General features: G+C 47.3%; 2 protein-coding genes, 1 long non-coding RNA gene and 1 other non-coding gene across 6 annotated transcripts; all 4 read right to left on the bottom strand.

The window, feature by feature from the left end:
* Positions 1-3,806: 3,806 nt before the first annotated feature.
* On the bottom strand, positions 3,807-13,953 carry LOC124967891 (uncharacterized). 2 transcript variants are annotated; one of them, XR_007105630.1, is made up of 4 exons: positions 13,668-13,953; positions 9,914-10,002; positions 8,135-8,374; positions 3,807-5,001 (listed from the first exon to the last, which is right to left on the bottom strand). It is a non-coding gene; the product is annotated as an uncharacterized LOC124967891 (long non-coding RNA). The 2 variants fall into 2 exon arrangements; XR_007105631.1 differs by having other exon boundaries at positions 3,807-4,996.
* On the bottom strand, positions 6,823-6,896 carry Trnaa-ggc (transfer RNA alanine (anticodon GGC)). The gene has a single exon. It is a non-coding gene; the product is annotated as a tRNA-Ala (tRNA).
* A 5,299-nt stretch (positions 13,954-19,252) lies between the features above and the next one.
* LOC124967888 (xin actin-binding repeat-containing protein 1-like) lies at positions 19,253-22,096 on the bottom strand. The gene has a single exon (XM_047530335.1). The coding sequence runs from the start codon at positions 21,829-21,831 to the stop codon at positions 19,945-19,947; it is 1,887 nt and encodes a 628-aa protein (XP_047386291.1). The 5' UTR covers positions 21,832-22,096; the 3' UTR covers positions 19,253-19,944.
* Positions 21,540-28,397, bottom strand: Xirp1 (xin actin binding repeat containing 1). Of its 2 annotated transcripts, none has more exons than XM_047530329.1 (3): positions 28,239-28,397; positions 22,105-25,468; positions 21,540-21,677 (listed from the first exon to the last, which is right to left on the bottom strand). In XM_047530329.1, exons 2-3 carry the CDS (start codon positions 25,462-25,464, stop codon positions 21,669-21,671), a joined length of 3,369 nt encoding a protein of 1,122 aa, XP_047386285.1. In that variant the 5' UTR covers positions 25,465-25,468; positions 28,239-28,397; the 3' UTR covers positions 21,540-21,668. The 2 variants fall into 2 exon arrangements, with proteins under 2 accessions (XP_047386285.1, XP_047386286.1); XM_047530330.1 differs by having other exon boundaries at positions 22,105-25,465; positions 28,239-28,396.
* Between the last annotated feature and the right edge of the window lie 22,752 nt (positions 28,398-51,149).

Below are 51,149 nucleotides of genomic sequence, written 5' to 3'. Positions count from 1 at the left end.
ATCCCCATCTCGCCATCATGTGAGCTGTATCCCTCCGCCACACTCTCCTGCTGTGAGCATCGTCACCCAAGAAATGAAGCCGGCCTTCTATGGACTAGGACCTCTGAAACCACTATCCCTCAAATAAACCTTTTTGTGTTCTACAGTTGTGCTGGTCATGTCCTTTAGTCAGAGCAGTGAAAAAGCTGACTAAAACAGTCACTCTCCTGGTATTTAGATCTGGATATTTTCACCAATCTGGAAGCTCATCAAATCTTGCTGTTGGAGAATTTTTATAGACCTTAATGTCTAGCCCCTCTCCTAGAGATCAGAGGGCAGGCTTGAAACTTCTCTCTAATCACTTGGTCTTTCTGGTGACCAGCTCCATCCTGAAACTATCTAGGAGGCCTACCCTAAATCACCTCATTAGCACAAGTTCAGGTGTGATCAAAAAGGGCTCCTTATAAGTAACAAGATATTTCTATCAGGAAAAATCCAAAGGTTTTCAGGAACTCTGTCAGGAAATGGCACGAAGACCAAATATTCTTCTTTTACCACAGAGGAGTAAGAATTTATTCCACCATGGCTCTCAAATACAAGAAACTTCATGTTACTTTTCATCTAAGGGTTTTACAGTTTTACCTCGTATGTTTAGGTTTAATCAATTTATAGTTAATTTTTGTATGGCATAAGTAAGAGGTGAACATTTATTTACATGTGGATATGTTGAAAAGGTTTTTGGTGTTTTCTTTCTTTTCTTTTTTTTTTTTTTCCTTCCTCCAAATCAAATCAAGACTTCAACCTCAGCCAGACGGGGACAATCTCCCATGTGCCATCTCAACCCCACCCATTGAGGCTGAAGAATGAAGGTGGCTTCCTCATCTAGGAGGATCTGGCTCTCTGATTTTTAGTCCATGCTGTCTGCTGATGGCTCACATGACCCTTATCCAAGTCCATGGATTCCCTGAGAGTAGGCGGTAGTCCTACTCTCTTTGAGACACCTTTGTGGTGGGAGGGAAGGAAGGACCTTTGGTGAGGGTAGGAATGGGGAATGTAGTCCTTTCTTGTAGGGAAGCTCAAACATTCTTTTATGGACAACTCCAGCCCAGCTACCTCCTCATCATTCCTGGGGGAATCCTGCTCCTTTCCACCTTGTTTCTTTCTCTTCCCCTTTCTTAAAGGAGCTCAGCTCTCTTAGAAGACCCCCATCCCTCCAACCTACCCCATTCCTCTCAATGGGTCAAGAGGTTGGTTCTTAAATCGTGGACCATCAATATCCTGTAACCCACATACTTGTTAGAAATGCAGATTCATGGGTCCCTCTAGCTCTACTCAATCAGGAACTCTGGGAGTCCCGGCCCAGCAACCTGTGATGTAACAAGTCCTCCAGTTGACTCTTGTGTGCATCAATTTTTAGACCCACTAAGCTAAGGCACTAGAAAGTCAAAACCAGGAAAAGAGGTTGTCTTTAAGCATATTTTGTTTTGTTTGTTTTATTTTTGGTACCAGGGATTGAATGCAGGGGTACTTAACCACAAGCTATATCCCTAGCCCTTTTTATTTTGTATTTTGTATTTTGAGACAGGGTCTCAGTTACTTAGGACATTGCTAGTTGCTGGGGCTGGCTTTGAACTTGTGCTCCTCCTGCCTCAGCCTGCCCAGCTGCTGGAATCACAGGCCTGTGCCACCATGCCCAGCTCAAGCACATTTCTTAAACAGTTTGTTGTTGTTGTTGTTTTTCATGGCTGAAGGTTGGACCCAGGGCCTTGCACATGCTAGGCAGGTGTTCTACCACTGAGCTACATCCCTAGCCCTTTTTTATTTTGAGACGGTCTGACTAGGTTGCCCAGGCTGGCCTCTAACTTGTGATCCTCTTGCCTCAACATCTTAAGTTACTGACTTGCTTTTGTTTTGTTTTGTTTTGTTTTGAGATGGTATCACTATGTTGCTCAGGCTGGTCCTAAATTCCTGAGCTTAAGTGATCCTCCCACCTCAGCCTATGGTGTTGCTGGGACTTCAGGTACACCACTGCTCCTGGCTTTAAATTGGAAGACTTTTGAGTGTAGATCTGTGAATTAAAAGTTCAAGAAGTTGAATTCTGGGTCAAAGATTTTTGACAATTATCGCCAAATCACCCTCCCCAAAATTGTACTGATTTCACTCTCAACAGTCGTCTCTGAGGGGACTGTTTCTCAACATCTTTGATGACACTTGGTACTATCAAATGTACTGATCTTTGACAATCTGATAGGAGAAAAGGAATCTTACTGTTTTAATTGGCATTTCTCTTATGATAAGTGAAACTGAGCCTTTTTTTTTTGCAGAGCTGAGACTGAACCCAGAGCCCCATGCATGCTAGGCAAGTACTCTGCTGCTGAGCCACACCCCTAGCCCTTTTTATTTTTTTATTTTGAAATAGGGTTTCCTTAAGTTGCTTAGACTTTCCTGAGTTGCAGAGGCTGGCCTTAAACTTGCAATCCTCCTGCCTTAGCCTCCCGAATTGCTGGGATTACAGACATACACCACTACACCTGGCTTTATAAAGCAGAGTTTTGCTTTCTTGTTCCAGTATTTACATCTCTTGCTTCTCTTTCTTATTTATGTTGGTTTGAACTGCCAGAGCCATGTTAAATGATAGTGATAGTGGTGGCTGCTATCACCTGGTACTTGCCTTTGGTGGTGATGAATTTTGTTTCACTCTTACACATGATGCTGGTTTTGGTTCATGCATACATATGTATGAAACTATGGTGAGGAACTATCAGTCTATTCCTATTTTATTATGTTAAATTAAAAAATATTTTTAGTTGTACATGGACATAATAACTTTATTTTTATATGGTGCTGAGGATCGAACCCAGTGCCTCAGATGTGCTAGGCAAGTATTTTACCACCAAGCCGCAACCCTAGCCCCTTTTGCGTTTTTTTTGTTTGTTTGTTTGTTTGTTGTTTTTTTTTCTCTTTGTTTCTGGTACTGGGGATTGAACCCAGGGGTTCTTTACCACTGAGCTATATCTGCAGCCCCTTTTAGTTTGTAATTTGAGACAGGGACTCACTGAATTTTGAGACTGAGCTCCTCCTGCCTCAGCCTCTGAAGTTGCTGGAATTACAGGTGTACTGCTATACCCTGGCTTCATTTTTGTTTGTTTTAAACAGAAGTGGAGTGAGATTTTTGTCAGATTTATTTTTTACATCTATTGAGAAGATGTTATGTAGATCTCCTTACATCTGTTAAAATAATCAATTTTATTAGAGATTTCCTAATATTAACCACTTTTATAACTAGGATGAACTTATTTGAATATGAGGAATGATTCTAGATAGTGTTTATTTATATTTGCTACTATTTTGAGATTCTTATACCTCAGTTTTAATCATATTTAATTGCTATTTAGATTTTTTTGCATTCCTACCTTTTTTTTTCCCCCTTATATGCTGTGACCTGATGGGGTTGATTAATACCTATTCTCATGTTTCACCTAACTCTGCTTGCACTTTCTGTATAGAGTTATTCTGAGTTAACATAGCTTATTTTTTATTTCGGAACTGTTATTGGAGAAGAGAGATTTTGGGAAACTAGATTCCTAATGTGGATAATGCTCCTTCTGTTTAACTTCCATTTGTCTCATTTGACATTTTTAATTTAACCTTGGCTGATCGTTACATTGCAGTCTCAGCTCAGTATTTTCTGGTATACTTTGGTTCATATTTTATTTTTCTTTCTTTCTTTCTTTCTTTCTTTGGTACCAAGGATTGAACCTATAGGCACTTAAACACTGAGCCACATCCCCAGCCCTTTTTATTTTGTATTTTGAGGCAAGGTCTCCCTAAGGTGCTTAGGGCCTCACTAAGTTATTGAGGCTGACTTTGAACTTGCGATCCTCCTGCCTCAGCATCCTGGACTGCTGGGATTACAGGCGTGCACCACCATGCCCAGCAATTCTGTCATCTTATCTTGTGCTGTGTTTCCTATTTCATTGCTTCCTCTGTTTTGTTTTATTTACTACATGCATTTCTTTTGTTTTCTTTGATATGCATGTGTATGCACATGTTTGTATTTTTGTCTGATGATTTGAATATTTTTATTTTTCTAGTGGTTGCTTTTATATAGATTTATTTCTCTACTGAGAAAAGAAAACCTTCAAATGGAAGGAAAGAATTATGTTCTCAAAGGCAAAGCTTTGGCACCTCCATTCTGTCTTCAAAATCTTGATGTCTTTTCCTCAACATGAAAAATGGCAATAGACTCATTCTGAAGCCAAAAGTTCAGGGTAATCAAGAGACTGAGTGTGCAACTAACTGAACTGCTGCTTGGGCCAGTCACCCACATCAAAGAGTCACAGTGCCAGGAAGGGATGCTGTATCTCATCTCTTATTTCAAAACCTCATGTGAATATCTTTCCCTCAACAGCCAGCATACTTTATTCAACAGTGCCTTTTACTTGTCCATTTCTCCACACAGTATCTGAAAATAGTCAGAGAGGCCATGAATGGAAAGCATTGACTCTTCTTGCTATTTGTTTCTATATATATCAAGATCAGGAGCCAGATTGTTGCCTGACAGCTGGTCTTTGTGAATACAGTGGTGTGGTTGATGCACAGATGCAAGTTTTGTTTTGTTTTGAATCTGTGAATTGATGCTGGTTGATGGGTCAGCATACCAAAAGATAATGACGCACTCAAAACTGGATTATTTTAGGAAGGCCTATTTACACACGTGTGGTTGTAGGAACACCACAAGGGACAGAGTGACAACCTGGGTGAGCAGCAGCAGAGATGTTTCTACCATTTGGCCTGAAGTAAAAGGGGAGAGAACTGGAGGCATCATCGGAAGGGAGAGAACTGGTAGAGTGGACTGCTGTGGGATGAACAGTGGCCTCTTGAAGAATGTGCACAATCCGCGGTGACTCGCTGGCAGGGCACCAGGCAATCAGGTGCCCCGATCTCACTCTCTTCCTTCTCTCTTTCCTGCTGGGGCTTCTCGTGGCTGAAGCCAACTGGACTCAACAGCTCATCTCTAATCTTGCAAAGGAATTCAGAGATAAATAAAACAAAAAGTCACCAAACACATTTCTCTAATTTGTTTTTGAGAAGATGCAGAGAGATAACGTCTATTCCACACACCAGTGGTATACCCACTAGAGAGGCTCTCAACTATTAGTAAGAGAAACCCTGAGTTACAGTGACTTTAAGCAGAGGGAGCGGTTGACTTCTGTCCTATAACCACACAGGCAGCCACTAGCACGCACTCAGTGGCTCAATAATTCTTCCGACCTTGAATTTGTTCTGGTTGTGTCATATTTACATGATCACCCAGCACCTGGCATCATGACTGTGTTCAAGTTAGGAAGACAGGGACGAGGGGGGTCAGCATGTACACCTAATTTATTAAGAAAACAAAAGTTCTCTTAGAGGACCCTCAGCAGACATCCCATCACTTTTTTTTTGGATGGTGGTGGTACTAATTATTGAATCTAGGGATGCTCTACCACTGAGCTACATCCCCAGGCCTTTTTATTTTTCATTTTGAGACAGGGTCTCACTAAACTGCAGAGTCTGACTTTGTGAACTTAAAATTCTCCTGCTTCAGACTCCTGGGTCGCTAGGATTACAGCATGCACCACAGAACTCAGCTATCCCATCACATTTAATTGGCCAGAACTGGTTCTCATGGTCTCCAGTAGCACCAAGGGAGACTGGGGCAGTGGGAAATAGGCCAGTCATGATTGATTTAGATCCCTTGTCATTGCTTGCCTGAGGCTGGAGACTTTGGTGCATGGACCAAATCAAGGATCTCTTATCAGGAGAGTAGGGAAGGAATGAATTCTGGATGGACAACGAACAAGACTTGCCACAAGTGGTTTTATTCAACAATAAAGCCAATTGTCTGCTAGCACTTGCTGGGGACAACAATTGCTCTTTCACACTGTGTATCATTGATTTTATGTGTCATCCAAATGTGTGGTTTGATCAAGTAATTTTGCCAAGAGCTTGCTGTGCTTTTTTTCTGATGAAAATATTCCTCAGTAGCCTATGACTCAATTTGCAAGCCATTGTTGAATTGTGTTGGTACTCACTGTGAGTTGGACAACTTTAATGATGCTTCAATGGGTTTTATCTTTTCTCTCTTTGTTGAGAAAATGCATGAATATCATGCTGGAGTTTCTTTTAGTCCTATTCTGGAAAAACAATTTTCTAATAGCTTACAGGGCCTGACGTAAAGATGGTGCAAAAGTCTCAGTGGGCTTCATACACAATATGACACAATTTCATAATAGACAATGCCTTAGGGACTGGAAGAAATGCAAACCAGCTAACAAAAAAATCCCATTTCTTCACATAACTTTCTTTCTGATTCACACTTTTTTTTTTTTTTGGTTTGTGTAATTCATCTCATTCTTCATACTCATCGGCTCTAGTAGATCTAATAACATTTTACTTTACAATATTTGTAACTATTTTCAATGCAATTGATGATCCCTCTTTAGGGTTTAGAGTCATGCCTCCATGTAATATTAATAATAAAATGGAAATAAAACAGACAGACAATAATATGAAAATGGTGTGGGGATATTTTAGCCAGTTGGACTACAATTTGTGGCATTCTTTTTACTAAATATAAGCTAAGCTGAACTGGCCAACACAGTTTTGGTGACCCAGTTGCACATTACAAGACCATGATGATTACTAGAAAGGTAATGGGATTTCTATGGAAATTATCATTGATCTCCCACTTATGAAAAGTAGCGAACAAAATCCTTGTCCATGTAGCAACTCCTGCCCATGCCTCGCTCATATCCCCGTAGTCCTCACAATTCTTTTTTTTTTTTTTTTTTTTTTTTTTTGCGGTGCTGGGGATCGAACCCAGGGCCTTGTGCTTGCCAGGCAAGCACTCTACCAACTGAGCTATCTCCCCAGCCCTCTCACAATTCTTACATGTGCTGAAGACTTCTCCTTGCAAGCACAGATGACCCTCAATCTTGGGGGTCTCTGGCCACAGGAGCAGAGGGCAGGCTGGAAATGCCCTGAATGCAGCCTTTAACTTGCCACGGGTAAGGGTGGGACACTTTGAGGCAGGTTCCGGTCTCCCAGAGGTCCCAGAGGGATGAGCCACAGTTGCTCACCATGGTAATCTACTCAGTGCACCCTATGTTGGTGTCTTTCCCCATCTACCTTCCTCTCTTCCCAGGAGCACTTCCTGGATCACCTCCCAAGTGAAACACTTTCACTCAAAGCTTTGTCTCTGGGTCTGCTACTGGGAAATGAGCTCAAGGTCGTTTTTTTTTTTTTGTTTCTCCTAAAATATCACTGCCGGCTATAAGATTCATGAGCCACACTTTAGGAAAAACTGTTCTAGACAACTGTGCATTGCACAAAAGAGCAGACCGTGGCCCAGAGTCGAGGCCCCGATGTGCCTAAGGTTACTGCATAGTCAGAGGCAGGCCCAGATGGCCTTGACTTCCCTGTGATGGAACCAGCACAGGCTGAAGTCCTGATGCCCTTGGAAACTGCCTTGGAAGGAAGGACTGACCCTAACTCCTCCACCCAGGCAGGCACACAGGGCCTCAGCCCTAATTAGACTTACTAGGAAGATCACTAAGCAAGGACAGGAACTTGTTGGCATAAGCTGGGCCAGAGGGGAACCAGAGAGGGGCAGCTGAGGCTGAAAGGGGTCTCTGGCCAATTGAAGGGCTGGGTCTGATGCCCTCTACCTCACTCCCCTGAAGCCCTCCAACTGGTATTCCCGACTCCTCATACTGAAGGGTTTTCTGGAGCATTCCTTCCTGGGTCTTTCCCGAAGAAGTACCCATCCACACATCCCATACACACACACACACACACACACACACACACACAAAACCACACACACGTGCACACGTGTGCATGCTCTTCTCTGGGGTTAGATCCCAGCTCTGTGGATTTCAAAGTATGAGATGGATTCATGTCCCCTAGAAGGCAAGGCATTTCTCTCCACTTGGTCTTTTCCATTTGCTTTTCCTATTAGAGAGACTGTGACCCCATCAGTCACAATCCAGAAGAAACTGGCTTCCAACCTGGCTTTCTAGAGAATAGGGTGATCTGTTCCAAATGAACAATCCATGAACCTTTCCTTATTTCAATTTGACAGGAAATAATTCAAAGAAAGAAGTTATACCCTGAACTCCTGATCCGACTCTCTGACAGTGATCATGACATTCCAACTTCAAAGCAGGCTTTGGAGAGAGTTTCTTTAAGCCATAAACTTGCCATCACAATCATCCGCCACTCCAAGATGAGAAGGACCTGTTGGAGTCACAGCCTTGCTGGTAAACTCTCCTGCCCTCACCTCAGTTTCTATGAAGCCAATTGGGATGCCATCCAAGGAAACTGGAACATAAATTTTCAGGGCCAGCTCCTGCAAGAAGAATTCATTTCTATAACATTTACTGAATTCTTCAGTTGGCAAGGCTCTGGAAGCACCTGGAGAGTGATGAGGGGGAAGGACCTTAACAAATCCAATGGACCCTACCCTCCCACAGGGCGCCCAGAGGTAAGAAGCAGGATGATTCACTTACAGAAGCTAGAGTGTACTGAAAGCTGCAATACTAAAAATAGCTGTGATGGTTCAGAAACATGTCCACAAATTCTTTTCCTGCTCTTCTTATGGAAAGGAGGAATCTAATTCCCCTCCCCCACCTTAGAATCTTGCTTCTCAGAAAGAGAAACTGATACTGTTGTGTTTTCCAAGGCTACATTACAAATGGTGAGATAGCTAAAGCCTAGCTTTTTCCTGGGAAACTCCACCTGGAAACCCAGCCACCATATTGAAAGGAAGCTAGGGCTACATGGAGAAGCCATGTGTAGGTATTCTACTCAGTAGCCCCAGCTGACAGCCAGTGCCAATTGCCAGAGGCGTGAGTGAACATGATTTCAGATGATTCCAACCTCCAGCTTTTGTATCTCTGTGGTTATGAGCTATCCTCACCAAGTTATGACCAAATTATAGATTCATGAGCAAATCAAATGTGTGTTAAGCTCCTAAAATTTGAGGTTGGTCGGTTATGCAGCAATAGATGACTGGAACCATACTAAAGTATATTAATTATTTACTAATAACCAAACATTATACTAATTATGCTATAGGATTATAATCATATTTAATCCTCCCAGCAATCCAATTAGGTAGATATGATGAGATTTCCATCTGATGGAGAACTGAAGCTCAGAGCGGCTGAGTGACTTCCCTGAATCACAGAGTTTGTCAATGACAGAAACAGACTAGGGGCAGTTGTGTGCTAGTAAATAGTTAACAACTAGTTCTCTGGGAGCAAGCTCCCTGCTCTCTTGTAGTATCTTTTATCAGGACAGAGGTACGAAGACTCAAAGCCTAGGTTATATCGAGAAATTGACTTATTCTGGGAGTGGGCAATGGAGAGGGAAGTGGAGCCCAGATTGACCTTAGCATGTCAGGCTCCAAAAAGCAGGGTGGGCTGATGGCTCCCTTTCCTCTTCTGGTCCTTCCCTTTTGGAAAACCCCTGTGTTAGAAAGGTATCAAGTCTGTTAGATTGGGAGTCCCCTATCCCAACCCAAGGAGGCAGCTCCAGGAGGGGAACAATGTTCTGAAACTACCTCCTACAACTCTCCTCCCCAAATTCCATCCTTCTATCTCTTGGTTAGGAGCCTCCTGGAGTTGGTCTGTGGCTCCTGAGAGGCTGGTTCCACTGGGGACCTTACCAGAGTCCCCATCCTTTGGATCTACAATGGGAATAAAAATTAATGCACATTCCCCAAATAATTTCCATAAATTTCAAGCTGATTCTCTCTCCCACCCCCTCTTCTCTCTCTCTTTTTGAAGTACCAGGGATTGAACTCAGGGATAACCAACCACTGAGCTACATCACCAGCCCTTTTTACTTTTTTGAGACAGGGTTTCACTAAGTTTCAGAGGCTGACCTTGAATTTATGATCCTCTTGCCTCAGCCTCCCCAGTGGATGAGATTACAGACGTGCACCACCATGCCCGGATTGCAGCTGATTCTTAACTTAAAAACAAACAAGCAACAACAAAAATTTCAAAGGATTCTAGAGTGCTCTGTAGGATAAAGATATTTTGTCTAAGTTAACAGCTTTATCAGCAAGAGAATTATGAGCAATCGCTCATTCAAGATAATATCATCCAAACTCTTATGAATTCTTTCTTTTTCTTTTTCTTTTTAAATTTATTTTTATTAAAATCTTTTTATTTTTACAGACTGCATTTTGATTCATGGTACACAAATGGGATACAACTTTTCATTTCTATGGTTGTACACCATGTAGATTCATGCCATTCATGTAATCATACATATCATATGAATTCTTTATGGAAAGGGATCATTTTTGATATACAAAATCAGGAATACTAAAAGCAGGCCATGAAAAATTATCAAAAAGATACTAAGATGTGAAGAATTAAGCCTTCCTGAAGTCCCGGGTTGAGTGGAGTGGGGGATTATGAGTAACTGAGGGGGATTACAGCACACAGCAGGACACAGTTTATTTTGGATCTCCGAGGTCACTGCTCCTCAAGTCTGTTGCTGAAGTGATATAGGGAGGACATCCCTATAGCAACTGTCTTCTCAGGCCTGTCCCTCCCAGACTCCATGAACTCTCTTCAAGTCTCAGGGTTATCCCAAGTCTGACTTCCAGTGGATTAAGGGAAACTGCAGATCTGCTCGTGGGGCTGGAGAGTGTTACTCAGTGATAAAGCACATGCTTAGCAGGCATGAGGTCCCAGTTTCAATCCTCAGTACCAAAAAATGATATTTCTCTTGCTATGACAGAAACTTTTTTTTTTTTCCTTACAGCACTGGGGATTGAACCCAGGGGTGCTTTACTACTGAGCTACATGCCCAGCCATTTTAACTTTTTATTTTGAGACAAGGTCTTGATAAGGTGCCCAGGCTGGTCTGTGATGCTCCTGCCTCAGCCTTCCTGAGTTGCTGGTATCATCAGCATGAACCACTGCACTCAGGCAGGGGTGGGGAGGGGGGTAAAACCATATTTTCTTCCATTGACAGAATTCATACATGTACTTGATTAAATTAAATACATCCATGATGGAAGAAAATGAAAAGTTGGATCTCCTTGCATCTGTTCACCCCTAGATCCCACTGCTAAAAGCACTATAAATTGTTACTTTCCAGTAATATCCTATGCAAATTATCGCCCCCCCCCACCACCACATGCACCCTCACATGCACACATACAAGCACCTAATCACATCCTGCAGACTACTTGACCTACCTGGTTATCCCAGCTCTCCCTCTCTCCCCTCCCCCTCCCCCTCTTCTCCCTCCATCCTACTAGACAGCTTGCTTGGCTACAGGCTTGAGTGGCTCTCTTTGTTCTCCTGTCTCACTGCTCCTTTGAAGGAGCCTTTCCTGATTCTGTTTTATCTCTCAATCTCTAATTGGAGGTCCCCAGGGCAGTGACCTCCTCCCCTTTCTATCTGCACTCACTCCCTAAGACATCCCTTCTCCGGTCTATGGTTTTTGTGTGGCCTCTTCACTGCTGGCCCCTGCATGTCACCTCTGGTGCTCCGCACTCCCTGGCCTCCCTCCCTGCTCTGAGCTGAGCACTGACCTGTACAGGCTGCATCAATGAGCTTCCTTGGCTTTGGAAGAGACAGAAGTCAGGATATAGGTTCTCCCCGTGGGATTGCTGTGGACTGGCTATATTCCCCCACCCAGGGCTTCAGCTTCTATTAGTTGGCCACATCCAAATGTATGTATCAAAACAAACAAACAAACAAAACAAACAAACAAAAAAAAAACCTAATCCCCTTCCTTGGATGAGGTCACACAAGTTGGAAAGTTGTCCTCTGCCCTTAACTTTTTCTGTCCCCAGTTTTCAGCAACATTCTCTTCTCCCTGCTTCAGAACTGTGGATGTTTAAGTCCCTACTCTTACAAGCCCTGGGGTCCCAGAGTGTCCTCATGGCTTCTATTTTGTTTGTGTTTTTGGTACTGGGGATTGAACCCAGGGACACTCTATCACTGAGCTACACCCCTAGCCCTCTCTATTTTTTTTTATTTTGAGAAAGGGTATTGCTAAGTTGCTCAGGCTGGTCTTGAATTCTTGCCTCAGCCTCCCAAGTTGTTACTCTATACTCTGCTACCCTTTGTAAAGACTCCTTTTTAGTAAACCCTCCTTCAGTTTTTCAATTCAAGTATGCCAGCTGTTTCTCTCTGGGACCCTCTCTGCTATAAATTCCAAACAGTTCATATTTCTATCACCCAGGAACTCCTGACCCACATAAGCAGCTCCCAGTCCCTAAATTCTCCCCTATCCTGGTGAAAGTTAACTCCCTGCTTAAAGATACATAGTCACTTCTCTCACACCTACATCTGTTCTATTAGCAAATTCTATCAGCTCTCCTATCCAAATGTAACCAGGAGCAGATCACTATCTGATGTCACCTCCCACTGTGGTTTAGTCACCATGGTCTCTCAGAGGGATGACTGCAGTAGCCTCCTCCCTGGCTCCCTGACCCCCCTCTTATTCCCCTGGAGTATGTCTCCACTCAGCAGCCAGAGGGATCTTTTGCAAACTGTCAGATCATGTTACTTCTTTGCTCAAGACCCTTCAAATTCTTCCCATCTACGAAGGTCAAAAGCCCCACAAGGACCTACAGGGGTCTACCTGCTCCCTCTTCATAGCCCTCCAACCTTCCCATACTTCCTTTTACCACTCTGCTTCTTTCTCATTTGGCTTCAGCTACTCTGGTTCTCAGCTTTCCACATGCCAAGTAAAAGCCTGTCTTGCATTTACTATGCTGTCTGCCTGGCAGACTTATGAAGTTCTCTAACCTTGTCCTGCTCTCTACTCAAATGTCATCTTGGAGAGATCTTCCTTTCTCCATAGAACTTACCACCTTGGTGCACTTGCTTACCCTTCCCCATAAGCTCACGCCTCCCGGCCTGTTTTGTTCACTGCTGTATCTCCAGAGTCTGCAATGTGCCATGGATTTTGTCAGAGCTCAATACACATTTGTCCAAAGAATATACACTTTTAACAATTCACCACAGTGAAGAGCACAGGAATTGGGAAGGTGCTCCTGGGTTTTGTTCCCCACAATATATCTTGGGCATTTGCTTGTTTTCATAACACATAGTATCCCAAAGTCCGGAAGTACCGTGTCATTTTTTAAAATAGTTCCCTACAGATGGACTATCTTTGACATTTCAAACAACACCTCAAAAAAACCACTGTATGCATTTATCTTTCCCCCAACCCCCTGGGTCCTGGGGATAGAACCCACCGCCTTGCTCTTGTTCATACTAGATAAGTGCCCTATCACTGAGCTACATCCGCAACCCTTTTATTTTTGGTTTTGAGGCAGGGTCTCACTAAGTTTTCCTGGCTGCCCTGCAATTTCTGATCCTCTTGCCTCTCATTCTCCTGAGGAGCTGGGATTACAGGAGTGTGCAACCACGCCCGGCTTATCCTCATATTTGTGTCCATAGGATAAATCCTTGGATGTGTAATTATGAGGTCAAAGGGCATGTTCATTTAAAATTCTTATCGTATTTGCAAATCGTTCTCCAAACAAGCAGACCCAGTTGGTTCTCCCTTCCTGACAACAGCAGAAAAATACTCCTAGTGCCCCATCTGCTCTAGTATCATGTAGTATCAGACTTTTGATCTTTGCTCATAGGGATCAGTACCTCTGTGTTCTACTGGCATTTCTCTAATATGTGCAGCATCCTCTCCTCGGAAATCTCTTCTGAAGTCAGGGCCGCCAAGACCTGGTTGGAGGCGAGCCTGGGGCCCAGCTGAACTAGCCGTCATTCACCCGCTCCCTCGCTCGCCAGCACCCACGACTTCACTTGCTTTCCCTCTTTTTCCGTGCATTCTTTCCTCCCCCACAAGCTTGTGATTCCTGGAACCAGGCTCGGTGACCTCACGCCAGTGACTTCACATCCGGGACCTTCTGGGAATTCTCAGTTGCACTTTTTCGTAAGAAACTTCACAGTGGAGGTGGGTGGGGCGGGGCGGAGCTTGGGGGGAAGTAGGGAGCGAACCGCACGGGGCGGGCTTCCTTGTTGCGCCTAAGACTGGGGAGCTGGCAGGGGCTGGTGGTGTAGCTACAGCCTCCCGGGCGCGACGACCCGCCCCCGGCACTCGTGCCTTCCCACCAGGGGGCGGTTCCTGAGGGCCCCCAGGCCCAGCCTCTGTCAGTTTTTTTCGGAAGTTAGCTGGGCAAATAACTGGGCAGCTCTGGTACTCGGGGGAGGGGATACTAAGGCCGAGCTATCGCGCTAAAGCGGCTATGAACTTGGAGGGAGCAACCGTAGGGGGGTGGGGGGAGAAATGCACAAAACCAAAAAGTTATAACGGCTTTTACAAACTGCAAGACTCATACGGTTGGGTTGGGTTGGGGGATTGAAGAAGAAGGAACAGGGACCAAAGGAGGACATTCCCGATGGCTTTTGCTTGGTGGAAGGGGTTATTTTACGACTGTGGTGGTATAAGCGTTAATAGATTACTGTTATATAGTAAACATTTTCTTTTATTTAAAAATGCCTTCTTTTCCCCTTCTGATTTTAAAATAAAATATTTTCAAAGCCAGGTTTGGTGGTGCACACCTGTAATCCCAGGGACTTGGGAGGCTGAGGCAGGAGGATCGCAAATTTGGATAGCCTCAGCAATTAAGCAGGGCTCTGAGCAACTTAGCCAGATCCTGTCTCAAAATTAAAACATGAAAAGAGGGAGAAGGGTTAGGGTTGTGGCTCAGTGGTTAAGCTCCCCTGGGTTCAATCATCAGTACCAACAAAACAAATATATTTTCATGGTTCCATAAAAGTAGGACAGGCCCTAGGCACTATGACCACTGTACTTGATGGGTAAGTTGGCCCTGGACAAAACCAGGAAGGATAGAACATTAAAGGCCATAGGAGGGTGCAGGCCATATAGCACGCCTGGTAGAGTGCCTGCCTCTCATGCTGGAGGCCCAGGTTCGAGACCCCAGCACTGTGGGATTGTGGAAATAACAAACAAACATTAAAGGCCATAGGAGGGGTGATTTGGAAAGGTGATAAACACAGATAGCAGCGCCACATAGGGGCCTTGAATGGCCTAAGGAGTGTGGATATTAAAATGGAGGTGGTGAGCCACTGCAGGGCTGGATTGGAGAAGTGACAGTTGGGAGGTGGCACTGGAGGTTGGAGGCTATTGCTGAAATATAGGAACACACACAACAACAGTGAAGATTGAAAGAGGGGTAGGGGAAGAGATATTTGGAAAATCCAAAGAATCCATGGGCCCATTGATGTGAGAGGGCTGGACAGGGAGAAGCTTGGGCTGTCTTTTCTGGCTTGTGTGAATGGCAGATGCTGCTGCCCCTCATGGAAAAAGGGAAGAGGGGAGGAGACACTATATGCGCTCAAGGACTTTGAGATGATCCAATGGAATGACCTTATGAGTAACAAAGCAGGGAGAATTTGAGTAACTTAGGCATATGGGCAGCTTCAGGGCTGACTTTTGCCTAGGCCACTGCAGTTGTTTCTAACAGGCATTCTATCCCCTCCCTACTGCCTGATGCACCTCCCCGAAGCTCCATTACCTTGGACCACTTACCTGCTCTCACAGCCTAGGGGACAAACTTGCTCACTTGGGCATTTGCAGAGTTCAGAATGGGAAAAAAAGCAGACTGGGGTTTCAACACGTCTTTCAGTAGAAAACCATCCCCAAGTCTCAGTTGGCCATACATTTCTCAATCATTGCAAACCCATCCCTCCCCCAGAAAAGCCCTGTGCTTGACTCCACCTTGTAATACAAACACCAGGCTTCCTCCAGAGCAGACTAGGCCAAAGTTAAGAGCTGGTGCAGGAAACACAGGGAGAGGAGCTGGGTTCAAATGACTCCTTGAAAGACAAACCTTTATTCACTCTAAAACATAAATTAAGTACCTACCATGTGCTTCGGCACTATTTCAGGCAAAGGGAATGTGTCAGTTCTTCCTGGAGATGATGTTCCAGTGTGGGGGGGAAGACTGTGGAGATGATACTTTACAAAGACAACTGCATGTTCTAGATTTTTGCCTCATCCCCAGCAAAAGCTGGTGTCTAATGCCCCTTTCTTTCAATCTGGAAAGACTTGTGTCTTTCTTTTAACCAATAGCGTAGCAGATGTGATTCTTCATGACTTTTAAGGCTAGGTAACAAAAGGCGATGCAGCCTCTGCCTTAAGACATGTCTCTGGAAACTTGAGCCACTATGCAGGGAGTCCAAGTACCCGGAGACGACATCCTGTAAGAAAGCCCAGATCATGTGGAGAGGTGTATGTGTCTAGCCACATTCTCTCCAAGTTCCTGGGTCATCAGATTCATTAGTATCATCCTATGGCTCTTTAAACCATTAAGCTTGAGATGCTTTGCTATGCAGAAAGTTATCTACAACATTAACGATAAAAAAGAAAACTGAACAAGAGAATTTCGTTTTGGGATGGGTCCTAGGCAAAACGTGATGTGGGGAGGATGGCTCAGGAAAGGACTTTCTGGAAAGATATTTGAATTGAGATCTGAGTGAGAAGCTCAGCCACTGAAGAATCTAGAAGAGACGTCCAGGAAGCGGGTACAGCAAGTGCAAAGTCCCTGAGGCAGGAATCATCTTGATATGTTCTGTAAAGGGCAAGAAAGTCAGTGTGACTAGAAGGAGGCAGGTCAAGCACCCAAATTGGAGAGGAAGGCCCAGAGAGGTAAGCCATTCTGGTCTCACAAGTCACTGAGAGTTTAGATTTCAGACTGAGTGAACTGGGAAGCCATCGAAGGGTATTATGCAGGCGTGACCTCTGAAATAATAATTCTGGTTGCTTGGTGGTGGACAAACTATAAGGACAGACAGGACCACTTGGAAGGCAAAGATAATGCCTCGCTCCCCACCGGCCCCCACCCCCCTGGAAAGGGAGGGTGGATGGTGGCCTGAGGCAGGGTGATGGCGGTGAGGACGGGGCTGGTGGACGAATTCCAGACAAGGCAATGACAGTGTACCACGGAGGGGGCGGAGCCCTGCCGGGCAGGTCGGTTCTGGGAGGGGCGAGACTTGGGTGAGGAGCAGAACCCGGCATCCTTCTGGAATCCACCAGGGAGGCTCCGAGCAAGGGCCGGCCAGGACGGCGCGTCCTGGCGTCCGGCGTCTGCGCGCGGAGCCAGCCCCTGGCTGTGAGCCTGCCGGCGTTTCCTGGCAACCGCCGCCGCCGCCGCCGCCGCCGGAACGTTCCGAACTCTGCGGGCCCCGCGACGTCATCGTCACCATGGCGACGGCCGGTGGAAACAAGCCTCCCGGGCTCCGGGGGCGGGGTCTGGACACGGCGTACTCCGCCTCCGACCCAGACGCTCTCAGCCGGCCCCGTTCCGGGGCGGGAAGAGAGGCGGAGCCTCAGCCTGCGCGGCAGGTGTGGAAGCAGGTGTGCTGGGGCCTGGGCGAGGCCGCACTGAGCGGCTCCTGCTCGCCTGCGGCCCCGCTGAGCTGTCATCCACCATCTACCTCTCCTCACTCTTCCTGCCCGGCCGCCACGTCCGGCCAATCAGACTGGCTCCTCTGTCATTCAGATGACCTCTGAAGAGACGCCGTCCAGACCACCCAAGTGAAAATAGCTACCACCCGTTCCCCTGCAGGCTGATCTTGTTTTTTGTTCACAGTATTTCTTTCCTACCAGTCTGTCTAATTTGATTATATATTGTCCTCTCTCTTTAAACCAAAGTTCCATGAGGTCAAGGATAAATTCTGTCTTGTTCACCACTCTATTTAGCACTGAGTAGAACCTGGCATGAAGTGCTAATAAATGTTAGTGGGATGGATCTGCAGATGTACCCAAATCATTTCTTTCACTTAGGCATTCATTTATTTGACGTGTATGGAGTGCCTTCTAAGGAACCTGTCATGAACTTTAGAGATACCAAGATGAACAAGGCAAGGAACTCCCCCTGGAGGTGAGAAAGGAGACTATTAAAAAGTAATTACAACACACTAAAATTGAATGTCTTTGAGCTCCAGATGTCAGGCATAGCTTCGTGTACTTTACACCTATTAATTCTCTTACTCCTCACCATGCTATAATTGCACCCATTATACAGATTAGAACACTAAGGAAAACACTCATTCGTTGAGCTGCTGGATTCTGTAACCAAGTGAGATCCTATGAAAGGCAGGGGAGGGAGAAGTGGTAAAGGGACTCAGCAATATGCGGATACCAGGGCCAGATGGGTAGATTTGATATTTTGATTGTTCCTTATACGTCAGTCTCTCACAGGGGATGGGTTCCTTCCAGATCAGAGTTCTGTTGCCTCAAGGAATCCCACCCATTTCAGCCGAACCCTTACTGAGAGGCCAGTAACAGTTATAGAGGGTTGAGCCCTGGACTGTGGGGTAAGGTGGGAACCTGCATATTCAACTGAAGCACAGTATGTGTAAGTTCTTGCTTAAGTTTATGAGGAGCAACCCTAGTTTCTAACACCCCTTTCTGTGGAAGAGGATCCAGAAAATCCAGGGACTAAACTTATTCCACCTCTGGGTCTTAGCAAGTTCTCTTCTCTCTGTCTAGCATGCTTTCCCCTCTGGTTTTCACTAGCTGGCTCTTTGTATGCAGATCTGAAATAAGATGCTTTTCCTTAAGAAGTCTGCATTGGCCACTCACTCTAAGGAAATCTCTTGTCATCGTCACATCACCATGTATTAAGACTGCTTCTCCAGATGGGAAGGCAGCAAGGTCAGGCACAGCACTCTATTCCTGATCTGACTTTTCTTGTCTGTCCATCTCCTCATTCTCAAAAGTCAACTTCCTGAGAGGAGGACCCTATTGACCCTGCTTCTGTGTTCCTACTACCCAGAACAGGCCTGGCATATGGAAGGTGCTCAGTGCTTTTTCAAAGAGTGAAAAGGCCCTTCACCAAATCATTCCAGTTTTCCAGGTCAGAATCTGAGCACCCCCTTCCACCTGCTTGGCACACTGTCACAAAAAGGCAGTGGCCCAGCCAACTTGGGCATGGAAATTCTCCTAGTGTGAGGTCTTCCTACCTTCCTGTACCTGACGGGGCTGCTCTCCCACTTCGGAGCAGTATTATAAGACACCCCTCCACCACAATATCCAAGAACATCCAGGAGGGAGGCCAGAGGTAGAGGGGGCAAATGTGTGTGTTGGGGGCAAGAAAAGGGGAGAGGGCAGAGCCTTCAAAGCAGCTGTTGCTAGAAAAACTGGGCATCTGGAGTCTGTGTTCACACAGATGCACACAAACAGTCAGACACACACTGAGTACAGAATCAAATTTCGGTTTATTCAGACTGTACCTTTCAGGGACAGTGGGCAGAAGGGGGAGAGAGAAAGACAGTGAATTTGGCTCTTAGGGGCACTGTTGAGTGCTAATTCTTTTCATGTGACCTTTGGGTCACCAGAATGACCAGATGAATGATGAAGGTGGTGATGGAGGGACTGAGGCCAGGCCCTTTTGGATCTCTTGGACCAATTCCTAACAGAGACCAGTACTGTGGTCAGTTAGGTTTCTCCAGGGATTAAAAAGCAGAAGGCTAAGAACATTCAGAATTCCAATAAAAGAAATTCAGGCTGAGGATGGAGGGACACTCCTGGGGGCTTCAACTCTGTAGGCAGTGATGTGCAGATGCACACATGTCAAGCTTGGGCCAGGTCTGTGTGAGCAGCGTGCGTACATGTCATATCTTCTATAAGCGGGGTCGGCGGGCCTCACCCCATGCCTCTGTTACGTGGTGGGCCTCTTCTCGATCTTTCTTTCCTTTTTTTTTTTTTTTTTTTTTTTTGCAAGAAGTTGGAATATTGATGGAACTGACAAAAGAGAAACAGTCCTCAACAATCCTAAGAAGTTGCCCTTTCTTCTTGGTCCTTGCCCTACGTGTTCAGGAGGGAAGCACCTACCTTATGCCTGGGGCCCTGGAGGGAGGCACCCCAGTGATGGGTGGGAGGTGAAGGTGCTCAATGGGCAGCTGGCTGGGAGTGGCCACAGGGCACCCACACCATCTCAGCTTCTGCTACGCCACTGTTGAACCCATCTGGGCTGTGCAGGAACTGCCTCAGCAAGGGGGAGGCATGGACCCCAAGGTGGGGACACCTGAGTGGTTCTGCCTGCTCAGTGACTACGGTGGAGGATGTGAGGACTGTGTTACCAAACTGGTCTACCTCCTCGTACTGTTCAGTCACGGTTCTTGTGGCTCCATAGCACTGGGAGCCACCTGGCACAGTCTGCAACTCAAGGACACTCTTTTGCCGCTCTGTGGGTAGTGGGTGTTCTGAGGTAGGGGTAGACTTGGGCTGCTCAGAGCTCTGTGTGACCACTTCCTGTTTCCCAGCCATGTCCTGGACACCTTCCTGGTGGAGCAGGACCTGGCCTATGTCTTGAGCCAAGTGTGTGCTTTTCCCTGAGACATCATGGCTGCCCTTAGGGCTGGAAGCCTCTGGAAGCTTCCTTGTGGCTGACTGGATGGAGATGAAGGTTGGGGAGGAGGGTGAATCTCTTCTGGAAGGTACGACTCGAGGGAGGCCTGAATCTTCTCTCAATGTCTCCAGCCTTCTAGTGGGAGAAGCAGTTGAAGTGGCCTGACCTCTAGCCTCTGCGTGATTTCTGATATTGGCTTGACCCTGGTCCTCAGTATGACATTCAACCTTGGCTTGGCTCTTGACTTCAGTTGGCTGTTTGACCTCCTGGTCTAAATAACTGGGCCTGGCTCTACTGCTGGCTACAACACTGATCTTTTGGGCACTGTGGTCCTTGTGGGATCCTTGGGAATGGTTCCTAGTGTTAGTCTCAGGCTGGAGGCTAGACATAGAGCTAAGGGCTTTGTGTACAGCCTCTTCAATGTCCAGCAGCCTGGCCAGGGTCTGTTCCTTCAGTCGGGCAACCTCTGTGCTGACCCGGGTCAGTTCCCCAAAGGCCTGCTCCACCGAGGCCTCGGGCTTGCAGGGAGCAGCAGGAGCCTGGGAGGCAGCCCCTCCAAGCTGGGGCATAGCCTCAAAGAGCCTCCACAGGGCACGCTTGTCCACACTGCTTGCTGCTTCCTTCTCCAGGGCTTGTACCTGGCTCAGGAGGCCCTGGAGCTCTTGCTGGCTTCCCTGCAGAATGTCAGGGTTCTCAAGAGCCCCTTGCTTGGAACATTCCATGGGCTGTTCTCCTGGGGGACTGGAGTCCTGCTGTGGTGAGGTGCAGTCATTGTTGAGAGCATTGAGCTTCTGGGGCTCAGGGCTCTCGGCATTGCTGCCAGCAGCCGGACCCTTGGAGGCCACAGTGCTGAGGCCATTTTGGGGGCTGGGATGGCTCTGTCCACTGGAGCGTACAGCCTGACGCATGCAGCCCTGGTCTGAGGTAGTGGGAATTTTGGCCTGCTGAGGAATGGCTGCTTCTGTCTCACCTGGTTTGTGTTTTTGTTGTCTCTTCTCCAAGGAGAAGGTGGGAGGTAGAGCTGAAGGCTTGGGCAGCCTCTGAGGAGGGTGGATCTGGGCTAGGTGTGCAGGTTTGGGAGGCACCGGGGGTTTCTTCCTTGGAGGTATGGTGGGCTCCAGCTTTGGGGCCTTTGTCTGTGACCCCCCAGAAGTTTTCTGACCAGCAGGGCTGCTGTGGGTGTGAAGGGGGTCCTGCAAGGGATTGGAGGTCTGCTGGTTGGCGTCCTCATCATGGCGGGCTTGGGCTGAGAAGTCACGTCCTGTCACAGCAGCTGAGAGAGTAGGAGGAGGAGGAACAGAGGCATTATGGGAGTGCAGGTTGGCACCTGCAGCTTGGACCCCAGAGAGCAGAGTGTTGTGGGCTAAAGGGGCAGTCTTCAGGGTGGTCTCTGCAGCTTGGAGGCCCCCTGGGCAGACTTGGGCCATCACCTTCCCTGGAGGGTCCCAAGTCCTCTGTGTGTGGCCTCTAGGCTCCTCCTGCCCTGGCCAGGGTCTCTGACCTGGGCCTCCCTGGAGTGGCCTGGGAGCTTGGGCTGAGAGGACAGTCTCCCTGTCCCTTGGTTGGGGTTCCTTCTCAGAAGGCTGGACACCCCTGGGTGGTTCAAAAGTCCTCACAGGGTGAGCAGTGTAGACGCCATCCTGAATCGTCACCCACCCCTCAGACAGCCCTCTAGGTAGTGCTTTCTCTTCCCCACTGACCTTTCTGGGGGTTGCGGGGATCCTGGAGTCACCTCCGGCCATAGGCCTGATGTTGCTCTGGGTAGCCCCAGTGACACTGGCCGGTGCTTTCAGGAGACCATCTTGGACGGGCGTGGCAGTGGCTGCAGGGGTGGGGCCCTGTTTTTTCTTGTTCAGAACTTGCTGGTGCAGGCTCTGGGCCTCCGCTGTTGCCATCCGCAAACTCTGCATGGCTGCCTGGAGGTCTGGGGTTCCAGGCCCTGGTGGGGTAGCCGTGGCTCCTCCTAAGGCTGCCGCCCCTTTCTTCCCAGTGTGATGGCTGTCTTCCTGCTTTTTTGCCTCCTGCAATGGGGTTGGGGCTGCAGTGTCTCCGGCCGGAGGGCTTGCCTTTCCAATGGCCTTAGGCGGGCAGGGCATGACTCCTATACCTCTGGGATGCCCCGCCCCCATGCTGGGGTCCAGTGGTGGAACATGGATGATGTTCTCAGTCGGGGGACGCTTCTGGGCCCCCTCGCTGACTGGCACCGGACTTGGGTCAGCCGGTGGCTCCCACCGCAGGCTGTGCAGGCCACTCAGGTCTCCTTTGTCTATGCAGCTGGCCAGCAACTGCACACTTCTCCTCTCGGGGGCCCTGCTGGTTAGCTGGGGCTGGAGGGTGTAGGCAGTCAGAGAGACGAGACCCTGCTCTGTCTCCTGCATCACCAGCCCAGTCCTCATCACAGAGGCCCCAAGGCTACAAGCCAGCAGTTGCTGGAGCTGGGGATCCAGGTCTTCAACATTCCCACTGTTGCCTGGAGCTGGCAGCCTCAGTGGATGGAGCTGAAGTTGGCCATTTGGGTCCTGCTGTACCAGTAGTCCCTGTTGGTCAATGTCTGGTCGGCGTAACACTTGGCGGACAATCCTGGGAAGCTCCCCAGACACCAGCTCCTCCTTCCGTATGTGAGGATGACCCTGCCCTGGGCTTGGGAGCATGTACTTAGCAAGGCAGAGCTCCCCTGGCCCTCGGGTCTCCATGAGGATGCCTCCATGGTGCAGGACGCCCGGTGTGGCATGCAGAGTCTGCAGGGTCAGCTCGGCTGCAGACTCTTGCTTCTCCAGCATTCCATTTTCTGAAGGTGTCTCTGGCTGCTCTTCCTGGAGGTTGCCCCCTCGGATGCTCTCGGCTGCCAGGGAGCCCATGGGGCAGTTCTCAAAGAGCCAGGTGAACTTGTGTACAGAACCTTCAGGGATGGGTGCAGGGGTTATCTTGGCCCCCTGATCTTCTCTCTTGCCTGACTCCAGGGCCTGGAAAACCTCCTTCTGACGAGACACCTGCCCTGAAGGGATCTCTACCCGGCTGCAATACCGCACAGGCCCTCTTCCACAGGGGCGGCCTGCAGAGGCCTGCAGAGGTTCGGTCTCAAAGACATGTCCAGCTGTCTGTCTTTCCCCAGTCTGAACCTGACTGACCTGCAGGTGCTGCTCCCTGGAGCCCTCTGCCTGGTCCAGGGGTGGGGGCTTGAACATCCAGGTGCAGGACCGGGCCTCAGCCTTGGTTGTGGGATCTGTGACCTCTGACCCCTGCTTCTCTGCCAACTCACTCATTGGGCAAGTCTCAAATAACCACCGGATGGTCTGCACATCGCCCTTTGGGGGATTCTCAGACTTGGGGCCTTCTTGATTCTTTCTGTCCTCTTCCTGTCGTTCCTGCTGTTCCCGCTGGTGGATCATCTCCAGGGGCTGAGTCTCAAAGAGCCATAGAGCAGTGCCAACATCCCCAGCCACCACTTCCTGCCGAGTGATGCCCCGTACCACATCGATGGTACTGGGATTTCGACCCAGCTGATCGAGGGGCTGGGTCTCAAACATCCATCTATAGCCCTTCACATCACCTCCAACTACCTGCTCTCTACTGACAGAGGTCAGGGCATGAAGATGGCCCTTGCTGTCCTGCATGGCATATACTGGGGATCCCACACCCTGGGGCTGTCTAGCAGTTGCTTCTGATCCATTTGCACTCTCTGGGGTCGGAGGCTCACCCTGCCCAATACTGTCGAGGGGAAGGGTCTCAAAAAGGTTCTTGAAGGTCTTCACATCCCCCTTCACCCCGTCTCTTTGGGGCACACCCTGAGACAGAGGTAGTGCTGAGGAGCCATCACACATGAGTCCTTCACCCTCCTGGTGTCCCACCCGCTGCAAGTGACCCACTTGGACGTTGTCTCTGAGAGAGTCCAGGGGTTTTGTCTCAAATAACCACAGAGTGGAGCGGACGTTGCCAGGGACCACTTCTTCCTTAGGTGGAGCCTCAGCTCCAGCCTCCTCGTCTCCCTTCAGAGTGTCCAGGGCTCGGGTCTCAAACAGATGCCGCTGTTGCTGAACATCTGGACCAGGAGGAATAAGGTCCGGGGATGGCTGGAAGTCTTTCTCATCCACCAAGATCTCCCGGATGGCATCCAGGGGCTGCGTCTCAAAGATCCAACGTGTTGCACTGACGTCAGGCCGGGCCCCCTCCTCTAGGGAGATCCCCCGGATCACCCTCACCTGGCTGGGGTCTTGGTTGAAAGCATCCAGAGGTCGTGTCTCAAAGAGCCAGCGGGCAGACCGCACTGCGTTGCTTTGGATCTCCTCCCGACACGCGGCCTTGACCTCATGGATGGCACCTTCTGCATCCTGGATGGCACACAGTGGCTCTGTTTGGAACAGCTTCACTGTTTTCTTCACATCGCCCTTCAGCTCCTGGATCTCAGAGCGCAGTTCCAAGGGGCTCTGCTCTTGGATGGAGGGGCGGGAGCCCAGGCGGTCCAGTGGCCGTGTCTCAAAGAGCATCCTAGTTCCCTGCACATCTCCACTGGCTGCAGGCTCCCTCGTGGTAGGCTCTGTTGCCTCCACCTGGCCCCCAAGCTCATCCAGTGGCTTTGTCTCAAACAGCCACCGGGCTGCACGAACATCTCCTCCCGATGGACGGGGTCCCGCTGGCTCCCGGTCTGTGCTGTTGGCAAAGGTTCCTTCCTCAAACTTTCGGGAAGTGGCCTGGACATCACCGCCTGGCACGGGCTCTTTGGCAGCTGGTTTCTCATGATCACCAATGGCATCCAGCCGCCAATTCTCAAAGATCCAGCGCATGCACTGGACGTCACCCTCTGTGGGCTCCTCAGAGCTCAGGACCTCGGCCAGGTCCTCAGCCACGGCCTCAGCCAAGTTTTTGCGGAGCTCAGGGTGGATGTGCCTGTAGAGGCGGCGGAGCTCGCCAGCTTGCCGCTGCTGGTGGAACTTAGAGAAGGACTCCTTGGGCGGCGGTGGTGGCAGATCCTCCAGGACTGGGGGTGGAGGGAGGGACAGGTCCTCTGCAGTCGCCATTGGGATGGTTGGTGTGGGGGCCACCTGAGTCTGGGCGTTGGCCATTCTTCTGAGGAGAAGGGGCAGAGATGATGATGTGGTTGGGGGATTCACTTGGGGTGGGGTTTAGTTGCTGGGATAAATGGCAGGGCGTAAGGCCCAGGGGCTGAGTGACTTTTCCTTAGAGACTCCCTCCCTCTCTAGGTTGGGCTAGCTCAGAGCTCACTTGGCCTGATTGGTGTGTGAAAAGTCATCAACTTAGGACATGTGGATCCATCCATCAAGGTTAGTTCCTGATTCCCTGCATCACCTGACCTGCTAGGGGGTTTGTGGGTCTTTGTTTTGGCCCCACAAAGGATGCCCACATCTCCAGTGGAAAAAATGGACATGCCTGTCCTTGCTTTCCTGTTTCCAAACCAGTTTTCCCTGTTAGACTTCCGAGTGAGTGACCTGGGGAAATCTTGACCGAGGAGTCTCAAGAGGTTAAGTCCCTAAACTGGTGACTGGTTTCTCATGGAGAGGAAATTTGTAAGAGAACACCAGAGGGCGCGCTGAGCACTTTGATTAGAACCTGCTCAACCTTTACTTCTAGGCTCTCACTGCCAAACTTTCCCAAGTCCAGGGAAATGAAGCCCAGTCCTTTATAATTAAAGATAAGGAAACTAAGGCCCAGAGTCAGATCTTGGTGAATAAGTGGCAGGCAGTGCCGGCATGGATGTCCCTAGACCCCATTTTGGGCCTGGCTCCCAAGAAATAAGAGGTTAGGGGATGTGAAGCTTTCTTATTGGTCATAGTACCCCCTCTATTCCTCAGCAGGATCCCTAGGAGAATGTGAAGGTGATATCTCCAGGGAGGGAAGACTGGGGGATCAGGGTCCTTTCTGCAGAAACAACCCTGCCCCTTGCTCATGGAGAACCCTTCGTAATCATGTGTAAGCACACACAGCTTCAGGGCTGCCGGGTGCAGGGTCTCAGGCTAAGACCTACCCCTGAAGGTCCTCATGATCATTCCAGCCCCAAAGTTGGCTCCTCTTCTGCCCTCTTCATGTCAATCAATTTCTACCGAGGTGTGACCTTTGCCCACTCTATCCCCACCCCTCACACCCTTCTGGTCTGTCTCATGTATGTCTTATCTGTCTCGTGACAGGTGTTTTGACAGTCCCCAGAGCCCAGTAGGAAAAGAATGAGAAGCATGTACCCCCTTCTGCTGCCCCTGACCCACTACTCTGCTCCACACTTGGTGCTAAATATAGCTGAGGTCCTGGCGTTGGAACAGCAGCCCTGTACTCAGTACTCAGTGGGGATCCTGAGTGCCTGGGACCCACATCATCTCCTACACTACCCTTGGTTTCCAGAGGACCCTCCCTCCTGCCTCCTGAGCTGGGGTCAGGACCCTGGCCTGCAGGTCAACCAGGTGCTGGAGTCAGGAGACCTCCCCCTGGCCATAGGGGCGTTAGGGTGTGAGTAGGTCAGAGACACTGGCAGCAGGTGGGAGACAGGACTTCTTCCTATGGCTACCTCAGAAGGAGGAGCAGGAACACTGAGGCCTGCTTGACCCACCTCACCCACGCCTGGCCTGCCCACCCAAGGCATCAGAACCCTGAGGCACTGAGGTCTGAAACCTGTGGCCTGGGTCTCCTCGATTCTCTGCAAAGTTTCCTTCAGTCTCTGAGCTGTGATGAGGATTTTCTGCCAAAGACAAATTCGTGCCTGTCCCCACCTCTGCTCTAGCCTGTCACCACCAGATGTCAGATGAGCAGATGTCATATACAGGCCACCAATTCCACCCCACCCCCACTCCCAGGAATCTCCAGAATCCCTGCTAGGGTCACAGGCTGCTAGCACAGAGTCCAGAGATGTCAGAGCTAATCCTCAGAGGTCACTGAATCTGACCACTAATGCAGAGGTTCAGAGGGTGGAAATTGGGGCCCAAAGAGGGGAAAGGAGCTGTCCAGGGAGACTCATGGAAGCAGTGGTAAAGTCTGAAATAACCTTCGGGACTCCGGGTCTGCCCACCTCCACCCTGGGTGGGCCTGAGACGCCTGGGGCAGAATTCAGAACTGGGACCAGGCTTAGGGTAGCGGGAGCCCCAAGAGCTGCCCCAGAGCCTGGCCTCCTGGGTCTGGGTCAGCCACTCAGGATGACCCACCCTTTCCCCATCTCCTCCTTGGCCCATTCAGGCTGCTCTATGACTCAGATTTGGTCTCCTTGCCCTGACCCCTACCATATCTGATCTGAGGACTTTCCTACATGACAAGATGAGGGCCTGGGGTACAGGCCTCCCACCCGGGTTCGATGACGCCATATGTGGGGAGCTGAACTCAAGCCAGGCCTAGGGAGATATTGCTGGTACCAGATATGCCAAGACTTTCACCCACAACAGCTGGGCATGGGGCCTGTCCTAGGCTACATTTCTGGCCTACCTACTATCCCTACCCTGCCCGGCTCCTTCCCAGCTCTCTTCTGTCCCTTTCTCCTCCAGACTCTGGGACTTCCATTGGCTTCCCTGGGAGGAAACCCCGAAACCTGAGGAGCTCCATACCTGTATTGTAAAAACCAAAATTCTTTCTGCATTATGCCAGATTGGCAAAAGCCTGTCCCCTTGGCTGACCTAGGTCTGTGGTAGCCATTCTGAGTGCTCCTGTGGGGCTCCTATGAATCTGCGTTACCCTCTTGGTGGATTCTTTGTCTGAGACTCTTCCACTCACCTGCACCTGTGCTTACCACTCAACTTCCTTCTCTCCTCGGTGCCACCCCTGATGCCCCCATCCCACAGGGTGCAGAGGGCCCCAGCCTCAAGAACCAGGTGTTCTATGGAAGGTGAGAGGGCAGGGTACTCACCGAGGGTCCTGCTTGGCTGGTGGGGTACTCGGGGTCAGTAGCAGGTATGGCCTATGGGTCTGTCGTCCTGCCTGAGATTCTCGTGTGGGGTTGGTTCTGTTCTGCGACTTGGTCAGCTACCTTCTCACTGCCTGCCTCTGGGTCTCTGTTCTCTGCCAGCCCCGGCAGCTGCCTTTATCTTTCTGGTTAGGGGGTGGGCCGGAGAGGGGGCGGGCGAGGGAGGCTATGTTCAGAGTATTAAGTGGTGCTGCTATTTTTAGGGCTTGTGGAAGTCCCTCTGTCATCCTGGGGAATCAGTTACATGTCTCTTGGGGCTGGGGAGGGGCAGCAGAGGGAGTGGGGAGAGCTCCATTCATCCCAAGTCTGCTCTGAGAACTGGGCATAGTCAGTGACTCAACCGTGGCGTGGGGTGGGGGTGTCCAGACTATTTTGAGGGGATGAATAAGGAGGGGCATTTGACACTGGGGTGGTCCCACTCCCTCGTTATCTGATCCTCCTCTCTCTGTGCTGGACTGGTCTCTGACTTCCTGTGAACCACCGTGCCAGGAGACCGGAGGCTCACCACGGGCAGGGCTGGGCCTCACTGTCCCCAGGCAGGACACTTCTGAGAATAAGACCCAGCTCTTCTTCTCCCTGGTTTCCCCAAAGCTTTCCCCTCTCTTCTCCGTTCCTTCTCATGCCCCAGGGCCTTGATTGAAGCAGATTGGGGGAAACATCTGCCTGACCAGGCCTCAGCTCTTTGCTAGGCCTGATTTTTCAAAGAATCCCACGGAAGAGTTCTGTGGCTTCCATACCCGATCATCAGGGTCCTTGTCTACTTCTGGACCCTTTCCTCTGACTCAGGGCCCAGACTTCCTGGGAATGGCGGGGAGGGCGGGGGTGCCATGTGGGAGCTGACTGTGGGGTTATTTCTGACCCTGGCGTCATCAGCTTCCCAGTCACTGACAGGATGGGGGTGGGGGGCATCACACCTGCCTCTCTTGGCAGCCGGGAGCCCCAGGGACCTGGCAGGCTTAAGGATTCTGCACCAGGGTCAGTGTGGAGGGACCTCAGGGTACTATCCACAGCAAATATGAAGGAGGGTTGTGTCTCAGGTGGGAGGCTCGGCTGGCTCCATGTCTAAGGGTGTGCTGGCCTGGTGCATTTTGTTACCTAGCAGATGCGGTTTTCCTTCTGACACCCCAAGGGCCCTCTGGGGCCAGAGGGTGATGCCAGACATTGCTCGCTTTTTCCATGGAGTCAACATTAGTCAGGCGCTGTCGGCCTGGGGGGTGAGAGTGGGGGCATCTGGAGCCCCTTCTCCCTTCCCCTGTTCTTTTCTATCCTTCTGCCTTCCAGGCTTCTGTCTCCCAGGGCACAGGGAAATGTGATGTCCCCCGCTTTCAGGCTGGGGAAGACCTGTCACAGTGCCCTAGAAGGAGCTTTCTCCCTGGGGATAGTGAAACTGCCTATGTTCTGGGGTAATTTTGAGAACTGAATAAGAATTAACATATGAAAGTGGCTTTTTTGTTTGTTTTGGTACTAGGGATTGAAACCAGGGCTGCTTTGCCACTGAGCAACACCCCCTGCAGTCCTTTTTTTAATTTTGAGTCAGAGTCTCTCTAAGTGGTTGAGGGTCTCATTAAGGTCCCTGAGACTGGCCTCAAACTTGTGATCCTCCTGCCTCAGCCTCCTAAGTCAGTGGGATTACAGGTATTCACCATTGTGGTCTGCATGCAAAGGGTTTTTGAGAGTACTCAGTGCATAGCTGAGTACACACATTCTGAGAAGGGCCTGCTTTTATAGACATGAGGAAAGAAAAACACCCAGGGAAGCTCCCTTTATAGTCTATTCAAGGGTAATAACTGATGGAAGAAGTTCCTTAGGCCTTAATATTAAGAAAGAGGCTCTTTGCAGTCACCACGAGCCATGTGGAGCTATTGAAATTTAAATATGTTAAAATGAAATAAAATAAAATAGGGATTGGGGTCGTGGCTCAGTGGTAGAGCATTGCAGGCATATGACCCAGGTTTGAATCTCCAGAACCACACACACACACATGCACACACACTGATCATATTTTAGGTGTTCCATTGAGATTTGTGGTTAGAAAGTACCATATTGAACCATGCAATGCATTTCTATCATTGCAGAAATTTCGACTTGGATAGTGCTATTACAGACACGAAACATTTTATAACATAAGGTATTTCCCTCTTTGGCTTGGTGGCTAAGAATCTCCAAGTCAAATTTCTAGACTTCTACAAATAAGAAGAATTTGGGGCTTGCATCGGTGTAATGAGGGTGAACAACTCTCCCAGTTGTCTGTTTTTGAGGAGTTTCCCAAGACAAGGGAGTTTCAGTCTTAAAGCCGGGACAAGTGGTGTACACCTTCATTCCCAGTTACTTACGAGGCCGAGGCAGGAGAATTGGAAGTTTGAGGACAGCCCGGGTGACTTAGCAAGAACCTGTCTTAAAAAAAAAAAAAAAAAAAAAAAAAGAGCGAGCTCACGTGAAATAGTGAAGTTTCACTTGTGTCTATAAATCAGGCACAGGCGAGGTCGCCTATGAGGCCCGGCTCTCTGTGCTTGCTTGGGATTCTTCAGGCATCTTTTTTTTTTTTTTTTTTTTATTGTAAACAAATGGGATACATGATGTTTCTCTGTTTGTACATGGCGTAAAGGCATACCATTTGTGTAATCATAAATTTACATAGGGCAATGTTGTTTGATTCATTTTGTTATTTTTTCCCTCCCCGCCACCCCCCCCACCCCTCTTTTCCCTCTATACAGTCCTTCCTTCCTCCATTCTTGCCCCCCTCCCTAACCCTCACTCTAACCCTAACACTAACCCCTCCCACCCCCCATTATGTGTCATCATCCACTTATTAGCGATATCATTCGTCCTTTGGTTTTTTTGAGATTGGCTTATCTCACTTAGCATGATATTCTCCAGTTTCATCCATTTGCCTGCAACTTCAGGCATCTTGATTAAGGGAGAGATACATTGCATCTGTCTTCTGAAGTCCTCTCCAATCACTTTGGGAATGAGGCTGGGAATACATACATATGCTGAGGTTGAATGACTATGCAGATTACGTGATCTTGATCCAAAGGCAGAGAGGTGCGGGGAGGGGAGGCTATTTTACGGCTATTAAATCCGTCCTCTGGAGCCTACTGTTTCTCGGTCTCCAGGATCCTTTTCCTGCCCGTCCTTCCCTTCAAGAGGGGATCTGTCAAAGTTGGGGACTGGGCAGAGGTTCCTGCCTGAGACTCCCTTCAGTCTAAGGAGGAGCTCAGAGTGAGTAGCTGGTCACTGATCCAAGAAGATTAGGAGCCAGACTGCTTGGGTCTGAATCGTACTTGTGACACCTACAAGCTGTGTGACCTTGGCAAGTTTTTTTTAATCCTAAATAAGTAAATAAATGAGTACCCTGTGTGTGTGTGTGTTGCAGATATAGATATGTGATATGCATTTAGAACAGTGTTTGGCACATGCTGAACTCATTAAATGAGAAAGGTAAGTTTTTCCCTGGACCTCAGCCACACGTGGCCTGTCCAGGTCTCAGATGCCCGTGTGTCCTCTTAGTCCAAAGACGAGTGCCCTTCAAGGCACTGGCTGGCAGTCCTGGCTTCCCTCTGGCTGAGGGAATTGCTTGGCAGGCCAGGTGAGGGCTGATCTGGGCCTTTGGGGGTGGGTCTGCTCAGCCTCTTGGTATTGGAAAACCATCTGAATCCAGAGAAGGGATTTTCTGCTCTGGGATTGGCTCTAAGGTGGGCAGCTTGGTGGCTACTTCATGAGAGGCAGCAGAGGATGGCTTTTGAGAGTGGGATATGATGTCAGACGGCCCGGGATCAAATTGCCAGTCTGTCTCTTACTATTTATTTGACCTCTGAATGTCTTTCAGCTCTTTGTACCTCGATGCTTCCCTGTGTGATCTTCCTAGAGCAGAATCTGAGACAAGCATTTGAGTGCAAGTGATTTAACTGGCAGGGGATCCCAGGTATGTACTGAGGGAGTGTTGGAGTGAGTAATGAGAAGGAGGAACATGAGTTACCTCTAAGCAACTGGAACTTCATATCCTAATTTCCTTTTCAGACTGTTAGTATGTGGAAACACAGAGGAATTTTTTTTTTTTTTTTGGATATGGGTTTGAACCCAGGATGGGCTTTAGAAACACAGTGGATTGAAAAAAAAAAAAAATATATATATATATACATATAATTGATGCACAGTAATTCATACCTGGTTTTTGTAGGTTGATTTTGTATCCTGCAACTGTACAGAATCATTTATTAGTTTTAACAGCCTTCTTTTAAATATGGAGACTTACAAGATTCCTATAAAGAAGAATCACGTCATCAGCCAACAGGGCAATTTTGCTTCTATGATTTGGATGTCTTTTCTTTCTTTTTCTTGCTTAGTTGCTCTGGCTAGGACTTCCAGTGCTAAGTCTGCTCAAGACAGAAGTGTTGACAGTGGGCATCTTTGCCTTATTCCTGATTTTAGAGACAAGTTTTCATTTTTTTAAACCATTGATTATGATGTTAGCTGGGGACTTTCCATACATGTCAATGGGGTTTCCTTCTAATATGTTGATGTATTTATCGTCCATTCCAAGTCTATTGAGAAATTTTTTTAAAATTTATTTTTATTGTAAACAAACGGGATACGCGTTGTTTCTGTTTGTACATGGAGTAACAGCATGCCATTTGCGTAATCATACATTTACATAGGGTAATGATGTTTGATTCATTCTGTTATTTTTTCCTTCCCCCCCACCCCTCTCTTCCCTCTATACAGTCCCTTCTTCCTCCATCCAAGTCTATTGAGAAATTTTATCATGAAAGCGTTGATTTTTTTTTCTTTTCTTTACTTTTGTACTGGGGATTGAGCCTAGGGGCATTTACCACCGAGCTACATTCCCAGGCCTTTTAATTTTTTATTTTGAGTCAGGTTCTCAATAAATTGCTTAGAGCCTTGCCACGTTGCTGAGGCTGGTCTCGAACTTCCCGCCTCAGCCTCTTTAGTTACAGGTGTGCACCACCATGCCCAACTAAAAAAGGGTGTTGAATTTTGTCAAGTGCCTCTTCTGCATCTGTTCAGATGATCATATGATTTTTGTCCTTTATTTTACTAACGTGGTGTATCACACTAATTGATTTTTTATGTGTTGAGTCATCCATGCATCCTAGTGGTAATTAGGATGGAGTTTAATCTTACTGGAGACCCTCTGAGAGATGGTGCAGAGGATGCTTCAGCTGAGTGAGGAAGGTGGGGGGGCATTTACCCACCAATCCTTACACTCCCCATTGGTTGGGTAGTGTTTCTGGAAGCACTAATTCTCCTGTGCTTTTTGCCCTTAGGTAGAGGGATACAAGTGTTGGAGGTAAGAAGCTATCAGCATGTATAGTGTTCACCAAAACTACAGCAGACCCTGAGGAGGAGTGAGACAATATCATTGGGGTGGGGCACAGGTACCTACTGTTCTCCCAGCTGTGAGATGAGGGTAATAATAATCGTCTTGCACCAATGGTTGCTTTGAAGATTTAGTGTTATCCAGTAGAAAAAGAGCATGAGCCATCTAAATAATGAGAACCAAATAATTTGCACGAGAGCTATGTTAAGTCTTTCAAAATCTTCTAGTAGCTACGTTTAAAAAAGTAAAAACAAGGAGGTGAAATTAATTTTAATAATATGGTTTTGACCCTGTATTTGTCAACTTTCTATCACTATAACAAAACACCTGAGATAATTAACTTATAAAGAGAATAGGTTTATTGTGGCTCATAGCTTTGAAGATTTCAGTCTATGATCTACTGACCCCATTGTTTTGGGTGCATCATGGTGGAAGTGCATAGCAGAGCAAGCTCACTGATATCATGAGTCAGGAGGCAAAGACAGAGGAAGGGGCTCTCACAACACCCTTTGGAGGCAGCCCCAGTGATCTAAGGACCTCACACTAGTCCCCACCTCTGAAAGGTTTCAGCACCTTCCAATTGCACTGCTTGGGGACCAAGCCTTTAAAATATGGGTTTGGGGGCTGGGGAGATAGCTCAGTTGGTAGAGTGTTTGCCTTGCAAGCACAAGGCCCTGGGTTCGATCCCCAGCACCGCAAAAACAAAAACAAAAACAAAAAAAATAAAATATGGGTTTGGGGGGAACATTTAAGATCCGAACTCTAGCAGACCTAAATTTCCAACATATTATTTGTCAGTGACTTAATGCTGAAATTACTAATGAGATATTTTGAACTGAATCTTCAAAATCCAGTGACTATTTTACCATATCTCAATCTAGACACTAATTTTTTATCAGAAACATTTATTTAACTTTAATAAATTTACCATTGAAAAAGTAGATACCCACGTTGCCCAAACCTACTTAAAAGTCTTCCCATAACTGATGTGTCAGTTTTAAAATGTGAGCGAATTGAAACTAAAAAAATCCCATGAACGCCATTCTGGCATCGTCCACCCTGGTCACAGTGCACATGCTCAGTAGCCAGATACAGCTTCACTGGAAAGCCCAGATGCATGCAGAGAGGACTGTTTCAAGGAAGGCAGGTGGGCAGGTGGGCAGCTCACGGTGGCTGTGGCTGTGACTCTGCTCATCAAGAGAGGAGGAAAGGTGCTGGGCCAGGCATGGGAGTCCGGGGTCCTCGGCCCTAGTTCCAGCTCAGCCCTGTTCTTGATTGTCCCCATCTCTGAAATGGGTAAGGTAACAATCAATGACATTTAAAGGCCTCTCCAGGTCTAAAATCTAAGTGACAGAGAGAGATGAGTCCAAATGCTTGTTTTACAGTTGAAAAAAACCAAAAATAGACCTGGCAAAGGAAAGCAATTCGGTTGTGGTCCACAGACAAAGGAAGGTAAAGGTGTTAATGTGTGATTGACTTTTTTTTTTTTTTTTTTTTTTTTTTTTGGTACTGGGGATTGAACCCAGGGACCCTTAACCACTGAGCCACATCCCCAACCTTTAAAAAAAATTTTTTTAAGTTATTTCCTTTTTTTTTAAAATATTTCTTTTAGATGTTGATAGATCTTCATTTTATTCATTTATTTGTATGTGGTGCTAAGAATTGAACCCAGTGCCTCACACATGCTAGGCAAGTGCTTTGCCACTGAGCCACAACCCCAGCCTCACATCCCCAGCCTTTTAAAAATTTTATTTAGAGACAGGGTCTCACCAAGTCACTTAGGGCCTTGCTAAGTTACAGAGGCTGGCTTTGAACTCGCAATCCTCCTACCTCAGCCTCCCGAGTCGCTGGGATTGCAGGCTGTACCAGGCCCGGCTGTGACTGACTTTTCTTGGCTCTGAACACTTTCCCCAGATCTGCTAATGTTCAAATCTCTCAGACCCAATACTCCAGGCTCCTGCTATGCATGTTCGATCTCTCAGAATCTTCCCAGAAGCCTTGTGAGAAAGGTATTTGCGTGTTAATTTGCAGGTGGGGAAACAAAGGCTTGGCGAAGTTAGGCTGAAGTGTTAGAAGTGACATGGTGAGAGAGAGATGGTGCTAGGGCTGGAACTCAGGGTTCCTGGCCCCTAGGTCAGGGTCATTGTTCTAATTCTAGCTCTGGGATACCTTGTGAGGAGGGATGTGATGGAGATGAGAGGGACTGGGTGGGTCTCAGGACCTGATCATCTTGATGATGTTTCCATTCTGCCTGGGTGGGAGCAAGAGACAACTGGGAATTGTCTGTCCCTGGTCCTTGGGGTTAGAGATCTGTTGTCAGTCCTGTAGCACCCAGTCTAGGGCTCCAGAGCACTTGTGGCCAGGAAGGTGAGAGGCTGGCCTTGGACATTTCTGGGATTGAAGGCCATGGCTTTGACCTTATCAGCTTCCCTTGTTGGCCACTGGTAACCAGGCCCTCTGCTAGATGATCCCTCGGACACACCAGTTCATCAGTGTGGAGCCGTCCCCAGGAACTCACAGTCCAGGGGGGAGCTGACCCAGTGGGGACAGAGGCACCAGCTTGGTGTTGAGGGCCAGTGACAGAGACAAACATCACCTGGGAGCATCCAGGTTGCTTTTATGCAAGAGACAGCCTGTGAACTGAGCTTCCCACATGAACTATTTGGTGGAAGATATTGGGACTGAATAGCTTTTCTAAAAAATTCACATGCCAAAGGCCCAGTACCTCAGAATGTGACTATCTTTGGAGAGAAGACCTTTAAATAGGGAACGAAGGTCAAATGAAGACCAAAGGGTGGGATCCAAAGCTGATAGGACTGGTGTCCTCATGAGAAGAGGGAGTCACCAGGGTCGTATGTGCTCAGACCCAGCAAAATAGTGGCTGTGTGCAAACCAGGAAGAGAAGCCTCACCAGAAACCAACCCTGCCCACACCTTGGTCTGGGGCTTCCAGCCTCCAGCACTGGGAGAACAGAAAGCTCTCGAGTCAAGGGTGTTTTTCATGGCAGTCTTGGGAGTTGAATACGGTGGGGGACAGCACTTAGGTGGAAGAAGGGTCCACGTATAGACAAGGAAGTGGGAACATCTGGCTGAGCACGAGGTTGATGGAGGGATGTTGAAATAAAGCCAGAGGTCATGGGTCAGGTTTGTTCATTTCCACTCACCCAGCACTGCGGAGTACAGATTGGGTGGGGAGTGTTCTTAACAAACGTCTGACAAGTGAGGATGTGGTGGTCAGCAGAACTCTAGGGATGGTCCTGGCTACAGTTTGGATCTTGAATCACCCCTTAAGTGCTACTGGGAGGCAGTGGAATCTTTGAGAGGTGGGGCCTAGTGGGAAGTCTTTAGGTTTTTAGGGGTGTGCCCCTGCAGGGGATTGTGGGACCCCCGTCCCTTCATCTTTCGCTTCTTGACTTGTGATGTAAGAGTTCACTCTGCTACATACTCCTGCTGTGATGTGCTGCCTCACCACAGGCCCAAAGCAAAGTGGCTGATTGATCATGGACTAGAATCTCCAAAACTGTGATACACACACACACACACACACACACACACACACAAACACACACACAATTTGTTCTAATTTGTTATACATGATAGCAAAATGCATTTTGACTCATCATACACACATGGAGCACAATTTTTCATTTCTCTGGTTATACACAATGCAGTCACATCATTCATGCGATCACACATGTATGTAGGGTAATAATGTCCGTCTCATTCCACCATCTTTCCCATCCCCATACCCTCTCCTTTCCCCTCACTCCCCTTTGCCCAAATCTAAAGTTCCTCCATTCTTCCCTTGCCCCTGCCCGCATTATGGATCAGCATCCACATATCAGAGAAAACATTTGGCCTTAGGTTTTGGGGGATTGGATTATTTCACTTAGCATGATATTCTCCAACTCCATCCATTTACCAGCAAATGCCATAATTTCATTCTTCTTTAAAGATGAGCAATATTCCATTGTGTATATATACCAAAGTTTCTTTATCCATTCATCTATTGAAGGGCACCTAGGTTGGTTCCACAGTTTAGTTATTGTGAATTGAGCTGCTGTGAACATAGATGTGGCTGCATCTCTGTAGTATGCTGATTTTAAGTCCTTTGGGTATAAACTGAGGAGTGGGATAGCTGGGTCAAATTGTGGGTCCGTTCCAAGTTTTCTAAGGAATCTCCATACTGCTTTCCAGAGTGGTTGCACCAATTTGCTGTCCCACCAGCAATAGCCAGTCTCCACTAGCTGGCCATGGGAGGGCGCCATCCTGGAAGCAGGTTCTCCAGTCTCAAGAGGAGCTATCCCAGCAGATACCACATTGAGTGGAGATGAACTGTCCTTGGTTGCAGAATTGTGAGCAAAATAAAAGAATGTCATTCTTTTAGGTTTCTTCAATGTTGGGGTGGTTTGTTACACAGAATAGATAGATATAAATTATTAAATTATTGTCAGTGGGGCTGACTCCGTGCTGGGGTCTTTGCTAGGATCTGGAAATAAAGGATAACTAGGCTAGACTCAGGTGTGCAATCATGGACTTTACTGTCCATCAGGGGAAATAGGCTGTTATCAAAGGAGAGTCACTCGTGGCTAGCCTAAATTCAAGGCCATGTAAAGATTACCAGGCTCCAGGCACCTCTGGGCCTCATCTCCAAGTTCCTTGCCTGTACTAACTGCTCTGCTTTTTCAGTATCATCTGAATACCTTTTATATTTATAAGTTAATTATCTCAGGTATTTTGTGATAGTAATAGAAAGCCAACAAACACAACTCCCCCAAGATTCCTATCCCTTGGTTATTTAATCAAACATTAATCTGGGTATTTCTATGAAGGAAGTTTGCATATGTAATTAAAGCCCCAAGTCAATTATCTTAAGATTGGAGGTTATCTGGTGGACCTGACCAGGTATGTCCAAAATAAAAAGGTTTCTGAGCTGGTGGAAGAAGCAGAAATCAAAAGAGATTTGAGATTTGCTACTCCATCACCGAGCTGAAGATGGAGGGGCCACATGAGAAGGAATATGAGTGGCCTCAGGGGCTCAGAGAGCTCTGACTAATAGCCAACATGGAAGGTACCTCAGTCTACAGCCTTGAGGAATTGAATTCTGCCCCAATCTGAATGAGCTTGAAAGACGAGTTTTCTTCAGTTTCCAAATAAGAAACTTGACCCTGTTTCAGCCTTGTGAGACCCTGGCAGAGAAGCCAGACATGCATGCTGGACTTCTGAGCTACAGAACTGCAAACTAATCAATGGGTATTGGTTTAAGCTGACAGGTTCGTGGTATCTTGCTACACAGCAATAGAAAATGGATTCAGCTATCTCACTCCTCGGTTTATACCCAAAGGACTTAAAATCAGTATACTTCAGTGATGCAGCCACATCAATGTTTATAACAACACAATTCACAATAGCTAAACTATGGAACCAACCTAGATGCCCTTCAACAGATGAATGGATAAAGGAAATGTGGTACATATACATAATGGACTATTACTCAGCCTTAAAGAAGAATGAAATTGGGCTGGGGAGATAGCTCAGCTGGTAGCGTGCTTGCCTTGTAAGCACAAGGCCCTGAGTTCGATCCCCAGTACCGCAAAAAAAAAAAAAAAAAAAAAAAAGAAGAATGAAATTATGGCATTTGCAGGTATATAGATGGAACTAGAGAAAATCATGCTGAATGAGATAAGCCAATCCCCCCAAACCAAAGGCCAAATATTTTCTCTGATACGTGGATGCTGATCCATGGGGGTGGGGATAGAATGAAGGACTTTGGTTTGTGCAGAGGGGAGAGGGGGAGGGGTGGGGTGGTGGGGATGAGAAGGACGGTAGAACGAGACAAACATTATTACCCTATAAACATGTATGATTACACTACTGGTGTAATTCACCATGTACAGCCAGAGGAATAAGTTATACTCCATTTGTGTACAATGTGTCAAAATGTATTCTACTGTCATGTATAACCAATTGGAACAAATACAAAAATTAATAAAAAAATTTAAAAAAGAAAATGCATACAGAATGGGAACTGCAGAAGTCAAGAGCAGGGAAGAAGTCATCTTTATTTTTTGGTACCAGGGATCGAACTCAGGGGCACTTGATCACTGAGCCACCCACATCCTCAGCCCTATTTTGTATTTTATTTACAGACATGGTCTCACTGAGTTGCTTAGTGCCTCACCGTTGCTGAGGCTGGCTTTGAATTTTCTATCCTCCTGCCTCAGCCTCCCGAGCCACTGAGCCTCATCTGCCTACTTCTAATGGTATTCTAAATAGGGGCAACCACAGGCCACCCAGCCAGCCCTGGAAGCCATAGGAAGGTTGTCCTGAGTATTGTCTTCCAAGTGGCAGGCTAGGGGATCCTGGAAAGTTGTGATAAATACCCCCAGATCACCACCAGAACCAAGCAACTCTGCTTAGGGAAACTCAGAGCAGGAAGAGCCCAGAGTCTTTCATTGCCCTATTTCACACTTGGGGAAACTGAGGCATGGAATAGTCCATGCTGAAGAGTAGTAAAAGGATCTCTCTTCCTTAGAACCCTAGCTTTAGTACTGCCCTGCTCTACAAGTTAGACAAGTTGCATCAGCTCTTGGAACCTCAGTTTCCCCATCCGTACAATGGGGATGGGATACCTTGATGAACGGATGAGGGAAGGGTGCTCTAGGCAGAGGGAAGAGCGTGGGCAAAGGCACAGAGGCCTGTGGCGTGGGCAGTGTGATCTGAGCACAGTGTGGATGGGCTGAGGGTGGAGAGCGGTCGTGGGTGGCAGGCTGGGGCCATGCTGTGGAGATGATGCCAGGCAAGAGATTTGGGCCCCATCCTGGGGGGTGGTCTTCCATCTTTCTCCTCCTCCCCCTCCCCTCCCCCTCCCAGCATGATATTTTCCAGCTTCATCCATTTCTCCTTCTTCTCCTTCTTTGTTCTAATTAGTTGCACATGACAGTACAATGGATTTATACATTTTGATAGATCATACATAAATGGAGTTAAATCTCTCATTTTTCTGATCGTACATATCGTAGGATCACATGGGTCCTGGAGGGTTTAAGTCAGGGGCAAGTGGGAGCATAGTGCTATTGGGGAGTCAGACCACCGGAGGCAGGGGCTGAGATCTTGACACAGAATCCAGGTTCCAGATGATGAGTGTCCGTGCGGCTGGCGTCGGGTAGGCATCTGAGGGCTGCAGAGGAGGTAGAATCTACGGAACTTAAAAGAGCTCAAATATGCAGACGTGCTGGTGCACGGTTTGATGTAGTCTACTGAAAGCTATTTAGTGACTTCAGTGCTGAGGAGAGTCACCTCTCCCTCATCTGGGTGGGGAAGTGGGTGAGAGGGGCAGGTTACCTGAGCCCGGCAGTGGGAGTGGGGAAGAATTGGGGGGGGGGGCAGGTGACAGGCTGACTCTGGACAAAGGAGCTAGAGGTAGTGCCCAGATCTCCCACAGAGCTGTTCTTCAGGGGACAAAAGATTGAGCGCTGAGCTCAGGAGATGAGACCCAGCTGAGTCTGTCTGTGTGCCGATGGGCATTGAGGCTGGGAGGGGAGCCGATCTCCCTAGAAGAGAAGCGGGCTTAGGGCGGTGCGGGGAGATTGGGTAAAGCCAGCAGTCTCGAGGGGCTGAGTTCCACAAGCACATCCTCGAAGGTTTTGCACAGGGAAGTGTGGGAAGCAAAGTGGGGATGTGGAGGGTTACGGAGAGCAGGGGTTTGGGTGAGCAGGTAGGCACCAGGGAGATGAATCTGTTAAATTCCTCTGGTCCTCAGAGTTCTCATTGGTCATTATGGGAATCAGTGCTAAAAAAGCAACAACAACAAATAAATCAGCCATCAGGAAGGGGCCTTGTAAACTGAGAGTGGTCTATGGCAAGAGAGTACCTAGTTTCCAAGAGGAACTGCGACTAGTTTGAAATGGTTGGCAATACCATCAGTGTCCAGAAGGTGGCAGCACCACACTATCGTGCAGGACCAAGTAGGCGTTTCATTCATTTTCTCTACAAGAATTTTTTGTACAACAAAACTCTGGGTTAAGCACTGGAGAGAATAAATGTGTGTGATATATTTTATATTTATATATGCATGTTTAAAGTCCTATTATTGAGCCCACATTTTGGTTGAAGAGGTAGACGACACAAATAAGTGAATTATCTTCATGACTGTCAATGAACTCTCTAAACTCCAATTGTATCTTCCCAGGTGGGAGAGGAGTCTTTCTAGAATGTGTGACACATACTCCTTCCTCCTTGAATGAAACGTCCTGAACAGAACTTGAGTTCAAATACTGGGCCCACGTGACAAGGCTTGTTCATCCATGGGGCAGATTGGATATATTTTCCAAAGATGACCACTCCCGTATCTCCAGTCCATATGTTCTCCTTATAACGTGCCTTTGATACTTCTCCAACAGGGAGAAGGGATTCTCTGTGCCATCCCCTGGAATCCAGGCAGTCTTATGAATTCAATGGAAGGACATTTTGTGATTTCTCAGTCTGGATCATAAAAGGTAACACAGCTCCCTGTGGGAGGACCAACGCACCTGTGCAGAGATTATGTAGAGAGGAACTGAGGCCTGCAGCTCAGAGCTGCTAAACTCCCAGCCAATAGCCAGTCTCCACTAGCTGGCCATGGGAGGGCACCATCCTGGAAGCAGGTTCTCCAGTCTCAAGAGGAGCTATCCCAGCAGATACCACATTGAGTGGAGATGAACTGTCCTTGGTTGCAGAATTGTGAGCAAAATAAAAGAATGTCATTCTTTTAGGTTTCTTCAATGTTGGGGTGGTTTGTTACACAGAATAGATAGATATAAATTATTAAATTATTGTCAGTGGGGCTGACTCCGTGCTGGGGTCTTTGCTAGGATCTGGAAATAAAGGATAACTAGGCTAGACTCAGGTGTGCAATCATGGACTTTACTGTCCATCAGGGGAAATAGGCTGTTATCAAAGGAGAGTCACTCGTGGCTAGCCTAAATTCAAGGCCATGTAAAGATTACCAGGCTCCAGGCACCTCTGGGTCTCATCTCCAAGTTCCTTGCCTGTACTAACTGCTCTGCTTTTTCAGTATCATCTGAATCTTCCACAGGCTCATGACCATTAAGAACCCAGCAGCAGTCTGGGGTGAGTGATGTCCTGCACACCATCCCCAGAGACACTGCCCTCGCCTGGTCCCCATGTCTCATCTCACTTCATCCCATCAGCATCCAACTCCTCCTTAAGCCTCTACTCTTGGTGCCCCCTACCGCCACAGTCATGGGTCAGCCATGACTGCAAACCTTCCCGCTCTCCTGGGATAAGATCAGAGTCTTGGCCAGGGCTCTGAAGGTTCTTTGCAATCTGCTCCACCTGCCCGCTCTGTCCCCAACTCAGTTCCACAGCTTTCTCTTTTTCCCGTCCTTTCCCGTCCCTTCCCTGTCCCCAGAAAAGCACAGCACTGTCTTCCACGGCTAAGTCTTACCACCACTGCCAAGCTGCTGGAGACATGTCAGCCCCTTCCTCTTTCTTGCCTACCAGTAACATTTAGAGACAGAGGCAAGAAAATAAAATGAGCCCTGCACCCATCTTTCTTTCTTTCCTGTCCCTGGTTCTGTCCTGCACCACAAAGAGACTGTGTGCACGTGTGGATGCTCCAGACTGTAGGTCTGAGCTGCATCCCCTCTTCTTGGCCACCTACCCCAGCCTAAAAGCATATGTCTTAGCAGAATGGTCTCTCCTAGGGTGGATGGACCTAGAAAGAGAACTGCACGATGCTGGAAGGGAGCTGGGATATTGGAATGGAGAAAACTGGGTCCCGGGTGTCTTTAGATACAGACAGACATGAAAAAGACTTGCTGATGGGGGCTGCCTGGAGGGTCGACGGGAGCCCAAAAGATATGTGCTTGGACCAGGGACTAAGGGGGATTGTCAGGAGTAGGCTGGAAAGTGCCTGCGTCAGTAACTGCAAGGAGTGTGGCATGTCAGAATCCCTAGAAAACCTTCGGAACTTGTCCTGATAGAATTAGCCTTGAACACCTTCCAAGCTCTGGGAGCAAAGCTTTAGGGAAGTACCAGGTGTGCCATCCTTCCTGCCCTTTACCTTGAGCCCTGCCTCTTTCCTTGAGCTTTGACCCCTGGAGGGGTCAGAAACTTGGAGGACAAGCTGCCTAGGCAGAAGAAGTGGACACATTGGAGACATGGAAGGCTGCCTTGGCTTGGCTTAGAAATGATGGGCATCAGTCTGTTTTCGGTTTCTATAACAGAATGCCCGAGACTGGGTCATTTATAAAGAATAAAGGTTTATTTTGGCTCATGGTTCTGTAGTCTAGGAGTCTAAGACTGGGTGGTAGCATCTGGCTACATCATAACATAATGGAAAACAGAAGGGGAAGCAGATGTGTTTGGAAGAGAGAAAAGGGGACTGAACTTCCTTGGGTCAGAAAGGCTTTAGTCCATTCATGAGGGCTCTGCTGCCCATGACCCAAACGCCTCCCGAGAACCCCCTCCCATCACAGCCACATCCAAGAATTAAGGTTCCAACACACGAGCTCTTGGGGGACACCTTTAAGTGATAGCAGTGTCACTGGCTTCCTCGTTATTTCATCTTCCCTGTCCTTATTCCTCTTTGCCTGTTCATGATGTCACTTCTGACTTGTCTACCCCTGCAGGATAAAGAGGAAAGGTCAAGGGGCAGGAGAATGTTGCTGGTGCTCTTTGGGTGGGTCAGATGCTCAAGTTGACTCTTTCTCTTGGTAGATGCTGGAGACACCAACCCCAGGGGTGCGCCTGACAAGGGTGACAGAACCTCAAGCCAACTGCTTACCCTGGTGCCCACCTGCACAGGTGCAGGCAGGAGACCTTGGCAACTCTCTTCACTCTTGCATCCCAGGTAGCTTCCGGAAACTCAGTTCACTTTTCCCTAGTCACCTCTTAAAGGCTCCTAAGACTTGTGGAGAGGGAAAAACAACATTTTCCTTCAAGAAAGTCTCTTCCCAGCTTCATTCCTGGTCCCACACTTCTTCTGTAGGTATCCTGGTGGCAGATGAGGGGCTAAAGGGCAGGAACCAACTGGGCTGCCGTCTCTGCAAGTCAGCACTTTGCACCACTGGAGGGCACCTGAATGCAGCTTCTGGGTCTCTTGACCCAAATCTCTGAGGCAGGAAGTGCCTCCTTGAAAATCAAGTTGCATGAAAAATGATTTTGCATCTGTAGGGATCCAAAATGCACTTTGTGGCATAAATCATTTCAAGCTAAAAGAGACGCACGCACACACACACACACACACACACACACACACACAACTCTCAATAAACAGTAGCTCTGGGGTTGGGGGATATTGCTCTAAATTCCTCTTGCTGACATCCTGACAAATCTGACTGCCACCACAGGCCTTGGTGACATATGCCTGTAATCCCAGCAGCTTGGGAGGCTGAGACAGGAGGATCATGAGTTCAAAGCCAGCCTCAGCAACTTAGCAAGACCCTGAGTAACTTAGCAAGACCCTGTCTCCAAATAGAAAACATAAAAAAATAAAAAAGGTTGGGGATGTGGCTCAGTGGTTAAGTGCCCCTGGGTTCAATCCCTGGTATGGAAAACAAAACAAAACAAAACAAAAACAAATCAGGCTGCCATAAATCCCTCTGCGGGAGACCTGCAGGCAGAGAGGGGACTAACCATTATCCTTGGAGCTAACAATGTCAAAACCATCAGAAACTGATACCTCTGATGTTTGTTGTCCACAGAAGCCCTCTTGCCCTCCCTTCCCCTTATAAGTGGACGTACAGACTCTGTCATTGACTGGTTAGGACGTCAATCTTCTGAAGGTTCCTTTCCATCAATAAACTTCGTCTTTCCCCTAGGACTCTGTCGATAGTTGATTCACAGGCCCAGAACCTAAACTGGTCGGGGGGAAAAGCTTTGCTCTTGACAAGAGTATGATGACCACCTAAGATTTCCCATCCGATACTGAATTTTATCTTCCAGTCCTGCCAATGTCCCTGCATAACCAAGGTGCATCCACGCTCTTTCCCTCTCTCCTGCACATGCTAACTGGGTTAGAAGGAGAGATGGCAAAAGAGACACATGGGAGACGGGACAGCTGTATTTATTACTGAAGGGGAGCAGACTGTGCCACCCCAAGACTTGCCACTTTGGCATAAGGATTATTTTGAGCTGAAGGCAAGTGAGAAGAAGCCGACACAGGAAAAGATTTCTGCCCTCCCCATTTGCCTAAAAGCAGGACATAACTTTATCAACTGCCCCTCCCTCTCTCTTACTGGGAAAAACAAGGATTGCAAACAACTTCAGGCTTTATCAGCCTGCACAGGAATCCATGTAATCAACTGCACTAATCAGCCTTTACCTACCAGGAATTTTCCACATATTTCTCTTCCCACAGCGGCTGTCCTTGGAGACTCAAGTTTCCCCCCTTGTCTTGTTACTTCTCTAAAAACTTATGGATCTTTACTGAAGACGGCAGAGTTTAAAGACACTTTTTTGGGAACTGGTCTTACTCTGCATTTTCTTCAGTGTCTGTGAACATACATGCTAATAAACTTCTATTTTTTTCTTATTAATCTCTCTTATTACAGAGATTGAAGGGGGGAGGGAGTCCCAGCCCAGAATTTACAAGGGTAGAGGAAAAATTTTCCCGTCCCTACGTGAGTCACTTATCTACATCCGGGTACCTCCAGTTTAGCTACAAATAATGAAGGGCTGGCATGTGCTGGTCAGTGGCTGCAGAAAAGGAACGCTTTCTGGTCTTCAAAGTGATCGCAGCCAGCAGGGTAGATGAGTCACACTTGCTTTCGGTTCAATGCTACCCTGAGGGCATTTGAATGGAATGTGCAAGTCACCAGGTGACTGATTATACCGTGAGGGGAGGGGCGCGGGGCAAGCTAAACAAAAAACCCCAACAGAGAGCTTCTGTCTTGGTTTGACAACAAAACACCATGAACTGGGTGTCTTAAATAGCTGACAATCATTTCTCACAGTTCTGGAAGCTAGAAGTCCAAGATAAAGCGCTGACAGATTCAGATCCTAAGAGGGTGGCCACTCTGTTACTGCGTGCTCCTTTGACTTCTTTGCGTGCCTGCACTCGGGGAGAGAGTGAGCTCTGGTTTCTCTTTCTCTTCTTATATAGGGCGTTCATCCCATCATGGGGCTCCACCTCAGCTAAACCCAATTAATTCCCGAAGGGTCCAACTCCAGAGACTGTTGCACTGGTGGCTAAGACTTTGATTTATGAGCTTAGGGTTGGGGTTGGGGAACACAAACATTGAGTCCAGAACAGCTTCCCTATAAAGACTAACCAGAAAATTCTTACAATGAGCAATGTCGTGCAACTTAAGAACAGACCGATCACCACTGAGAAGTCCAAATTTGAGAGTCTTTATTAAGCCGGCCGGCTGACTATCTCACACAATGCCCCAAAAATGGCTATTGGGAGAACAGCCCCGACCATAGGGTTGTAAGGGTTTCTATACCATAAATCAGCACATCAATCATAAGTGTCTGTTGCTATGATTCAAGATTACGAACTAACATGATGGCATCTGAAGTCATTAGCAGAGGGGGAAGTGGGTCAAAACGACCTTACTTAGGTACAAACTAAAGTATTGTTACTAACACCTAAACAATCACTGTTGACATCACCGATAACATAGTACACTGTTTAGGAAACTAGGAATCAAAAAGAGAACAATTTTTCATTATACAAGAATTGCCTGGGGCTGGGGAGATAGCTCAGTCGGAAGAGTGCTTGCTTTGTAAGCACAAGGCCCTGGGTTCAATCCCCAGCACTAAAAAAATAAAAAAATAAAAAAAATTAAAAAAAGAAAAAGAATTGCCATTTCATCATTTTGTATTGCCAAACAAGTCATGCTAAGCAACTGTTGACGGGTACAGAGGTGGGGCGTTCCCATGGGAGAAGCATTTCCTACATAACATGGAGTCTCAAGGTAAAATGGAGTCTGTTTAGTCATTGCCCATATAGCCTGGCCTAAAACATTTCCATGGAGTCAAATATGTCAACCTGTCACAGCAAGATACAAAGTGTTCATGTTAAAATGTGTGCGTGCATATTTGTGGTACTGGGGATCAAACCAGGGTCTTGTGAATGCCAGCCAAACACTCTACCCTTGAGCTACATCCCCAGGACAAAAATATGTTATTTTGTTTTTCTCTTTGCCTGTCCTGTGTTGGATTGTTGGATCTTCCGGTAGACATCAAACTCACTTTCTCATTACCGTCCGCCAGAAACTCAATTTGCCCTGCCTGGGACTTACTTGTGGAATATTCCTCCTCCTTCTCCTTTTTCTCCTCCTCTTCCCCCCCTCCTCACCTCCCTCTGACATACAGGAAATTGAACCCAGGGACACTTTACCACTGAGCCACATCCCAGGCCTTTTAATTTTTTATTTCAAGACAGGGTCTTGCTACGTTGCTGAGGTCTATTTTGGCTCACAGTTCTGGACATACAAGGCCCAGGGGTCTCATCCAGTGATGGCCTTCTTCCTGACAGAGTCCCCAGGCAGCACACAGCATCCTATGGAGGGGAGAGGGAGAATGTAACCATGTGTTCCTTCCTTCTTGTCTCATAAAGCTACTAGGATCCAATCGTGGGAGCTCCACCCTAACGACCTTGTCTAATCCCTGTCACTTCCCAAAGGCTCCACCTCTAAATGCCATAGCTGAATTAAGTTTCTATTCCCTAATCCAGTAACACAGGACTGTGAGGATTAGACTCCGGCAGGAGTTTAGGGACACAAACCATATTTAAACTGTGGCAGTTTGCTTACTGGTCTTTGTCTGCCTTGGCCCCTCAGACTTTTCTACCCTCCAGATGCAAACACAAGTCTCTTTGTATATTGCCAGGGAGACCCTCTGACTTTCATCCTTGCAGTTTGTTTGTTTGGTTAGTCATTTATTTATTTTTGCAGTACTGGGGAGTGAACCCAAGGGTGCTCTACCCCTGAGCCACATCCTTTCGATTTTTTATTTAGAGACAGGGTCTCACTGAGTTGCTTGGCCTCCATAAGTGGCTGAGGCTGTCCCTGAACTTTCGAGCCTCCTGCCTCAGACTCCAGAGCCGCTGGGATTATAGGCATGAGCCACCATGCATGGCTACTACAGTGATCTTTTATAAAGGTTATATTGGATTTTATCACTGCCCTACTTAAATTCCTCCAATGGCTTAAAATAAAATCCACGAGTAATAGGACCTATGTTCTCTGGCCACAGATTACCTCCCTCGTTATCTTACCATGTCCGTGTGTCCACACGACAGCCACATCAGCGTGCTTTCCATTCTTCAATATAATTGAAATTTACTGTCAACTGAATAATGTTCTAGATCAGGTGTTTACAAACTGACCCACAGGCCAAATTGTGTGACTGCCTGTTTTTGTAAATAAAGTTTTAAAAAAATTTAATTTAATTTTTTTTTTAAACTGCTAAATAGAGTTGTCTTTATTTATTTATTTTCCTTGCCCAGTCCTATCTAAACATAAAACTACAGGGCTGAAATTAACAACCCATTCAAATCTGCAATAAGTTATGAAAATTATAAAACTCTTTTAAAGCAATTAAACATAGTTAAAAAGTATACAAAGTCCCCAGACAGCTGGGGGTAAGGTCTCCCGGAAGGCTTCCCAGGATAAGAGGACCAGAGGGAAACCTTGGAGTCTAAAAGGCAAAAAAGGAACATATGGCATCAAAGTGCAGACTAAAAATTTCATTTAGAAGAAAATAACCTTTCTAAAAATGTTTGTAAAAGCAACAACAGCACCTGCACTGTGGGATTGTGAAAAAGAAAATGAAAATTCACAGGAAATGGAAGCAACTCTTTACATTAAAATGAGATGTGCTGAACTTCACTATGTTAACTACGATCGTTCACTATGCTCACTATGATAGTTAAAAGCTGGTAGAGGCAATGATTCTAAAAGAAAACAAAATTGGCAATGACCCTTTTCCCCTACCTAGCCTGAACCTCATTCACTTTGTGCACTTTGAAGAATGACGTGTAAGGTGCTTTAATCATTATCAAATGTTGCATCAAAATAGGTGTTTTTCCACTATAAAAGACATTTATGCTTACTTATGGACAAGTTCTAAGAAGATGTCATTTTGGTTTTCAACACATATTAACAGTCATCAAAATCTCAAAAATTCTGCCATAGCTCAGACTTTGTCCTCCTAATCTGCATGCACAACTATTCTCCATGCAGACAGAAGCATGTGGAGCCTTTTCCTTCTAACTCCTCAATCCATACTCAAAGGCCTTGTGTGACAGAGGCTGTCATGCACGAATGTCCCCATGTAGCCCCAGACTGCTAGCTGTCGAGATGGCACTTGGGTGTTCTAGTGCTGGAAAAGGTGAGTATGGTTACCATGGAATCCAACAGAAAGCTAAGCTGCATGATGGTCCCTTTCAAAAGACTTCATGGGAGGCTCTCCATTGGTGGAGCATGGAATAAATTTGGGTTTGTTTCATATTTGTTTGTTTTAAAGAACTGATCATTCACAGGCTTCATGATAAACTGCCCCAAGCTGAGTTTTAATAGTTACTTAGCTATCCAAAATCAGTGCCTGATTATCTTATCTTTTCTTTATGATAGGTTTGATTTTGTTTCTAGGGCCATTAAGCTGAGGAAGGATTCATAACCCCATCTTTAAATGTGTCTACTCAACATAGTATGAACGAACTAGAAAAAGTGGTTTGCTTTTTTTTTTTTTTTTTTTATTGGCAGTGCTGGGGATCAAACCCAGGGCCTTGTGCTTGCAAGGCAAGCACTCTATCGATTGAGCTATCTCCCCAGCCCTACGAACTAGAAAAAAAGGATGGAATCTACGATGTTCTCTTTGAGAACAACTAAATCAAATCAAGATAATTTCAAGATGCCCCTCAATTGATGAATGGATAAAGAAACTGTGGTATATATATACAATGGAATATTACTCAGCCATAAAGAATAATGAAATTATGGCATTTGCAGGCAAAAGGATGAAATTGGAGAATATCATGCTAAGTGAGATAAGCCCAATCTCAAAAAAACAAAGGATGAATGATCTTGCTGATAAGTGGATGATGATACATAATGGGGGGTGGGAGGGAGGTAAGAATGGAGGAAGAAGAGACTGTCTAGAGGGAAAAAGGGGTGAGAGGGGTAGGAGGGAAGGAAAAAATAACAGAATGAATCGAACACCATTACCCTATGTAAATGTATGATTACAAAATGGTATGCCTCTACTTCATGTACCGAGAAACAAGTTGTACCCCATTTGTTTACAAAAAAAAAAAAAAGATAATTTCACATGAGGATTTTTTTTTGCTGCCATTAGAAATTATGGTTTTTCCAATATGAATATTCTGAATATATTTGTTCTTCTGGGGATCCTCTACCCCACTTTTTGCTATTTGCTTAAATGCAGGTCTTTTGATCCTCTTGTTTGAGTATAGTTTTGTTTAGCTTTAAAGAGAAGGCTGCATCATGAACCCAATTAAGAGATTGTACATCACTGGTGTGATTCTACATCATTGTAACC

Source organism: Sciurus carolinensis, chromosome 17, assembly GCF_902686445.1.
Source record: "Sciurus carolinensis chromosome 17, mSciCar1.2, whole genome shotgun sequence".
NCBI lineage: Eukaryota > Metazoa > Chordata > Mammalia > Rodentia > Sciuridae > Sciurus > Sciurus carolinensis.
This window is presented reverse-complemented; position numbering and strand designations above follow the sequence as displayed.

Bases quoted from the DNA above. Each gene is read 5' to 3' on its own strand.
- LOC124967888 (XM_047530335.1), bottom strand. From the start codon at position 21,831: ATGGCCCAAGTCTGCCCAGGGGGCCTCCAAGCTGCAGAGACCACCCTG.
- Xirp1 (XM_047530329.1), bottom strand. From the start codon at position 25,464: ATGGCCAACGCCCAGACTCAGGTGGCCCCCACACCAACCATCCCAATG.